The sequence below is a fragment of the Coturnix japonica genome, unplaced genomic scaffold (assembly GCF_054131305.1).
Source record: "Coturnix japonica strain WE unplaced genomic scaffold, WE-NBRP24 Scf045, whole genome shotgun sequence".
NCBI classification, from domain to species: domain Eukaryota; kingdom Metazoa; phylum Chordata; class Aves; order Galliformes; family Phasianidae; genus Coturnix; species Coturnix japonica.
Genome location: NW_028188948.1, coordinates 161,538 through 233,198, shown reverse-complemented (window position 1 = coordinate 233,198; position 71,661 = coordinate 161,538). Strand labels below are relative to the sequence as shown.

Sequence of the window (71,661 nt, the reverse complement as noted above, 5' to 3'; positions counted from 1 at the left end):
CTGAAACCTCAATGCTTAGCATCCCTAATGTATACAAACCTGAGTGCATAGAGGCCTTAATGTTTAGAAACCTCAAAGATTAGAAAACTCAATGCTTGGGTTAGAATCCTCAATGCTTAGCATCCTCAATGCTTAGAATCCTCAATGCTTAGAATCCTCAATGCTTAGAATCCTCAATTCATTGCTTAGAATCCTCAATGCTTAGAATCCTCAATGCTTAGAATCCTCAATGCTTAGAATCCTCAATGTCTAGCTTAGAATCCTCAATGCTTAGAAACCTCAATGCTTAGAAACCTCAATGCTTAGAAACCTCAATGCACAGAGTCCTTAATGCTTAGAAACCTCAATACTTAGCATCCTCAGTGCTTAGCTTAGAATCCTCACTGCTTAAAAACCTCAATGCTTATAATCCTCAATGCTTAGAATCCTCAATGCTTAGAATCCTCAATGTGTGGCTTAGAATCCTCAATGCTTAGAATCCTCATTGCCTAGAATCCTCAATGCCTAGAATCCTCACTGCTTAAAAACCTCAATGCTTATAATCCTCAGTGCTTAGCATCCTCAATGCGTAGAATACCCAATACTTAGAAACCTCAATGCTTAGCATCCTCAATCCTTTGTATGCTCTATGCTTAGCTTAGAATCCTCAATGCTTAGAATCCTCAATGTTTACAAACGTCAATGCTGAGAAATTTTATTGTTTGAAACCTCATTGCTTAGCATCCCAAATGCTTACAAACCTCAATGCATAGAGGCCTTAATGCTTAGAAACCTCAAAGATTAGAAAACTCAATGCTTGGCTTAGAATACTCAATGCTTAGAATCCTCAATGCTTAGAATCCTCCATGCATAGCTTAGAATCCTCAATGCTTAGCATCCTCAATGCTTAGCATCCTCAATGCTTAGCATCCTCATTACATAGCTTAGAATCCTCAATGCTTAGAATCCTCATTGCTTCGCATCCTCAATGCTTAGCATCCTCATTGCTTAGCTTAGAATACTCAAAGCTCAGAATCCTCACTGCTTAGGAACCTCAATGCTTTGCATCCTCCATGCATTGCTTAGAAACCTCAATGCGCAGAATCCTCATTGCTTAGAAATTTTATTGCTCTGAAACCTCAATGCTTAGCATCCCTAATGCTTACAAACCTCAATGCATAGAGGCCTTAATGTTTAGAAACCTCAAATATTAGAAAACTCAATGCTTGGCTTAGAATCCTCAATGCTTAGAATCCTCAATGCTTAGCATCCTCAATGCTTAGCATCCTCAATGCCTAGCTAAGAATCCTCAATGCTTAGAATCCTCAATGCTTAGAATCCTCAATGCTTAGAATCCTCAATGCACAGAGTCCTTAATGCTTAGAAACCTCAATACTTAGCATCCTCAGTGCTTAGCTTCGAATCCTCACTGCTTCGAAACCTGAATGCTTAGAATCCTCAATGCTTAGAATCCTCAATGCATAGCTTAGAGACCTGAATGCTTAGAATCCTCAATGCTTAACATCCTCAATGTTTAGAATCCTCAATGCATAGCTTACAATCCTCAATGCTTAGAATACTCAATGCTTAGCATCTTTAATGCTTAGCGTCCTCAATGCTTAGCATCCTCAATGCTTAGCTTAGAATCCTCAAAGCTCAGGATCCTCAATGCTTAGAAACCTCAATGCACAGAGTCCTTAATGCTTAGAAACCTCAATACTTAGCATCCTCAGTGCTTAGCTTAGAATCCTCACTGCTTAGAAACCTCAATGCTTAGAATCCTCAGTGCTTAGCATCCTCAATGCGTAGAATACCCAATGCTTAGAAACCTCAATGCTTAGCATCCTCAATCCTTAGTATGCTCTATGCTTAGCTTAGAATCCTCAATGCTTAGAATCCTCAATGCTTAGAATCCTCAATGCACAGAGTCCTTAATGCTTAGAAACCTCAATACTTAGCATCCTCAATCCTTAGTATGCTCTATGCTTAGCTTAGAATCCTCAATGCTTAGAATCCTCAGTGCTTAGCATCCTCCATGCATTGCTTAGAAATCTCAATGCGTAGAATCCTCATACCTTAGAATCCTCTACTCTGAGAAATTTTATTGCTTGGAAACCTCAATGCTTAGCATCCCTAATGCTTACAAACCTCAATGCGTACAGTCCTTAATGCTTAGAAACCTCAATGCATAGCATCCTCAATTCATACCTTAGAATCCTCAATGCATAGAATCCTCAATGCTTAGAATCCTTAATCTTCGAATCCTCAATGCTTAGAATCCTCAACGCTTAGCATCCTCAATGCTCAACTTAGAACCTTCAATGCCTAGAATCCTCAATGCTTAGAATCCCCCCAATGATTAGAGCCCTTAAAGCTTAGAAACCTCAATACTTATCATCGTCACTGCATAGCTTAGAATCCTCAATGCTTAGAAACCGTAATGCTTAGCATCCTCAATCCTTAGTATGCTCAATGCTTAGCTTAGAATACTCAATGATTAGAAACCTCATTGCTTAGCATCCTCCATTCTTTGCTTTGAAACCTCATTCCATAGAATCCTCAATGCGTAGAATCCTCAACGCTGAGAAAACTTATTGCTTTGAAACCTCAATGCTTAGCATCCCTAATGCTTAGAAACCTCAGTGCATAGCTTAGAATCCTCAATGCTTAGAATCTTCAATGCACAGCATCCTCAATGCTTAGCTTATAAACCTCAATGCATAGAATTCTCAATGCGTAGAATCCGCATTCCTTAGAATCCTTAACGCTGAGAAACTTTCTTGCTTTGAAACCTCAATCCTTAGCATCCTTAATGCTAAGAAACCTCACTGCATAGCGTCCTTAATGCTTAGAATCCTCAATGCTTAGAAAGCTCAGTACTTAGACTTCTTAAGGCTTAGAAACCTCAAAGCTTAGAATCCTCATTGCTTAGCATCCTCATTGCTCAGCACCCTCAATGCTTTGAACCTCAATGCATTGAGTCGTTAATGCTTAGAATCCTCAATACTTGGAATCCACAATGCTATGCTCAGAATCCTCAATGCCTAAAATCCTCAATGCTTAGAATCCCCAAAGATTAGAGTCCTTAATGCTTAGAAACCTCAATGCTTAGAATCCTCAGTGCTTAGCATTCTCAAACCTTGCAATCCTCAATGCATAGAATCTTTATGTCTTAGAATCCGTAATGCTTAGCATCCTCAATGCTTAGCATCCTTAATGATTAGAAACCTCAATGCACAGAGTCCTTAATGCTTGAAACATTTATGCTTAGAAACCTCAATTCATAGAACCCACAATGCTTAACCTAGTATCCTCAGTGCTTAGAATCGTCAATGCTTAGAACCCTCAATGTTTACCTTAGAATCCTCAATGCTTAGCATCTTGAATGCTTAGTATCCTCAATGCATAGAATCCCCAATGCTTAGAATCCTCAATGAAGAGAGTCCTTAATGCTTAGAAAGCTCAATGCTTAGAAACGTCAATGCATAGAGTCCTCAATGCTTAGAACCCTCAATGCTTAGAACCCTCAATGCTTAGAATCCTCAATGCTTAGAAAACTCAATGCTTAGAAACTTCAATGCATAGAGTCCTCAGTGCTTAGCTTAGAATCCTCAATGTGTACCATCCTCAATGCTTAAAAACCTCAAAGCTTAGAAACCTCAATGCTTAGAAACCTCATTGCTTAGAATCCTCAACGATGAGAAACCTTATTGCATAGAAACCACAAAGCTTTGAAACCACAATGCATAGAGTCCTTAATGCTTAGCAACCTCAATGCATAGAAAACTTAAAGCATAGAAACGTCAATGTTTAGAATCCTCAATGCTTAGAAACCTCACTGCTTAGAAAGCTCAATGCATAGAGTCGTTGATGCATAGAAACCTCAGTGCTTAGAATTCTCAATGCTCAGCTTAGAAACCTCAAGGCTTAGAAACCTCATGGCATAGCATGCTCAACGCATAGCATAGAATCATCAATGCTTAGAACCCTCAATGCTTAGAATCTTCATTGCTTTCCATTCTCAAAGCTCAGCAGCCTCAATACTTAGCATCCTCAATGCTTAGAATCCGCAATGCTTAGCATCCTCAATGCTTAGCATCCACAATGCTTAGATTAGAATCCTCAATGCTTAGAAACCTCAATGCTTAGAATCCTTAATCCTTAGCATCCTCAATGTTTAGCATCCTATATGCTTTGGGTAGAATCCTCAATGCTTAGAAACCTTAAAGCTTTGAATCCTCAATGCTTTGCTTACAATCCTCAATGCTTAAACAACTCAATCCTTAGCATCCTCAATGCTTAGCATCCTCAATGCTTAGCTTAGAATACTCAATGCTTAGAATCCTCGGTGCTTAGCAACCTCAATGCACAGAGTCCTTAAAACTTAGAAACCTCAAAACTTAGCATCCTCAATGCTTAGATTAGAATCATCAATGCTTAGAATCCTCATGGCTTAGATACCTCAATGCTTAGTATCCTTAATGATTGGAAACGTCAATGCTTAGATGTCCTCAATGCTTAGCGTAGAATCCTCAAGGCGTACAATCCTCAGGACATAGAATCCTCAGGGCGTAAAATCCTCAGGGCGTAGAATCCCCAAGGCGTAGAATCCCCAAGGCGTAGAATCCCCAAGGCGTAGAATCCTCAAGGCGTAGAATCCCCAAGGCGTAGAATCCCCAAGGCGTAGAATCCCCAAGGCGTAGAATCCTCAGGGCGTAGAATCCTCAGGGCGTAGAATCCTCAAGGCGTAGAGCCCTTAAAGCATAGAAACCTCAATGCTTATAGTCCTTTATTTTTAGAAACCTCAATGCTTAGAAACCTGAACGCTTAGAATCCTCAATGCATAGAGTCCTTACTGCTTATCATCCTCAATGCTTAGCATCCTCAATGCTTAGATTAGAATCATCAATGCTTAGAATCCTCATGGCTTAGATACCTCAATGCTTAGTATCCTTAATGATTGGAAACGTCAATGCTTAGAGTCCTCAATGCTTAGCGTAGAATCCTCAAGGCGTAGAATCCTCAGGGCGTAGAATCCTCAGGGCGTAGAATCCCCAAGGCGTAGAATCCCCAAGGCGTAGAATCCTCAGGGCGTAGAATCCTCAGGGCGTAGAATCCTCAAGGCGTAGAATCCCCAAGGCGTAGAATCCCCAAGGCGTAGAATCCTCAGGGCGTAGAATCCTCAAGGCGTAGAATCCCCAAGGCGTAGAATCCCCAAGGCGTAGAATCCTCAGGGCGTAGAATCCTCAAGGCGTAGAATCCCCAAGGCGTAGAATCCCCAAGGCGTAGAATCCTCAGGGCGTAGAATCCTCAGGGCGTAGAATCCTCAAGGCGTAGAGCCCTTAAAGCATAGAAACCTCAATGCTTATAGTCCTTTATTTTTAGAAACCTCAATGCTTAGAAACCTGAACGCTTAGAATCCTCAATGCATAGAGTCCTTATTGCTTATCATCCTCAATGCTTAGAATCCTCAATGCTTAGCATCCTCAATGCTTAGAAACATCAATTCTTAGAAACCTTTGATGATTAGAATCCTCAATGCTTAGCGTCCTTAATGTTTAGAAATCTCAATGCATAAAGTCCTTAAAACTTAGAAACCTCAGTGCTTAGAAACCTGAATGCTTAGATTCCTCAATGCTTAGAAACCTCAATGCCTAGAATCGTCATTGCTTAGCTCAGAATCCACAATGCTCAGATTCCTCCATGCTTAGAAATCTCCTTGCTTACTCAGTGCTTAGAATCCTCAATGCTTAGCATACTCAAAGTTTAGAAACCTCAATGCTTAACATCCTCAATGCTTAGCTTAGAATCCTGAATGCTTAGAATCCTTAATGCTTAGAAAGCTCAATGCTTTGCATCCTGTTTTCTTAGCTAAAAAACCTCAATGCTTAGAAACTTCCCTGCTTAGAAACCGCAATGCTTTGCATCCTCAATGCTTAGCATCCTTAATGCTTAGAAACCTCAATGCTTAAAGGCCTTAATGCTTAGCATCCTCAATGCTTAGAATCCTCAATGCTTAACATCCTCAATGCTTAGCTTAGAATCTACAATGCTTAGAATACTCAACGCTTAGAAACCTCCATGCTTAGTATCGTCAATGCTTAGCTTAGAATACTCAACGCTTAGAAACCTCAATGCTTAACATCCTCAATGCTTAGGTTGGGATCCTCAATGCTTAGAATCCTTGATGCTTAGAAAGATCAATGCTTAGCAACCTGTTTGCTTAGCTTAAAAACCTCAATGCTTAGAAACTTCCCTGCTTAGAAACCGCAATGCTTTGCATCCTCAATGATTTGCATCCTCAATGCTTACAAACATTAATGCTTAGCATCCTCCTTGCTTAGAAACCTTAATTCTTAGAAACCTCAATGCTTAGAATCCTCATTGCTTAGAAACCTCAATGCTTAAAATCTTCAATGCTTTGCTTAGAATTCTCAATGCTTAGGAACCTCATTGCTTAGAAACCTATGTGGTTAAAATCCTCAATGGTTAGAAACCTTAATGATTAGAATACAGAATACTTAGAATCCTCAATGCTTAGCTTAGAATCTTCAGTGCTTTGCATCCTCAATGCTTAGCATCCTCAATGCTTAGCTTCAAATCCTCAATGCTTAGAAACCTCAACGCTTAGCATTCTCTATGCTTAGCTTAGAATCCTCAATGTTTAGAATCCTTAATGATTAGAATACTCAGTACTTAGATTCCTCAATGTTTAGCTTAGAATCCTCAACACTTAGAAACCTCAATACTTAGAATCCTCGATGCTTAGCATACTCAATGCTCAGCATACTCAATGCTTAACTTAGAATCCTCAATGCTTAGAAACCACAATGCGTAGAATCCTCAATGCTTAGCTTAGAATCCTCATTGGTTAGAAACCTCAATGCTTAGGAACCTCATTGCTGAGAAACCACAGTGCTTAAAGTCCTCAATGCTTTGAATACTGTTTAAGTTTTTAACTAACATCTCCATCTAAGCAGTTGCATCTGCATTAGTATAGCATGATATTACAACCACTGCATTTTGAACCAGATATGCAACTCAACATTCATTGGCATTCTTTATCTCACTCTGCCAGTCCTCTGAGCTATGCATATACAACTGAGTTTCAAAATTTAAACTGCATACCTATTATATTGCTGCTAATGTTAGCTTCACAGGTACTCATCACAAACTAACCTTGCATTTACTGTAGGGTAAGAACGTTCCCATCCACGATTGTATGCCACACATTCTCAGTCTAGCCTGGCGGCAATATCCAGAGACAGAGTATTGAGACAAATTCCATCGGAATCAAATTAAGACGGAGGACAGCTGGCTAGCAAGGATTACTGCCAAAAACAACTGGGGATTATACTGGATGAGCTGATGATGTAAATAAATTCCCAAAAATGACATTTCTCCTTCTGGGACACACTAACATCAATGTCTCAGCTAACACAAGTAATGCTGTTCTATTGGTCTTTTTTTCCCCACCTTGTTCAACCCAATGAACAAAAACAGCTTGCTTAAGTATGGTGTCTACTGCTGGCCACCAAAGTTTAAAAATTTAAACTGGTGAAAAAGCCATTAAGGAACGATAACATGTTTGGTGTTAACAATGTATTAAGAAAATTAGGGAAAATGGATTTTAAGCTAGAAAAGGAAAGATGAACAGAGAAGAAACAACAGTGTTATTGTCTATCTGCTAAACCTATCTACAGTAACTTGACTGCATTCATGTGTGCCTCCATATTTACACTACCCTCCCGCTAGTCTTTGTCTATAAAAGTTCTGTATGAAGATACTCCACCACAGAGCTCAGAGTAGAATCAGTGCTAAGTCTATTATCACATAGGTCATCCTAGCTACAGGTTTAGAAATTAGGTCCAAGAATGCCCTCTATACCACTGAAACCAACTCTTGGATCCTGAGATTGGCTTGAGATTATTTTTTTTCCTGCAGCACCAGGTAATTTCAGGTATCCAAGTATTTCCTACTAGCATGTATTTTCTACTACTAATCATCAGTCCATATGTTTTTCAGTCTATGTGAGAAAAACATAGATTGCCTTGTAGAAACAGTAGAAGATGCAGTCAGCAGATGCAGAAGACACTGGAGATCCATAAAACAGACTGCAACAATATGCTCATTCAGGATGAGCAAAGCAGTGGAACCATTGCCCTAAACTGTCCCATACGTAAAATGAAGTATAGGCAGGACACGAGAGCAGCAGAGACCTGCAGGATAAGTGCTGCAAAGGCAAAGCAAAGAAATCCACAGAGCTATGAAATCCACTGGCTATTTTCTGAGAGAAGGATTTCATCTGAAATGAAATCAGGCAGGAGAAGCAGACTGAGAAAGTTTCCATTGTCATAAAAATATCTCCCTGGGTAATCCACGCTGATGGGAAAAGGAAACTCTGATAATTTATGTGACAGTTTAATGGGATTTTGGTGACACATGATACTTTAGAAAGAATTTGCCCAAATCGGACAGACAGGACTTTAATAAGGTTTCAGCCTCAAAACAGCAATATTTTCACCCTTTATTTTGCATTTTATCCTACACATACACTGCTCACTCATAGCCCATCTATCTCATTTGCAGGGCATATTTCTATATTGTGAGAACAACAACTCCTCTGCACTTTCTGGTGACATTCTCAGCTAGAGAAACCTCTGCCTATCTGAGATCCCTAAAGGGATCAAGCTGACTTTGCATCTTCAGGGCAGAGCAGCAGAGCTTTGAATTCTGAGCCATAAGCTGCCCATGGGCCACATCCCCAGCTCTGTGGATGTCATTAATAGCTTCTCTGTAGAAATCAAGGGTAGCAGATGGACAGTCTGCAGTAGCGATCACAAACAATAGGATGCACCCAGGGCACACTCCAGGAGTAAACGTCTCTCACGCTGACTTACACCTCAACCCATTTCTTCTCCTTATGAGAGACAGCCTTCACCCCAGTGCAGCATTCCCCTGCCCTTCATTGCCATCACTCAGAGAACAGGCACAGTACCAAAAGTAGTTGCTTAGAACACTCAACTATGGCGAAGCCAGGGTTAACAGGACGAAACTTTGCAGAAGTTGATTATCAGTGAATTATATGGAAGAGTTTCCCCCGTGGAGAAGTAGAAGTTAACATTAAATATACATTGCCCTGAGCACTAGAAGCCATTCTGTACATAACAGCCTCACAGAGGCTGGAGACAGAGATAACCCGACAGGCATTTGTTTTCTTACTCATTCCTATGGATCTACCCCTGAAGCCCTTATTTTTTTCTGGAAAAGCACCTTGTGGGAATCTGGGCAGGTGAGGAACGGTGTGCAAATGATTCAATGTTTTGCCCAGTGTTTCTTTACTCCATGAAGCTAAGATCAGCGTGGGACATGAAATGATACCTGTTGGCCCTACGATGGGCGTGGAAAACAGAGCACCTGTCACTATTTCTTTCACCATTGGGACTACCAGCCAAATTTAACAGGGAAACAAGCTGTGTTGTGTAGTCCCTCGAGCTCTTCTGCTCTACGTGAGACACATTCTGTAGTAAAGAGAAGAATTTAAACCCACCTAATCCCACCAGCAGCATAAAGCAGTGCTCATTCTTAAACATGGGTTGTGTCTTTAAGAGGTACAGATCCATCTCTGCCTCTGACTTGAGGTCTTCCTCAGGGAATGGCTCATAAGAAATGAGATATATTAAAAGGAAGTGAAATCAGAGCCTCCCATTATCAAAGGGATAAAATATCAATTTTTTGTCAAGATAAAAAGCATCGTAGATTGGCTCAGATGGGAAAAATTAAATTCTTGGTCTTCAGTTGATTTGATATTTATCACTCCACCGCTCTAGAAATATTCTGACAGGGAATGTTTCTTAAAATATTATCCTGCATTTCTCCTCAGTTAGCAAGCTGGGAGAGTATGAACTTGTGTGTCTTGTTACACCTAAAAAACTCATAGGAAAAGAGAAAAAGGAAAGAAAACAAAGTCTAGAAAATACACCTTCTAACACTTCATTTCACCAAGAGCTTCTCAATAAAGGACCTCAATTGGGGAATCACTGCTGTCCAAGTCTACCTACCCCATATTGTAGAATATCCCAAAAGCAATTCTCTCTTCCCATATAAAGAGACTAATAAGCAAGAACTGTCTCCCAGTTCATAACAATTAATCTTATCTTGACAGCAAGAGCTCAGATGAACTCAGAGAATTGAGTAAGAAATTGAAAGTAGGGGAATAACGTAGAAGGTCTTTCAGGGAGTCCTGCTGCCCACCCTCCAATGGTGAGGACTGATGTATCCTTCAGCCTGGACAAGCTTACTTCTAGATATACAGTGTTGTCTTGATAAAGAATTAAGTGGAATGAGCCAGTGTTTGTGTCTAAAACATGATTAATGGAACTTGATCACGCACGTAAAAAAAAAAAGTGTTTAGGAGAACTGTCAATTCAATGTTAGTGGCTGCTCCTAATCTGTATTCCCCTGGCTAAAGAGCGACTTGGAAACACTGCAGTGTTTTAACAGCTTGTGTTCAAACCCTCAAATCAAAGGCTCCTCAGTAGCTGTTTAGATCATGGACAGAACATCAGTTTTCCAAGAGAACACGGATGAACCTTGGAGCTCACAGGCAAGCTCAGAACTAAGCAATACTTACATATCATCAAGATGATCAGGCAACTGAGATCCTATGGCATAATCAGAATCTCAGCATACTTGGCAGAAAGATAGATAAAGCAAGATTCGCCATTGCAATTAAGTAGATAGCATGAGGAAATTTCAACCAGTGTGTGTATGCCAAGACACTGTGCAGCCACCATGAGATCAGGAAGATCTTCCATTCAGTGAAGAGATTTCTGATGAATCACACCTTTCTACATCAATCACTATTGGGAGTGGAACATCAAGCCAGGAAGACTACTGGGCAGAGGAAAACTGTCTCCTCTTAGGTCTACTAGTAGGAAGGTTGGACAAATGAAATATATATATATATATATATAATTTTTTGCCCCAGAAGTTGCTACAAAGCATGGAATAAAGGTATACCTGAATAAAGGAGTCAGGTTGTGAAACAGTCTTATCAGCTCCAGAAGGAAAACTAACAGAAGTGAACACAATGTCCAGCACCCAATTGCTTTTCCTTAATAACACGCTATGTATCATTAAAGTGGGAGTTTTCACACAAGAGATCAGTTTGTTCTTTAATTCCTATCTTCATAAGTGATATTCTGTTTTGAATACAATCTCCAGAAGGTTCTTTTTTGTCAAATAATTTAACAGCATGAATGATGGCTGCTGATCAGTTTGAATTTCTGATACCTACTACAAACAATGCAGACTTACACTATATGTTTGTGAAGCTGATACTGCCTGATATGTTTCTCCAATTCTGGTGCCTCCTTGTATATTCAACCCAACATTTTCCTAGCAGAACTCTTCCAATTTATGTTGCCAAGGAATCCTTCCACTGCAGCTCAGCCATTCTTCACAGTCTGAACAAATCCTTACTTGAAATGAAGCACTTGCAATGAAACAGTTCTATTTCAGAGCATTCGCTGCCACTTCATCTTCCGCTCTGTAAACTATCGGAATGCTTTTAAAGGAAACACTTATTTAAATAAAAGAAAATCCCTGTAAATTACAGTCGTGACAAGCTAACAGCAAGCACTGCAAAGATGATTTATCTTCCTGCTACATCTAACAAAGCTTCGCACATCAACACATTGTTTGTAAAGACTTCTAACTCACGATTTCTAACTACAAGAATATACTAGTAACAAAAACCTTCTTATATCAGTAATCTCTCCCTGTCATCTAATATCCCATCAACCTCAAAATCTGAGAGTCTCCTTCAATTATTTCTGTTTACTGTCTTATCCAGCATGCCTTCTTCATGGATGAAGAAACCAACTATTTAGTCTCACTGCCTGCTTGTAATCCAAATTCATTTCAGAGCTTGCATGCATTAGCTGCATGCTTTAATTTGATTTATTTTATTTGACTTCTATTAAATTACATTTGAGACAGGTTAGCAGATGGCCTCATGGGGAGCATCTCGCCAGCATCACCCCCTGTGCAAACAGCAATTATTGTATCTTAGCTGAGCCCAATTTCAAGTTATATCTTGACAAGCTAACAAATAAGGTCACAGTATCTGCATTGCAAGTAATATCCCAACTGGTGGGAAAGACACTTGACAAGCTTGAAGGTGGGCCCAGAGAGCGTTCTGATTGCAAGGGGAAGATGTAAAGGAAATTAAGCAGCAAGTCACCACTTAAGAGCAGGGATGCTGTTTCAAGTCTATCCACATTCTGCATTGCTTGCAGGCCCGCCACCTATGTTAGTACAGAGACTCCACGTCACTACGTGGATTGCTCATTCACAGTCTGTTAGTGCTAAACACGGGAGATGATGGATAGTGAGGGCACCACAGCCACCGAGGCCCCCTCTTTCTTCATATTTCTCACTCTTCTTTTGCCCCTGGCCAGTCGCTCTTTGTGAAAAACAATTCCTGCACGTTGCATTACCCTCCACGGTGACCCTCGAGCTGTTTTTTTTTTTTTTGCCCTTTCAAAACACTTGACAAAGCTGTCACAGAAGGAGTTCGGCATCTGGAAGCTGTGACAGACACGATATGACCTGATTCATAAAACATAACTAAACAGCTTGGGCTGCCAGAGGCCAGGATTTACAGGACTGCGTTTCAAGAACGGCCTTCAACGCCTGCTCTACCAAACACACTCCTACTCTGCCGCAATACAAATTCCCCAGCTCCGATGGGGTGACCTGCAACACTACAAAATGACAGAGCAGCTGAGACACTAATCTTGTTACAGTCTACCCTGTCTCCTGCTGGTCAAGAAGGGGAAGGGATGACCTTGGTGTTGGCTGCACCTTTTACACCAGGCTACAAGGGAAGGGAATGCTATAAAAATAAAAGACATCATTTTTTTTTTTTCAGAAATGACTCCAGCACAGCAAGTACAAAGGAAACAAATCAAGGCACTGATAGTTTCTGTTATATTATCCCTACAGCCTCACTTTTACAATAAAAGCCTCTCTGCATTTTTATTTCCTGAAGGTGCAACCTGACCGACAGTGTATTTAAGGACTTTCTGCCATCCTATCCATCAACCCTTTTTCCTTCATTTTCCCTTCAATCACTAGTTATAGTCTGTTAGGTGATTGCCATGGTACCAAAAGGCAAACATCATTAACAATTACACTTTCTTATACCATCAAAACAGTTTGTCAAACAGTACAGTTCTTCAGTTCACATAAACTCCCTTAATACAGTCTGTATTCTTCAGTTATAAACACTGTGCCACAGAACCAGCACTGATTGAACCACCTCCCTCACACACTTCCTCGCAAGCAGTACATAGTATTACATAAATAGGTTGACATTCATTGGTCAGGTGGAATGTACACCTCTCCTCAGGACAATCTTACTAATCTACAGAGTACAAACTCCTGTCTTCTTACATACAAGCAGAAAGTACATATGAGTGGACAGACAACACAGTCTTTCACTTTGTCCGTGTCTGGCCATTTCCCTCACAGGAGGAAGGAAACATGGATCGGGACTCGGCACTCACCCTGCAGCTGTTCTGTGTCTCACTCACACCACACTCACTCTGACATTTAGATCAAAAACCATGGTTAATTCATACTACACAATGCTGACAACGTTTTCTAGCTGGAATCTTAATAACACTCATACTCTGGTCGACCAGTTGCAAACGTTAATGTTTTTCCCAGAGTCGGCTTGACACACGGTACCAAACACTTAAAGCAGATGATAATATTGAACATACAACCTATAAGCCCCGTGATTACAACTTGGAGAACCCAGGCTACCATTTGACAGGCTATCCACTATATCCCATACCTGTAGGAGAGACCAACCTAGGCCCCTCCTATTGTCAACTACCTGGGAGAGAGTATTTGTTCTTGTTTCCATTCATATGACATACAGTTCCCTTTCATAGGAACTCACCCAAGGAGTCTTCCTACCCCAGCTGGCAACCAAAGCCATGAGCTCACCTCCCTGGGAGCAGCACGTATGGCTGTAAACTGTGTAGGATGTCTCCTCAAGACATATGGGCTCCACTTACCATACACATACCTGGTCCACCTATGGGTGGTCCTTGTCTGTCCCTGCAGTGATCAGGTGAGGAAGGGAGTCCTTCAGAGAAATCTCAGGGTTCGCCAAAAGTGTCTCCCTCTCAGCTGGTCCTGCAGCGAACAGAGCTGGTCCCACCTGGGCCGCCAAATTGACTACAGGAATTGAACTCTATAACCTCTATAACTGATACAGTCTCCCATGACATACTTATACCAAAGTTGAGGAAGTATGGGATAGGTGAGTGGACAGTGAAGTGGGTCGAGAATTGGCTGACTGGCAGAGTGCAGAGGGTTGTCGTTGGCGGTGCAGTGTCTGGCTGCAGGGCTGTAACTAGCAGCGTCCCCCAGGGGTCTGTGCTGGGTCCGGTCTTGTTCAACATCTTCATCAATGACCACCCTCAGCAAGTTTGCTGATGACACGAAGTTGGGAGGATTGGCTGACACACCTGAAGGCTGTGCTGCCATTCAGCGAGACCTGGACAGGCTGGAGAGCCGGGCAGTAAGAAACCGGATGAGGTTTAACAAAAGCAAGTGTAGAGTCTTGCACCTAGGGAGAAATAATTGCATGCACCAGTACAGGCTGGGGGAAGAGCTGCTGGAGAGGAGCTCTGCTGAGAGGGACCTGGGCGTCCTGGTGGACGACAGATTAACCATGAGCCAGCAGTGTGCCCTTGTAGCCAAAAAAGCCAATGGCATCCTGGGGTGCATTAAAAAGAGCGTGTCCAGCAGGTCGAAGGAGGTGATCCTCCCCCTCTACTCTGCCCTGGTGAGGCCTCATCTGGAATATTGTGTCCAGTTCTGGGCTCCCCAGTACAAAAAAGACAGGGATCTCTTGGAAAGAGTCCAGTGGAGGACCACAAAGATGGTGAAGGGCCTGGAGCATCTCCCCTATGAGGAGAGACTAAGTGAACTGGGTCTGTTTAGCCTTGAGAAAAGAAGGCTGAGAGGGGACCTGATCCAGGTCTATAAATATTTGAGGTGTGAGGGGCAAAGTGGTGAGGCCAGACTCTTGTCAGCAGTGTGTGGAGACGGGACAAGGGGAAACAGACAGAAACTGGACCATAGGAAATTCTGCACTAATGTGTGCAATAACTTCTTTATGGTGAGAGTGAAAGAGCACTGGAACAGGCTGCCCAGGGTGGTTGTGGAATCTCCTTCTCTGGAGATATTCAAGACCTGCCTGGATGCTGAGCTGTGCGACGTGGTGTAGGGAACCTGCTTTGGCGGGGGGGCTGGACTCAGTGGTCTCTGGAGGTCCCTTCCAACCCCTACAATTCTGTGATTCTGTGAATATCATGGAGTTGTTTGGATGGGGAAAGACTACCCCTTTGAATGACCTTTTGTCAGGGCATGTCCTGGGATTCCTAGGATCCTCAAAATGCAGCATTGCTTCTGTCACTGAAAAATGGGGCCCTGTGTGGGACGGAGGGAGGGTCCATGAGTCCCTGGCCCACCTGACTGAGTATTTCCATGGTCTTAGCAAAGACATACGTACAACTTGAGAATGACAGTTAGCTGCGTTCATGGTGGCATGGCCACTGCTGATGGCCTTGAACTGTCTGAACATAACTGAAGAGGCTCAGGCTGATGCAAATCAGCTATTGAATGACAGTGTTGAAAAACTGGAAAGACAGGTGGCAGTTTTGATGGGGAAAAAACCTAATTCAATCATTCTCCTATGGAAGATCAGGAACATCTTTCTGGAAGACCATGGGGAACCTGTACAAGGGAATCTGTATAAAATGGACTCTGTAAATGAAGGCACTAAAAGGTCAGATTTTGAGGTTCCATTTGGACTAGATCTATTTGAGATCTGACTGATTGTAACCCTAAAATGAAAAAAAAAAAATGCAGGATAGGCTGGTGGGAGTGCCCTGACCAGTGTCCAACCCCAAACCCTGCTGCCCATAATACAGCAGCTGAACTGATGGATATAGTACAGTGGTTTAGACAGAAACCAAGAGAGCATGCCAGCATAGCTGCTCTGGTTATGGGACATGGAGGCAGAAAGTGCTATGGTGAATGGACTGGAAATTTCAAAACTGACATCCATTACTACTCACCCTGCCCTCAGGCAAAGACTGTATGTTCTGTCCAACATAATGAGGATAGCCATTTGATCAGTGAATGATTTATGGCTGTGTGTCATATAACATGGCCAAATAAGAATGACATACCATTAAATATCAGCCTGTGGTCCTCTATGGAGGACTAACAAAATTATATTAGAGAATTAGGCATGAAAGAGGCAATCTATGAAGATGATTTTGAGAGCCCAGTCAATAAATTTTTCATCAGGAACGAGGGATCTCATCCTACAGCCATCACCTTTACATCAGTATGGGTCTATGTTATCCATACTGAACCCCCCAGTGGCCCTCAGGTGCTGTAATACAACAGGCTGCCCAATTGATGGGGAGACAAGAGTGCCTGCAGCCAGATGCAGTCTCTGAATGGTGGTGGAAAGGTCAGAGAACCATCTGCTGCCATGACTTAGGCGTCCAGCCCCTAAGGTAATCCAGTCTGGACCCATTAGGGTCTTGATACAACCAATGTTTAAAGACCAGATTAGAGCAGGAGTTCAGTTTAAAAAGATCGATGGACAGCATAATCAGGAAAATATATCTGTTAAACAGGCCCAAGCACTGAGTATTTATAGTCCAACCTTTTCAGCCAAACTAGATGTGAATGTAACTCAAGAAGGGTCTGGATGGGGGCTCTGGCAGAGCCAGAGTTCTTTGTGAACCCCTATGAGGTTTTGGTCACAGGTTTGGCATGGAGCAGAATAAAGATACATCACAGTTGAAAAGCATTTATTGGCTACCTATTCTACACTACAGGTGGTAGAACCAGTAGCTCAGATTTCAGAGGTTATCATTAAACAACAAGGCCAGTCCAGGGGTGGGTAAAAGATCTAACACACATCTCTATGATGGGGGTGGCCCAATCACAAGCAGTGGTGCGCTCAGTTGTTCTGCTTGCCTGCTCCTCAAGGAGTTAGGAGAAATCTGTGCCTGTTGCGTGTTCGAGTGCATGCGCAATGCCATGTGGAGGGCTTATCACAATAAAGATTGGCGGATTTGCTGCGTAGACCGGTCAGAACTCAGATCTGCGTTGTGCTTCCTGCGGCACCAAACGCCCAACAGTGGCAGTTCCGTGTATTGGCCAGCAGGTGGCAGCAGAGACCACGGAAAGAACCTCTGCAGGACAGACCCTGGGGATCCGTTCTTTTGATTATAGGGGAAGAACACAAAGATGGAAGAGGAGGGAAGGGGGAAAAAAAAAAAGAAAAAAAGAAAAAAACAAACCACAGCAAACAAATAAAAACTTCTCCAAACGTAGCAAACGTGAATGTCTGTCAATAAATAAATGAGTAATTGAATTGATTTCTGTTTCCACTCTCCCCCGCCCCCCTCAACTTCCGAGATGAAGAAACACCTGGTATCAATTGGACAGATGCACACAGTGAAGCCAGGGATGGTCTGAAACGCAAAGCAGCTGAGCAGCTTTTAGAAGAAAACAGAGTAGTAACAACTTCTGTACCTACATTCACCACTCTGAGATCCTGTCTGGGTCACCCAAGGCTTGTAAATAACCACTGGGTCGGTTCTGATGTCGCGTGATTTGTTGTCAGTTCTCTCATGGTTCTCCGGTCAGTTCTCCGGTGCCAGGATCTGCCACAGGGCATTCTGACCACGGGCATCATGTTTCTACGCTGCCGCCTGCATTTAACAGGCAATGGGACTGCCCAGCATGTGCAAGGCAGCACCTCTTTCACACCACCAGAATGTTTAAGGCTGTTGGGATTGTTGTTAGCGTCCCATTAACACTGAGGCTAGAGATACCCTTAGGATTGACATTACTATTAGCATTACTTTGATGGTGCCCTATCTGGGTCATTTCCAGGGGATGTCAGGAGTAAGGCACAGTGTCAGGAGAAAAAGAACAGACTCTGTTACTTTATAAACGTGATAATAGAGAGAGTTCATTGGAAAAAATACAACTCTTAAATAATACAAAGCATGCTTCTGATTGGATGCAGGCATCATCTGGGCTCTGATTAATATTACTTTTAAGGTAAAGATTATTGTTACCTTAATGATTGTTTTTTGGATTATGATCAGGTTAAAGGTTCCTTTTGCTACAAACTTCTAGCATCATTTTTGTTGTTACATTTGGAGTTAGAGACGATTTTAGAATCAGGGTAAGGGTTAGGATTAGAGTTACATTGCGGGTTATTGCTGTTATCTTTACAGCTCCTGTGAGGGTTGGGGTCTGGGTCAGGTGTTTAAAAAATGAAATGAGAAAAGAATAAAAAAAATATATTGAAAGCTTCAGATTTCCTTAATCTTTGTGGGAATCATATAATGTGCAACTCAGATCTACCTCTTTGTGCAGTGACTGCCTGTAAATTTGCTGGAGCCTAATATAATATGGCCTTGTGCTTTCCACTAACTCACCTTCATTTCATTTTCATTAAATTTGCTTGGTAGTCAGATTTTGGTGTGTGGATATTTTAAAACAATCTAACTGACATTGGCCAAAAATTAAAAATAAATTAAAAAATGCATGACAGCATCAATTGTATCAATTTTTATAGATAAGAAGGACAGTTTTCCTTAGTTTTCTGTGCCTCTTTACTTTCTTACCTTCTCCCCTTGTGTGAGAAACTCTCAAAGTCAAAGATTTCTAGTTAGGCAAAGATGGCAGCGATAGCAGCAGTGCTTATTCATTATTGCAATACTGCGCGCACATCCCCTATTGGCAAGGGAGAAATTGCACACCAGTCAGTGAAATCAATTCTGTTCTATGCCCTAAACCCAATGCAGGTGATGCTCTCATGGCTCTCATTGGTTGAGCATCACAGGCTCACAGATTCCTCGAGACTGTTGCTAGGATTCATTTCCATATAAGGTCAATTACCAACCTCTTGTTTTTAGGTTTGCCTTGTACTTTTCTGCGGAGAGAGAAGGGCAATGTTTCCAAAAGTCAGTACATTCATTCTGTCCTGTGCTGGGCTCTACCCACCCTGCGTATTTATCTTGTGCTTGTCTCAATTCTCCCCATGTCAGAATGCCCCCAGTCTGAACTTAACTCTGTTCAGCAACTTTCTTGGTGCAAAAACTACTTATACAGCTGTTTTACAAGAGGGTTATACATTCAGTTAGGGCCTACACTATGTACTGAAAATACTGGAAACTTCCACTGCAAAAACACAATCTACCTCTCCCATCTGTGCAGCCTTGCAGACCCAGAGCACGCCAGGTTATTTCTGCTTTCATAGCATTTGCATGCTGTAGGGTGAGCAAAAGGTTCTGCTGCTTGATTCTTCTGCAAGAGCTGCCTACCGGCAAATGGTTGCAGGGATGGAGGATGTGACAGAAAGCATTTGTCTCCACAAGAGCAGAGTTACATTCAGTGCAGAGTGTGAGAGTCAGGTTGGTGTGGAAAAGCACTGACACGCTGGGGATGATGCAGTGCTCACATGTCTAACACTCACAGACATTACTGTCAGAAGGATGGTGCTGTGTTGTGCTTCTACCTTTGGCAGCCCCTGGAGAAATGCTGTGGCACACAGAACACCTTTGTATTGCACTGACTGCTGCCATGCAGCATGGATTTAACACACCAAATCCAGAGGAGCATCACTGCATCTAACTGCCCTGAGAAAAACTACTGTAGCTGAAGAGATGAGGAGGCAGCTGCTCATCTGCAGAACAAGCAGCACTGCCAGACACTGGGCCAGGTGAGCACCTCCTGCTGCAGCGTGATGATGACAGGGCTGGAGATGATCTGCAAAGCCAGCTTAAAACTGGGAGACGTGAGTCAACATGGCAGGAGGACAGAGGTGTTAGGGAGCAGCCAAGGCATCAAAGAGTATCAGAAGGCTTTGAAAAGTATCACAAAGTGACAGCCAGGAAGACTGGGATTATCATGAGCAGCAACCTGGATGCTAGAGATTATTTGCTCCCATACAAAATGGTAGAGATCTTGCTGCAGACATCCCAAAGCCAGGCAAAATGGGAACCCAGAGCTCTGCCTGCACGAACCCCACAGCCAGAGTGTTGCAAGCTGAGCTGCCTTGCTGTTTGTTGCATTCATCGCAATCACTGTGAATGAAGACTCAGAATGCAGTCGAGGCGATGACTGAGCATGAGAGTGACTTTATTCAATAAAAGACAGGAGGGCTTGAGAGGTCAGGGGTGAAGATGGGACTCCTCTTGTCAAGATGAGAGTGGCTCAGAGCTTGTGCTGCTGCCTGGTGCCTGGGACTGGCAGCCTGACTCTAAGTCCCCATCTAAGATGCTCAGCTTCACCTCACTGGTGCTGACCTGCTCCTGCATGGTGGTGCTGCTGCTGGGGCACTCGGGCTGTGCTTGGGATGGGCAGCACTGCAAAGGCGCTGGGTCACAATCCAGGCAGGTGACTGCTGTGTCTGGCAGGCTCAGGTCAGCATCTTCAGCAGAGCCAGGAGATATGAGAGCATGAACGTGGATGAGCCCCTTGTGTCCATCACTGTTACCATGTGGAAGGCTGTCATCCGAATTGCAGCGATTTGTGCTTAAGAAGAACTCTCCATTGATGGAAACACACTGCACATCACTACTTGGTTTGGATCTTTGGGGTTGACAAGGGCTCGAATCACCTAGGAAGGCATAGAAACACAAGGGTTAGTGTCAAACGTTTGCAAGTTGAATCATGAAAGAGGTTGTTGATACTTGGTAATAGAGTGGCGGCAGGAAGAAGCAAATAGGCTTCAAGCAACAGAGCCACTGTCTTGAAAGTGATCCTCGTGCAGGTCCAGCTCGTGTGTTGTTTCACTGTAATCCGCTTCTTTGGGTCTACCTAGTGGGCAGCAACACTCGAGCTGTTACTGATATCATTGAAAAGAACTGGAGACAATTGTTCTATTCCTAAGAGCTTCAAGATGCCTAGAAGCACAAATAGAAACCAGCAGTATTTCATCACTTCACCAAAAGGAAGGTCAAACACCTGAGCTGTGAAGAGCAGTTACAGAACCTATGCATAAGATCACACCAGACATACTTTGTTCTAACAACAGTTATGGCACATAGTCCATTTCCTTCAATATTCCCAAAATGAAATGATGTGGAGCATTACAGGGAAAGAAACACTGCACACAGACACTATGACCCTGATTAGACTCAAGCAGCAGACTTAAAACAAGTCAGAGTTTTAGATTCCAGGATATTTCAGGACCTATCATGTGTGAAATTCAGTTACACAACAGTGCCTAGGTGCCTGCGTTTCAAGCAACTTTCAGATCACAGCCATGTAAAATAAAAACAAATTCAGTGCAGAAATAGCAATCCTGTACCTTAATACTCATGAGATTATCCATTTTTTACAGCACTCTAAGTTCTAAAACTTGCTCATCCCAGTTCACTTCAACAAGTTCCACCAGTTCAAGCAACGCAGTTCTGAGATCCTATGTATGTTGTGCAGATAGAATTGAACAGTGCAGAAATAATCTCTGACAGCTTTAAGAGCTCCATTCTGCTTACAAACTCTCAGTCCAAAACTATTCACAGTTTTAAGGCAATGAACACCTGAAGCAGTTGGATCATCTGCCATTTGCTGCATTCTGCTTCTTGGCATCATGATTAGTACAAAGGGTTTTCTGCTGTCCTGCAGAGATGGACGAAGTCCTGCTTACAAATGGACCAAGTTCCAGTGTACAGCAGAGATTTTACCAGACTAACAAACCACGTCATTCAATTCATTTGCTCAGGTTGTTATGCACTCAGAAAGGAAACAGAACTAACTGTTGAATTCTGAAGGTAATCTGTGGGGTCCTGTAGAGAGTGTTTTTTACAGCTAGTTAGCTGAGAAGGGTCGTAAACACGGTGCGGTTAATCAAGCAGCCATAACACCTGCAAGGACAGTGAGAACATCAGGATGCCTTATGATGGTGAGAAACTAGCCATGGTTCTGGGAACTCAGCAAGGGAGTATCTTTCAGTTGATAACAACAAGCTGTTAAGATACTCGGGGATGGTATGTAATTGGGAACCAATGATGAGCTCCACTTTTGCAATATGTATGAGCTAATTATCCGTATTATAAAGGTACACGCAGCCAAGGAATAAACGAGATTCGCTGATCATGTCAATGACAGGTGTGGTCGTCTGCTTTTCTCCCGCCGTTCTGCAACATCGTTGTTGTTTAGTGTCACTGGGTTCGTTAAACTGCTGTTCATTCTCAGATCGTTGGGTTTTTTTCATTTTTTCCCTCCTAGACCCACTCGCAATCTTACTTCCCTTCCCCTCTCAGCCGCGCCGCGCCGCGCTGTTAGAGAGGGGAGGTTCTTTGTTCCTTCTCTCCCTGGGTTTGTTCCCTCTGTCACCGAGTGAGCTCTAGAGAGAACTCCGTGACACAAACTCATTGCAAAGTCTAAGCTAGAAGAAGCGTCACCTCAGTGTATCCCAGAAAAAGAACAGCGTTGAGATTTTAATTGGTTTTGGTTTTTTGTTTTATTGGGGGTGGGTTGTTTTTTGTTGGTTTTTTAGGGTTTTTTTTTTTTTTTTTTTTGTCTTTTTTTTGGGGGGGAGGGGGGTTGGAGGGGGGAGGGGTGTAGGGGTGCGAGGGGAAGGGAGAGGGAGGGGACAGTTGTTTGGTTGTTTTTAATATACAATAAAGTTATGCAGTTCTGCTGTCAGTCGCCTCAGAGAGTTCCCGAAGGAGCTCAACCACGTTCTGCTCAACATCGAGTTGTTCCATTGAGTGGAGCAGTGGTAGTCTTGCAGATGGAGCAATGCAGGAATTCTGACAGGATCTCCAGGTGTATCCAGTTCATCATCTGAAAGCTCCGCAACCAAATTGGAAGGGACCAGTCCTCTTGTGCCATCTGTCAGCTCTCCCTGAAACCAGCCATTCTCACCCACATCTCCAAAGACATTACGCATTGTCCGGCAGTCAGAGGCAGCTCGTTTTCTGGGTCCTCATTAGGACCCTCAACAGGAATGTAGCTGTGTCGAGCTAAGAATCTTCAAACTGCTGGTGATACCTGTCCTGGAGTATGCAGGATGAAGGACAAAAGCTCTGCTCTCACATTCAGGGCCATCCTCTGACAGAAGGCAGCACTCAGGACTGTTCCCAAGGATCTCTTTCATGACTTTGAGTTCAAGCTCCTGGTTTTCCAGATGACCTTGAAGACTTCGGGCCTCTTCAATGGCAGAATGGAACGGACTGGAGCTATTACGGAGATTCTTGTTTGACTGGGTCAGAGTCTGTCTCGTTGCCTTCCCCAGCTCCATCTGCTGCTTCTGCTGCTCTCTTTTCCCTCTTGCGTGCTCTGTGAGAATGAGTTTCAGAAAGCACTACTCAGTGACAGGAAATAAGGGGAAACTTGAAAGACTTTGCAACCTAAGTCCTGGCAGTGTACTGCCAGCGGCTGATTTGGCCGTCCAGGATCCTGGCACCACAAATGCTTCATTGCCAAATGCAGCAATAAGGTGTTCTGGGGAAAGGCCAACTCACAGGTAGTTTTTGAGCACCCATATCACAGTACCAACAGCCAGCACCAGCGCAGGCAGCAGCATCACTGAGACCGTCATCGGAATGCGGCGCTTCCGCACAGATCTGTGAGCAGCATCCTCTGTGCTTTTGCCTGTGTTCATCCCTGGAAGAAATGAGACAATGTCCCACGTTACCTTCAGCTGCGCTACAGATAATCTCTCAGTGTGCTTCATGGACCCAAGAGGTCATTTTGTCAGTGGGTGCCTCCGTCTCTGGTGCCGAAGCACCGGAGGACAAGAAGGATTGCTTCCACCTCTCGTTGGGTATGGAGAGGCTGCACAGGCACTACCCGTGTCCTCCTCTGGGCCGAGAGCTGGGGCTGTACTCTGGGGTCTGGGCTTGGTCCGTGGGGAGAGCTACAGAGCAGAATCCCTCACACTTTTCCCGGCATGTGTGTCCTGAGCTCCCCCTGTGGGACGCCCCCCAGGCTGAAGGTCAGGCTTCAGCCAGCACAGGGCACATCCAGAGCCATCCCAGGGGAGAAACACTCCTGCAGGCTCCTACCACACAAGACCCTGCTCATCACCCTCAGGTGGCTTCGTTCCAAAAGGGCAAACTCTGCGATCTGGGAGCGGTGGGAACTGAGCAGGGTCACAGAGGTCTGCAAGTACCTTCCCTGGCACATTGCTGGAACAACTCTCCACACCCCACGAAGGCCAGCCATTTTCAGAGAGCCACCCCTGGCTTCTTTTACATGTGCTCTATGCTCACATGCTCAGGTCTGGCTGCTGACCTGGTGTGCAAGAGCTGGCAGCAAGAGCCTGCAGGCACGCAGTGACTCTGGTTCGTGACACCGTATGATCATAGGACAGAAATTACCTGGCATGCCGGTTGGTGCTGCCTGCATTCCTCTGTCTGGGACGGGCAGTGTGGGATATCCGCCTTCCTGCAGCACATCCGGGACCGGCAGTGTAGGATATCCGCCTTCCTGGAGTGCATCCCTCTCACTTTGTTGGTCCGTTCCTTTAGAAAGAAAGCAGGGCAGTAGGATTGGGATGTCACGTGCCCTCATCGAAAACTGAGCTTCTCCAATCCCGAGCTCAGGTAAAGTCCAGGCCCCCCCCCAAGTACACTGTGAGCCCCTCTGTTACCCAAGGGCATTTGGGCCCTCCCAGCTATTGGACAATGCTGACTCCCTCACACCTCTTGAGAAATCAGCTCCTGTGCAAGGCCCTCACATACTGTGCTGTCACCAGCCCGTCACAGCCAGGTAGCTGCAGGCTGAAATCCAAGATCTAACACACAGTCCAAGCCTTCAGAATTAGCATCTCCACCTCATTTCCAGCATTAGCAAAGGCAGCCAACCCTGCTTAGGACGCTCCTCCTGCCTTGAACTTGCTCAGCTGCACGGAGGGCTTTGGATGAACAGAAGCACAGCGCTTGCCACTTTGCCACTTGCTGCCATCTGGGTGCCAATGACTGCACAAAGCAGCTCTGACAAGTAATGGTTGTGCTGGGGGAGCAGCTGCCTCTGGGTCTTGGCTGGATGCAGACCATCTGGCAGCAGACCAGCTCTGGTGCTTGACAGCACCTGCAAGGTGATACATGGAACACGGCTGCAGCACGGCTCTGACCCATCCCTTCCTGCTGTGCAGGCTACAGCCTGCCCACACCTCTATATCACACCTCAGCTTCCCAGGTCCCACAGTGAACAGACTGAAGTATACCCACCACGCTCTGCCTTCTCCATTTCCTTCAGCAGTCGCTTCAGGAGACGGGATGAGCCCTGAGAGTATTTTCCTCGATTGGATTCATCCTCTTCTCTTTCCGGACCTTAACAGAATGTATGAAGTTAAATATCATGTGCATGAAGATCTGAAGATCAGCGGCGAGTCAGCCAAGTCAGTGAAGACAGAGTACTCACTGCTGGGATTCCAGCTGGGCTCCAGCACAGGAGGAAACCGATGACCGGGCAAGGCCCACACTGGGGGCACTTCTGCAACCAAAGACCCATGAAAAGTTTTAGTCACACACTACAGCATCAACTGAGTAGCAGAGCATACAGGGGACAGGGCCTGCAGACACAAGTGTGATCAGACACAGGTGAGGAGAGCTTCCGGCACATGTGGGGGCCTCCTTTTCCCTGAGTGACCTGTAGGGTCTGGCGGTGGTTGGGGAATGCCACAGCCCAAATACAAAGGTCTGGGCTCCCTCAGCTGCAGAGGGGCAGCGGTAACCTTCCCACTGAAATGTTGCAGCTCTCCGAGAGAAAAAATACTCATGGCTCATCTGTGCAAACCCTTCCAGGCACAAACAGGCTTGGAAGACCTGGAGAGGATCTCCAGTAAAATTGCACCCAGGTAAACCATGAGAGCATGAACGTTTCAGCCTCCAAGGAAACAGACACTCACAACTTACCCCTGGGTTGTCCCCCAGGCACAGGCATGAAGTCCGGATCCAAAGGAGCATCCGGAAAGGGAGCACGAAGCTCATCATCTAGAATCAAGAACAGATGAGAGAAGTTCCCACTTATATGCACTATATGGTGTGATCTCCTTCTCCCTCAGTAACTGGATGTGGAGAATAACTCAGGTCATGATTTCCAAAGTTGCAGGGTGGACGGGATGACCCGTAGGCTGGCACCTGGCAGCGTATCTCCGGGCCACGTGCCACATCTCTCACAGATTACGTGGAAGAAGATGCCCATCACCCCCTACCCAGCAACACCCCCATGGAAGGCAGGCCCCAGGCAAGTGTACTACAGGGCCGTGGGGACACAGCCTGACTTCTTGCTCCCAGCGCTGCTCAGTTTGGGTCCCATCTCTACCCACTCACCTGCTCCCCGTGCTCGCCACGGAGCAGCACAGCTCTCCTGAAAACTCATGGCCACCAATAGGAGGAAGAGGACAAGGCAGGCAGGGTCCATGGCCGCCCCCACACTTGCACCACGCTTCCAACACCACCGCTGCAGCCACAGTGAGTGTCGCACTGAGCCAAGCCTGCGGCCAGGCCTTGTGAGCTCATGACGGAGCTCAGCACAGTCATAGGATGGGGCATTGTGACCTCACATCTCTGTGATTCCGGGTGGCGGCTCCCCGCAGGCTGCTGCTCTTGTGATGCACTGCACCAGGGCTGTGTGGGGCTGGTGCTTACATCATAGAAATGCAGAATCATAGAATGGCTTGGCTTGCAAGGGACAGTGAAGAACTCAGAACCCCAGCCCCACTGCCTCGGGCAGAGATGCCACCCACAGAGTCTTGCTGCCCAGAGCTCCATCCAGCCTGGCCTTGAACACCTCCAGGGATGGAGCATCCACAACTTTGCTTGGCAAACTTTTGCAGAGCTTCAACAACCCCAAGAAGGCATTATTTCCAGCCTGGTGCACCACCTCAGGCCACAGAGGTAGTGACGCAATATGCACAGGTTATCCACGCGTGTGAAACGTGCTGCAATTAAGCAAGCCAAGCGGATAAATCCTCTCCAGTGTGGAGGATGATGGCTGAAATACAAACACGGAGAAGCTGACCTTCCCACAGACCCGCCAAGTCAAGTGTCACGTGCTTACATTTTTGTTGATAGATCTGCAGTTTCATCTTTTTTTGATGGCTAAGGAAATCCCCTTTCCTGCACCAAGTGTATTTCCCACGTGTAACGTGCTTCCAAGTCTGATTTTAGTAGCAGATATTGAAGGCTTGCTAGTTGGCACCTCCCATCCCCAAAGTCCCAGTGAACTCACCCACTGCTGGCAACTGGATGCTTGGTGGCGAGAGAACCATCACCTATAGGATCCCACCTGGGTTTCCAGAAACTGTTGCACCTTTGGATACATGGCGATAAATACTGTGTCCATACAACACCCTCATTGAATCAGAGCCTGCCACCTTCCCTACAACCAGGCAAAGGGCGCAAAGGAAGCTGAACTGCTGAACCAGGCACCAATGGGGCTTACGTGTTTGCATCAAAAGACAAAATACCAAGCAGAGAGCATGGGAATCAGATGTTGTTTCTGGAGCAGAATTAAGATTAAAAAAATTGATTTCACAGTCTGACATCAACCCTCCTCCACCCCTCCCATTCCCCCCCCAGAGCACCCCTCCCTTCCTTCCCTCTTTGTTTAACAAAGACTTTGAATAAAATCATCATATCAATACTACAATTGCTGGCCTGGGATTATTATCACCTCTTTCGGGTTCCTGGACAGGAGAGGTGCACCCCACTGATTTCAGCGGTCCTGCCTGGGTGGTGAGGTGACTTCACAGAATCACAGAATCACAGAATCACAGAATCACAGAATTGTAGGGGTTGGAAGGGACCTCTAGAGATCATCGAGTCCAACCCCCCTGCCAAAGCAGGCTCCCTACACCACGTTGCACAGCTCGGCATCCAGGCGGGTCTTAAATATCTCCAGAGAAGGAGACTCCACCACCTCCCTGGGCAGCCTGTTCCAGTGCTCCGTCACCCTCACTGTAAAGAAGTTCTTGTACACATTCGTGTGGAACTTCCTATGCTGTACTTTCATCCCATTACCCCTAGTCCTATCCCCACGCACTACTGAAAAGAGACCAGCCTCACCACTATGGCTCCCACACCTCAAATATTTATAGACCTGGATCAAGTCCCCTCTCAGCCTTCTTTTTTCAAGGCTAAACAGACCCAGTTCCCTAAGTCTCTCCTCATAGGGGAGATGCTCCAGGCCCTTCACCATCTTAGTGGCCCTCCGCCGGACTCTTTCCAAGAGATCCCTGTCTTTTTTGTACTGGGGAGCCCAGAACTGGACACAATATTCCAGATGAGGCCTCACCAGGGCAGAGTAGAGGGGGAGGATCACCTCCTTTGACCTGCTGGACACGCTCTTTTTAATGCACCCCAGGATGCCATTGGCTTTTTTGGCTACAAGGGCACACTGCTGGCTCATGGTCAATCTGTCGTCCACCAGGACGCTCAGGTCCCTCTCTGCAGAGCTCCTCTCCAGCAGGTCTTCCCCCAGCCTGTACTGGTGCATGCAATTATTTCTAGCCAGGTGCAAGACTCTACACTTGCTTTTGTTAAACCTCATCCGGTTTCTTACTGCCCAGCTCTCCAGCCTGTCCAGGTCTCGCTGAATGGCATCACAGCCTTCAGGTGTATCAGCCAATCCTCCCAACTTCGTGTCATCAGCAAACTTGCTGAGGGTGGTCACTATCCCCTCATCAAGGTCGTTGATGAAGATGTTGAACAAGACCGGACCCAGCACAGACCCCTGGGGGACGCCGCTAGTTACAGGCCTCCAGCCAGACACCGCACCGCCAACGACAACCCTCTGCACTCTGCCAGTCAGCCAATTCTCGACCCACTTCACCGTCCACTCATCTATCCCATACTTCCTCAGCTTTGTTATAAGGATGTCATGGGGGACAGTATCAAAAGCCTTACTGAAATCAAGGTAGACTACATCTACCGCCCCGCCCCCTGTCCACCCAGCTAGTGACATCTTCATAAAAGGCCACCAGGTTGGTCGAGCATGACCTCCCCTTGGTGAACCCATGCTGAGGACTGCTGATAACCTCCTTATCACCCAGTTGTCTGGAGATGGCATCCAGAACAAGCTGTTCCATCACCTTCCCTGGGACAGAGGTGAGGCTGACCGGCCTATAATTACCCGGGTCTTCCTTCTTGCCCTTTTTGAAGACTGGACTGACACTGGCCGTCCTCCAGTCTTCAGGCACCTCCCCAGTTCTCCAAGACCTCTGATAGATTACAGAGAGCGGCTCAGCAACGACCTCCGCCAGCTCTCTCAGCACCCGCGGATGCACCCCATCAGGTCCCATGGATTTATGGACCTTAATGTTTCCTAGGCACTCACAGACCACCTCTTCCCCGACTAAAGGGAAATCTCCCATTCCCCGGACTCTCTCATCAACCTCCAGGGTCTGGGATTGCTGAGGGAGAGTCCTTTCACTAAAGACAGAAGCAGATGACCCTGCGGGGTAAAAGCCCACAAAAGGCAAACCACAATTAGTACCGAGACCCTGTTGCTTTTGTTGTAGAAAATACAGCGGTTTAAATGTGATAATGATCCAGATTAGAGAAACAATAGGGTTGTGTTACCTCCGCTTTAACATGTTAACTTTACAAAATTTGTTTTTGAACATTTGCTCCCCCTCCTCGTGTGTGTAGGAACATAAGGGAAAGAGATACCTAAGAAAATCTCTTAGGATGTACATTGGCATATCAGAGGGATATTGCTGGGGAACCGGGAGGGACTCTAAGCAAGAACACCCTCATCTAATAATGTAATCATTGGTGGTTAGTATATAAGTTGGAGGACGGGTTAAAATGATCCCAAAACCAGGAAAAAGGATAGAGAAAAGATGTTTAAATATTGTGTTAGATATGGCCTAGAGATCCACTACAGGGAAAATCAATATTTGGCCAAAATATGGATCTGATGAAGGTTGGGTTTGTCAGATCTCGAATTTATATGTAAAGAACAAAACCCCTTTTCAAAGGAGGAATCAGAATATGCTGCCTGTTGGATACAAGAAATCAGCCTGTTATTAGTAAAAAGAAAAAGGCCCGGACCAGGAAGGAGAGGAATTAGAAAAAGGAACTAATCAATGGGACCCTCCTGAGAATCTCCCCCCCATATAACCCCAATGTAGCACAAAGGGAGACAGGCACTGCCCCAGTAAGAGGAAATGGTAAAGCACACAGGGACATTTCACAGAAAAGAGGGGCATGCTGGGCTCAGGAGAGAATTAAAACAATGTAAAAGGGACATAAAAATTTCTCCTTTCCCAGACACTAGCTGTACCAGCACCTCAGTGTACCCCTTATGGGAGGTCCCATTGGGACAAGGACAAATATGCTATGTAAACTCCCCACTCACTAGTGGAGAAATTAGAAATTTTAAGAAGGAAATGAAATCTTTAATTGAAGATTCTATAAGAGTAGCAGAACAATTAGATCAATTTCTGGGGCTTTCAAAACTTTGGTCCCATCAGGACCCCCTGGTAAATATAAAAGTGGGACCTGAGGGGGAAGAAGTTGTGGTTTTAGTTGATACTGGGACAGCTCGTTCATCACTGGCCCGTAAGGTGTCAGGACTCAAATTAACAAATGAGGCCTTAAAGATAACGGGGTAGAGAGAACCGGGATGACAGTACCACTTTTTGAGAATACTGTATTAAAACTAGGGGATAAAGATGAAATTGGGAATCAAGAAAAACATGAAATAAGGCCATAAAGATAAGGGTGGAACAGCCCAAGGAACTGAATGATATGGATTGCTAAGGGAAAGTTATATGGTATTAAGGGTGTTTGTGGAAACTGAAAAATTGTACTGTTTGATCTGTGGGTTTTGAAGGGAATGGGACAAACTGCTTTGATGGTATAAGAAAGTGTAATTGCTATTGGTATACAGAAAGTATAATTGAGGGTGTGTCAAAGTGTAACTGAAGGTACAAATAGTGAAATTGTGTACAAAGGAAAAAGGGTTAAAGAGAAAGTGAGTTTATGTGTGCTGGTATGAGAGCAACCCCTGTATTGTTTCCCCCCCCCCTTGCAAGAACTCTTGGACTGAGAGAGAGCCGGGTACGGAGACTGTTGCTGTAAGCAGCAAAGGGGGGAGGTGGGGAGGAGGGGGCAATGGAAGTGAGAATAGCCTTCATGTGCAGAGATGTAGGAAACCTGAAATCCCAGTGTTAGCACTGGACACCTGGAGAGAAGGAGGTGAAACTGAAATACGATGTTAGTAGTTTTTGTAATGATGAGAGTTTGGAAAGTGAGAAAGTTTGGGACAGACACAGGCTGGAGGAGTAAGGACTGGCAAGGTATAACAGGGATGTCAGGACTGAAAAGAGGTGAACGATATGAAAACAAAACAAAACTGATTGACACACAGATAGTAAGGGAATTGGTGATAATAACAGCTGTTACTGTTGTGGTGCCAGAATAGGGCCGTAGGACCCAGAGATCCCCTCAGGGAGAGGTGGGGGGAGTGGGGGCTTGAAGTGCCCAGGGAGGGCTCCACCCCACTGAAAGGAAAGCAGTGTGCAAACTGCAACGGGAAATTGCATCTAGGGAAGCAGGATAAAGAGATTTATTTTCTGGTGGATATGGGTGCTTCTTACTACTCATAGATGGTTTTGTAACAGTAATAGAAGCTACTGCCCAACAAGAAAAGGTTTACGGTTTTTTTTGGATTAATTAAATATAAACTAAGTAGGAATACAGAAATTCTTGTACCTGCCAGGTTGCTCTGGCAAGAAATTTAATAAAACTGGAGCTAAGGGTCCAACAATATTGACTGTTTAAAAACTGTAAGTCTGGCATTAGCACAAATGGGGAAAAACAATGTTGTACCCCAGGAGTCACAGCAATATCAAACATGATGCACTTAGGGGTGTGGGCATCAGGGCCAAACATGAAGCCCTGAATAGAAGTTAAAAGCAAGAGATTGCCCAGTCAGGGTAAAGTGGTACCCTATAAGGATACATAACTGTAGAAGGATAGAAGACTTTCTGGAGTTTGGACTCCAATTTTGCAAAAATTTTTGATAGCAAGTGCTGTAGTTTGGTACAACACTTGAAGGCAAGTAATAGAATTGTTGAATGCATACACTCAGTGGTGGCAAATCCATGCACTTTATTAACCCAGTTAAGGAATGAATAGGTGGAGTTTACCTTCTGGATTTGAAGGATGTTTCTTCTGCCTGCTTTCTGTATCATGGCTTTACAAGTCGGTGTGCAGGTTTGGAGGAGCTCTCCCCCTTGCACCCGGCGCTGCGCAACGCTGGAATAAACATACCTGCTTTACAACCCATCTCTGGATTATGGAGTTTGATTCCGCAAGTCAGCTAAACATTTGTGGTTGGTTTTTCTTTTCCCTAAACAAAGCAACCTGTTTTCTGCACTTGCTGTGCCTTACGAAAATGCACAGGAATTAGGCAAGCCTGAGACTCACCAAACACCACATGTGACATTTTGTAAAAGGTCAGTTTTGCAGCAGAGAACCACATATAATTATACCAAGTGTGCAACTACTTTTCCCATGCAGCAGCAGGCAGCAATGAGGCTGTTCTCATAATAAAAATACCATTTGAAAAGTAGTGTAATTAAGTGTATATCATGATGTACCCAGTAGCAACGAGAGCTCTATTAACAGCTTCTGGAACAAGTAGATCACTCCCATCCCCTGCAATGACTTTGCCTCCAATATCGCATGGCTGATAAATTGCAGTCTTCTGGATATGAAATATTTGCAAGTAATTTGCAAACTGCAGCTAATCAGAACCGTCTTCCATATTGTCACCAACCACTTCAGGCAGCATTGTTCCATTTTGACATCTGGCTATGAGGCATTCATGCACGGCATTCACATACATAGGTCAATAAATAGGAGGGAGGGTGATTTCAAGTACTTATGCTTCCATCAGTTTCTTCTGTGTACCTGTGCAGTAGCTGCCCATCTCACCTGGTAGGTACGAATGCTGTTTTCTACTCCAGGTCAATAAAAGCCTCCATGTTGACATCCACATGCAGATTTGTCCAGCTAACACCATGGAGAAAAGCTTCTAAAAGTCAGTTCAAGTTTTTAATGAGATTGCTGAGCATAAAACCACATGATTCCCATGATTTTTCACAGATTGTTTTCTGCAAACCTGGATCTCACAAGCCTACAAGCAAGGAGAAAGCTTATCGGCACAGCAACAGATAGTACGATTGTGGGTTTTTTTAAATACAATCGGTATATTGTTCTATCACCAGCTGCTTTTAAGGCAATTCACTCCCATCAAACTCTCAAATATTCACCCAAGTCGGCTTTCATCCATGTTTTTACCTCCTGAGCAATTGAATCTATAGGAACTATTGGACTTGGAGACAACACAAGGACATACTGCCAGCTGAGAACCTTTCAGCTAATTCATCCAACAGCATCTAAAGGTTCAAAGCTCACTGAGGGGGAGAACAGTATTTGGGATATTAGAATTCCCCCCAAATGTATTGGGTTTATTTTTCTAAGTTTATTAATTTAAAGCTGAACTTGCACAAGTGAGGGAAAGCACCTTTCTTCCACACTGAGGAATTGGCACCATCTTCTCTCCAAAGAAAATTCTTTAAAAAGGCCCAAAAATTAAGTATACATAAATATTAATGTGTATTCATGCTCTTCTCTCTGCCAGAGTTCTGCTAAGTACACCAGTCACGTGAAAAAAGCAAGCCAGGCCATCCTGAACAAGTACAGTTATTACTGCACAATGGGTAAATAGCAATCAGTCCTAGAGATACTGTTCCTATACAGGGGAGGCAAGACAAAAATAAATAAACCCTTAACCACAATAAAATCCAAACCCAGTTTAAGAAAGCTTGTATTTATTTCAGCCTCAGTGGAGTCAGTTTGAAACTGTCAGAGAGACACTGTACACCTATATACAAATTTAAGAACACAACGGAGTAACTGTTACTGTTTATTAACAACCAGTTTTAATAATACGATAAAAGTATGTCCTGAGAAAGGGAAACAAACATGCTTCTTCAAGGCTTTTTAGCTGTTCTGGATCTCAGCCGTCGCTTGATGATCAGATGATCACTTTCCTTCTTTTGTTCCTCAGATTCCTGAAGAAAACATTTCAAAAGTTACTCATCTTTTCACACACGCAAACATATTTCTTCCCCTAAATGGATTTCAGAATGGCATTTGCTTATTATATTTTATTCAGAAAACTATGGGATACCGAGATCATTTTAATGCAGCTTAATCACAAGGAACAAATATGGAGAATGTACAAAATCCTGTTTATCTTAAAAAAGCACACACATCTGAGGAAAGCCTGAAGGCAGCTTTCATTTTGAAATACTTGTTTTCAAAAGAGTATTATAATACTTGTTTTGTGAAACATGAAGCGTTCAGAAAACATTTTTAGCCTCAATCCCTGTAGCTATGACTTGCCCAGAATTTCAGTTCTCGGTTCAGTTCCATGTTCTCAGAACTACAGTGAGAAAAGAAATTGTCTCATCTTCTTCATCCTCTAACAAAAAAAATATAACATTTTGGTTTCTGCCCCTATCATTCGTCAAATCATCAAAAAATTCAGAGGGATATTACAGTATGGGCAAATGATCACTTTGCTGAACAGAAAAAGGACTCTAATATAATTAAAAGATGCAGTTCCAACAGAGCAAGAATGTTCTTAGCACAATAGCTGCCGACAGAGTCATGAAACTGGCACATCAGATCCTTTGCAAGTTGGCTTAGACAGGAGATCATAGTTTAAGCATACCTAAAAAGCTGTCTAAGTTGTGCTCTAGAAAAGCGTGTAGTAGAATAATCCCACTCCGACACACTGAAATTATCTATGATTCCAAATTAGAAGACATCTCCATGATTGCTACATCACCTACTAAGTAAACTGTAAGCCAGCCAAACACAGAGATCTTTGAGGACAAAATAAAACAGAACAGCAGGAAGACCAACAAGAATGACTTGGTAGAATAAAGAAATACCTCAGTACTTTCAACCTCCCCCTGCAAATAGATGAAACCTCCAGTCTGTTTGGACTCCTTAGTAGTTTATTTTAAGCCAAGACTACAGTATAATCGCTTACCGAAGAAGCAGGTATATCTAGAGGGCCAGAAACGACAGTGGAATACAGCTTCCTTTTGGATCGTTTTGGCTTGGTCTCTCCTTCTTCGAGACTTTCAGGTTCATTTGATTTAGGAGAACTTACTGCTGACATCAGCTTCTTGGCTAGAAGAAATTTGTTTTGATACGTAAACCAATCAACTTACTGGTTTTGTGAGTCTTTGAATCACTGAATGCAAAAAAAGCTTCGTAACAAACTTGGTTTATAAATGACACGTAAAATTTAAGTGAAAATACTCAGAAATTGTATTTGTTCATCGAGGTTCTTTATTGCTTCTATAGCTGAAACTGTTTATAGGTTCAGGTACGGCAGATTAAAGCACGCATTAAAATGGAGTATGAAAGACAATCATGGCTCAGAAGTCGCTGGAAGTCAGAAACTTCAGCAGGAGTTAAACAACAGGCCTAACTTTCGTGCTGACAGAAGCACAAGACAGAACCAACTTTCTCTGTATACTTGTAGGTTTTCACAAATGTAATAATGAATCTCTGAAGAGACGAATGAATGCATTTACTTCATAAATCAAAGGACAACTTAACATGGCAGACAAGTCTAAGAACACATACATTAATAGCCTACAGCAGAAACAAGCCATTCTACAATGTCTAGAAAACATGGAATAAAACTTATTCTACACCAACCTTTAGAGTGTATAATAGAAGGAGAGCTTTGAATAAAATCTCCAACTTTTTGCAGTGTTTCATCCTTCTTTTTAGTCAGTCTTGAAGCATGTACTCGCTTTCTCAGGAAGTAGTCTTTTCCGGATTTCTGTTCAACAGAGATGTGAACATGTGAAACAAGAGCATTGTTTAAACTTCATTTTAGTTCAACGTTATTTTAAGTTGACATTTTGAGCTTTACTACTGACACCTCTGTTCATTATGCTGATGATACCACAACGGCAAGTAATGTAGACAATTTTATACCCTTTAGGGAGTTGTCAAAATCTCAGCTATTTCAAGGCATACGTTTCTTAAAGTTTCTTAATAAGGCAGTAGTTTCTTTAAAAGTAGCTCCCAAGCTGTGGAGTTGTTTCTTACATAAGCTGTTCTAATTACATAAAACAAACATACAAAACAGAAGACAACAGATGGGAAAAATCTACTACTCATACTCTGACCATGCCAAGGATACTGCTATCACATGTGAACATCTGTTTTTAATAACTGCCATGCATATTAATGATATGAACCTTAGTTTAATACAAGGGCTTCACTTACAAAAGCACACGATAATACACTAAAGCTTCTCTTCTCAACTATTCAATGTGCAATATCCTTCCCTCCAAATCATTACACAGTACAGCCATGACACGCTCTGGGGACAGACTGACTTGCCCTTTGGTTAGCTTATGGAATTTAATAGGAAGAGCTCATAAGCATGTAAGATTCCCATTCAGGTATACACATAAGGATAAGACACTGCTTCTTTCGTGTGACCACACAATTACAGGAAGTCCCAAGCTAGCTTCAAAACTAGAACAAAAACCAACCATTTTCTCGTCACTTGCAGAGGGTGAATTAAAAGCCATGACAGATTTTGTATTTTTCGTGTTCTCACTTTTCACAAAATCCTGGGAAAATAAGACAAGTTTCAGCCATGAATCTTTTGGAAAGAACAATTGATGTCACAAAAGTGAACACTTTAAACACTTTTGCTAATAGTAGGGAAGTATCTGCTAGTGGTAACTATTCCACTGTAAATCAAATAATAAATAAGCATTCAATTATAAAAACAGGACATGAAGATATCAGTATTAGACATCTCATGATGTCTAAAAAGCTGATTTATGTCTACAGGTTTCAAAGAAAATACACAATGGAGTTAAGAGAAATTCCCTTCTCTTAAACCATTATCACTGAGCTTGGCTATTAGTTTTGTTCATTAAAGCAGTTCATTGATTAAATTCTTCAACTACTTTACTGAGGTAGAAATAGCATTTTTTTAATGCTTAAATGAGAATGGTAAAAAGGCATCAGATATTTTGTTTTCTGTTGGGTCTAGGTCATACCTCATCCATGTCATCACTTCTTTTCTTTTTTGCCTTAGGCATTTTCACTCCTAAAGGTATCATGCTGCCGTGCTGCTTTATCTCCATCTTATCAGGTTGCAGAGGTGTCAGTGGGATTTCCAGCTCCGGTTTTGGGAACCGACTAGTTTTGCCATTTTCTGCGGACACTCCAGAAGAGTCGAGGACAGTTTCCAAATGCTCCTGATAGCACAGAAGAATTTTAAGTGCAAGTGTTAAGGTAGCCATGAGATTAAAAAGTTATAAAGCATCAGGAAAAGGATATGTAAGCATTCGATTTTCCTGCTGTAAGAACACTTGTAGGAAGACACAGAAGGAGTCTATTTCAGTTACAGCAGAGTTTTACCCTTCTTTCCTAGAACTTGTTACATTTAAAATTATTTCCAATCTATGATCACAAAAAAAGTTCTCCATGTTAAACTGAGCCTGATACTTTACAAGTCATTTTTTCTCAAGGGCACAGACAACTACACTTTTTTTTTAATAGAGAATGGTGGTAGAACTGACACGATTTTCTTCATCTCAACTCTGCTGTGTCAGAACTGGGCAGGAAAAGGAGCATTTGATTCAAGTGTTCAATTAACTTCCAGCTTAATCTTAGGGAATTTGCCCTTCCTCTTCTACACTAGAGATGTTATTTACATAAGTAAGGTCCAGCTGGCAAGGTGCAAGCCCAGTACAAGTCATTAAAGAACTCCATTGCTATCTTTTCCCTGGAGAGAATACAGGCATTCAAGCAATGACACCGTACTTAAGCTGAAGGCTATCATGTACCTGCTCATGGTCAAATGGCAGCAAATGCACAGCTAAGTGACAGGGAAATGTCAGTATGCATTTCCCCAGCAGCACTTACTGTCCACAATCCACCCAATCCTGTTTTTCTCAACAGGAACAACAAAGTCAGAACTGAGATCACCTGGACTCCTCCTTCTCTATGGCAGAAATTCAGCTAGCATATCAAAAATGAGTTCAGATGCTGGTTGAACACATGGAAGACAGGCTGCTGGGGACATCAGAAAATGGTAGATGGCTGCTTCTACTGCTGCTAGTAACTAGCAAACTCCAGTGTCCCAAACACAGACTAGCAGCTTTTACTACTTACACTGTTCCGACCCCCTGAGGGGAGTCTTCTTCCTCTCAAAAAGTTACCAAAGATTGTAGAAAGACAAAAATTAGTCAGAGCCACTTTATCAGGCTCTGCTAAGAATCTGAATGGAGTATCACCACCCACTGTATTTCCAAGAATTAAGTTGGTTAATAAATACTTTGTTTTTAAAATATATGTAACTGCTATTTTATGAAAGTTAGCAATTAAAAACTTATATAGGAATGATTAACATCATCTGCTAACAAAACAATATCCAGAAATCCTGCAGAGGAAGAAAATAAGTTCAATTTGCTGTGCCCGTTTCAGTGGCTCCATGAATTTTTTCCAAGTAACTTATCTAATCATGAGCCACTTCATAAGCATTAACATGAGGAGAGTTTTCAACAGCACCTGACAAAAATTCATCACACAATTGTTTCAACAGCTTTTATTCCTATCAAAGGCTATAAAAACAGGTGATCTGATCACCTTGAAAGGGATAAATAAATTAAAACTTGGGAATTGTTTAGAGAACATGAGATCTTTTCCTACTCATTCCTTATCAAAAGCAATACAATCACAACATTTTCAGATCTGAAGTTTCATACTAACCTCAGATTCATTTAATGAAGTGAGGCTCCTAGTACATCGACGTGACAAATAATTGTCTTCAGCTTTGCATCTTAATGGAATACTTTCTCCAGTTTTAGTTTTGCTTTGTTGTTTCCTAGGCTGTAAATATTTAAAAGGAGTAAAGATTAGGCTATGCATTAGACCTCCAAAATATCTCGAGTTTTCTGAAGTTACAGTGTAAAACCTCAAGCTCAGACGCCACATGAACATGTAAGCTGAAACACAGCACAAGTGTGGGAAGGTAGTAACATCTATTCATTGTGTGATCTTCAGATACACCCTACTGGGTCTCACTAACAGTCTCAGGCAGTATTCTGCCTCCAAAAGAGAGAAAGCGAGACATTATTTAGGGACAAAATCTGTAACGCTGGTCGTTTTGTCATCCATTCCCCCCATACTCTGCACGCTCACAGCTGCTATGTTAGAACACCAAAGGCTAAACCTCTGCCTAATCTTCAGCATCCACATACGAATACATGGAAAACTGCATGGAAAAGTTCCATAATGTACACAGAGAGATGGTGTTCTAGTAAATAAAATATTTTTGAGAAGATGAGAGCTCATGTTTGAGTGGAAGACAAAAAGAACCAACAAGTACTCATCACTGAATATGTAGTTAAAGGACTATATGCTAAGAAAAATGATTCTAGCTCCAGTATCTCCTAGGAAAACAGAAGAACAAAAAGGGGTTAACAAGATGTTAAGTACTGACTTTCTATAAATATAATCATACCTTTTCATTTACAGAGTCATTCCTTCTACTTTGTCTTTCTTCAAGTAAAGGTATTTCTGGCAAACACTGAGGGCTACTGTGGTTAATGCGTTGTTTTAATTCCTTTATAAACTCATCTTTGTCAGCCAGTTCTTTTCTTAACTCTTCTATCACAGTTGCATTATCCTAATAAACAGTAAAAACTGCTGAGTTGTGGGATTGGCAAAAGGAATTAACACACACAAGCAGTATTGCAATTACTTAGTAGCATCAGTTTTAGAATTGCAGGCTAGAACACTTAACTATTCAAGAACAGTAACATTTCACGGATTTGTACAGTCACTGTTACAAGTGCAGTAGTCACAGAATTGCCTGGGAAGTTGTAATACAATATATTTTGATTCTTCTATTTTACTTATGTGCTTCAGCCTTCATCTCTCTTAAGATATAATAACCCGAGCTTTTATTTGTTCCCAAATCCTCGGTACTGTGAGAAAGTCGGCAGTTGTAGGGGAAGTTTTGCTATGAGAACATCTTTCTTCTCAGAGAAAGTGAATCCAAACATTCTCAAAAGAGCACAACTCATTTAGTCTTCTGTTTAGCTTCTGAAATTCTATGCTACGGCTTAGATTGGCTATCCTGATTAAAAGCTGGATGTTGAAATAAGAAATGCAACTTCCAGAGATCATCCCCCCTCTGCTTTTTGATGCTTCCCTTAATCTCTCTCCACGTCCCCTTCTGTCTTTTCATGCCATTGTAGATACTACCTCAGAGAAAGCAAAGAAAGTAAGAAACCTGAGACAGAACTACTGTCTGAGTATTGAGCCTAGCCTGGGATCCGGAAATGCTGTGAATTATCGGAAAAAGCTACAGATGTCCAGTATGATTGTAGGATCATAAGCATCAAACTGACATCTGCTTATCTGAACTACTGAAAAAATTGAAATTTTAGTAATTAACAGAAATTCTGTTTCTGAAGAACAAAATAAAAGCTGGTGCTTTTTTTGGTTAGTTGCACATGATGTCAATACGACAGTGTTCAAGAACAGAAGCACACCCAGAATACAAAGAGCAGGTACAGGAGTTTTACAGAATTTATGGGTAGCTAATCAGGTAGGAGGAAAGGAGAGCTGACCTTGCTTGAATCCTTTAAGGCAGATTGTCTCAGTTCTGCTATTTCTGTCTCTTTTTGTATGACATTAGAAGCCAAAGTTTTGAGCTGTTCTTCCAAAGCTTCAACAAACTGATCTCTCTCCTCACGCCACTTTTGAAGATTATGGTCCTTTTCCTCCAGCTCCTATATTTCATGATGATAGAAAAGCATACACAGTAGAAACAAGCAGAATTTTTAAGACAGCCTAGAATTAATAAGTTTTTCATATAGCATAAATAAGGACTCAAGCTGATAAAAAGAGTTTATGGTAAGACATTTCAATTAACATATCGTGATGTCACTCAACAAGATCAGGTTACATGCATGTATTACATATGTATTTACTATGCAGATTATTGTATTTAAAGCAATCTGCCAGTGCTCTGTAGTGACTAATTATTTGAATATCTTTCATGGTCTACCACTAATTTCAGTTGGCCACTTTCATTTTGCTCCAATTTTTTTTTTCACCTTTTTCCTGTTGCTTGGAAAACCTGCATCATTCATTTAATAAAAAATAAGAGCAAGAAAAATACCTGTTTAAGTTGTTGGATAGTATAGTCTTTATAATCCAGCTCATCCTTAAACTGGTTATTAATCCTTTCAAGTTCATCCATCCTGTTCCTGAGGGATTCCTCCACAGAACGCATCGTGGACACCTGTAATGTAAGCACAGCTCACGGTTCATTAAAAGACTTCTGTAATCCAACCTGGCCAAATACTTCTTTGTTAAATAAAGAGGAATTCACAAACAAGTGCTGAGTAGGAAAACGACAGCAAGTGCAAGGTTACCAAGGAAGACATGAATTCATTTTTAAGCTTCAATTTTCCACCCCAAGCACACCCAATAAACTTTCAGACTAAGATCCTGCAAAATGGGTTTTAAGATATCTTCTTGTTTAATAATTAAATTTTAACTATTAGCATCACTGAAGCTGAAATTGAAGAAAAAAAATATACATGCTTATATTAAAGAGCCTCTGGAAATTAGTCTATTTCTCTTCAAGTAAATAGCATTCTTCTTCCCAGTTATCAGCGTTTTTTCACAAGACTTAGGTTTTAGGCTTTGGAGTTACCACGGATACCAATGGCAAGTCACCAGTAACTTAGAGATAATAACAAGTCCCCTCCAGAGGCAGATTAGCTATTCTCTTCACAAACCTTATTCCAGACTACCAACCAACTTTACTTTCCTCTGTTCATTATCTATGCGAAATCATGTTTTAACTTGTGGTCCCCTCTAGAGCTTCAATGGCAACTTTACCTAAGATTTGCTGCTAGTCACACTAGTGTGAAATTTCCAGCTTCATAGTTAAAGTTTGAGAAGTTTTAACAGCAGAAAACCAAGCATAATCTTACAGAAAAAAATAGCTCAGTTGACTACAAACCTCGCTTTGTACTTGCTGAATTTGTTTCTCGGCATCAGAATGTTTGTCTTTTAGATCTGCATACTCTTCTTCTTTCCTCTGCAAATCTTTTTTCAAATTCAGTACAAGGGCAGAACTCTCAGAAAGAATATTTTCTAGCCTTATGATAAAAATAAAGAGACAAAGAACATTACTGTTACACATCTCATGGAAACAGCAATTACAGCTTAATCCATGCCCTGCCTGTTGGTTTCTATTTGTAAATAGACTCTTAAATCTATCTAGACCAGTGACAAGATTTAAACAATTACTTTTGAATTTCAGCTTGCTTCTCATAATCAGATTCTGAAGCAATAAATTATTCAGATGCTATTCTGAGGGATGGACAACAAAACCACCAGAAATCCCCATATTATTCTTTATTTCCTTGCACACTCCTGTTTTCCCTTGGAACTCAAGTAGCATACCAAAGCATCCTAAAGTAGTAGTTTGGCCATTGATAAGCATGCAAATGCATTAAGTCGAAGGGATGTTCCCATTAACTATTTTTAACTCTAGTTCATTCTCAAAGGGCTCTAACTCAGTGGTTACTTACGATTCTATACGTTGCACTTTCTCCATTTCACTCTTTTCCTTTTCCCGAAGAGAATGTTTCATCTGCTCCAAGCTGTTTTTCAGCTGCATAACTTCTTGAATCAGATTTGCTTTTTTGCTACTTAACTCTTCCACCTTTTTGTCTGCATTAGCAGACATCTCCTGCAGAGTTGCTGTAACTGTCTCTAGATTAACAATAATAGATTCTTTTTCTTTAAGTAATTCATTGAGTTTTGACACATTGTCTTCCATTGTCTTGGAAACCTCCAGGAGATATTCAAGCTCTCTTATTTTTACCTCACAGTTGGCAACTTCCTCCTGAAATTGTGCAATCACTCTCTGATCTTCTGCAGTCTTTTCTTCAAAGTCCTGAGTTTTCTTTTCTATTTGCTCATGTAACTGATTCACAAGATCATCTTCCTGACTAGTGTGAGTTGTAATCTCACATAGCTTCGTTACAAGTTGACGATTATGATTTTCAGCATTATTCAGTCCCGCCTTTAGGTTTTCATTGTCTTGAAGCAGTGCTTTGATGTGCTGACATTTTTGTGAGGAAACATCAACAATACTTCTGCATACTTCCCAAATCCTTTCAAGACTATAGTTAAAGGAGAGGTCCTGCACAAGATCTGAGATGGAAGAAGTCTGTGACTGAATGCATGCAGAACTAATTTGAGATGTCCCTGGCTCATCTTTTTCACAGTCTGAGGAATCCTTTACACTGACAAAGTCAGTACCGATGGCGTGAAACTCTAAGTGACATTTGTATAATTCATCTAATTTGGTCCACATTTCTTTTACTTGTGACACTTTATCAATTATATATTCTTTGGCAACTTCTATGTTGTTAGTTAGTTGGGCATTTTTGTCTTCTAGTGTCATATTTATAGATTTCTGTTCATCCAGTTCAGAAGCAATTTCCCGATAGTCAGCTTGACCCTGCAGAATTTGTTCACGGAAGGCATCAGCTGTTTCTTCAGAAAAAGAAAGCTGAATACGCAGGCTTGTTACCTGCTTACTGAAATCTTCTTTTTTATATTTTTCTCTTCTGCATTGTTCTTCAAGCACAGTTAAATGATGTTCCAAGATTTCAGTTCAAACAAACAAACAAAAAAGGGAAAAGGAATGTAGCTCAGATTGATTAAAATCATTATTACATAGCAGTTCACAACACCAAGTAGCAACTTCTAAGTGAAAAACTGTCATAATATGCACGCCATGCCCTCACATCACATAGTATTTGATACTAGTGAAGGAATTAAAGTCCTCTGGACACGTAATGAGGTGCCTCAGATTTCTATACAGAATTAAGAGCAAAAGGTTTTCAGTCTGGAAGAACACTTTTACCATGGCACTACTCAAACCTTCCACTCCACACCAGTAGAAAATCTAATTAGATTTAAGAAACATGGGAACGAGATAGATAATTCACAGCTATATTCTTTCTATCTTCCGTGCTTCAGCAATCCCTATAAGGCAGCCAGGAATCACTCCATCTACATCTAAATGGTAGATAAACAGTTCTCTAAGAAATTTCATTCCAACTCACAGTCCTCTTACTTTCAAAAGAAAGATAAAACCCTGGACAAGTTGATCACTTAAGTGTTGGTATCTGTCTCTCTTATTCAGTTGATCTCTAAACAAAATATGAGGATTCCTACTTCTGTCCACACTTACTCTTTTTGGATATAAAGTTCACTCATAAAGTTGTACAAATTTGCAGATTCAAGTTTCCATAAATATTCCATTAGCTTGGGGCTGTTTTTTTCTTTAACTGGTGAGCAATTAGCTAAAATCACATGCATTTTCTTTCTATCAAAAGCGACTTCTGCTGTATTTCATCATTGCTTTAGAATCCAGTTACGTCCATTCCATAATATGCATACTTTAAGTATTAGAAAAATAAATATAAGTCAAGACTTACTAGGGATTGGGTCACCACAACAATATATTCCATGGTGATTCTTGTACAGTCCTTTTATTACTACAACTACAGAAATGCAGAATTTTATAGCGCCCACGTGCAGCCTGCATTACATACAGATTCACATGTACTGCATGGAAACAGCGTCTTAACTCATCTAAGGAGTTTTATATACAGCCCTCAACTGATTTAAAAAACCAGGTTTTGGGTTTTGATTGCTGCTCCCAGCAACACTAGTGAGGGGAATATGATTTATAAGTAAACACTTTATGCTGAAAACAACAAGCAAGCACTAAAGCAAGATAAATAAGACTAGGGAGAAGATGTGTAATGTTCAGTCTAGAAGCTCCTTACACAGGAAGTAGGGAAAAAGCATTATTACAGAGCATAGGAAACAAGACCTAAAAGCTCAGAGAATGGTGTAAATACCCTGAACTTGAAGCTGAGATAACCTAGCATCTCCTAAAACACTTTTGCTCGTGCTACTTATATAACTAATTCTACAAAAGAACCAGCACAACATACCTGTGCTCATTGTTCTACTGTGTATATTTAACATAGCTAAAGAATATATATTAAGCGGTTTTTGAAATTGGACGCTATTAATACTCACAAATAGAAGAAAATTTTAACATGATTGAATACTCAGTACTTCTTAACCGAAAACTTCATGCTGACATTGTGACTATCAGCTACCCATTTTAATTCCTATGTGGAGCATTGCTGTCATTAATTTTTAAATGAGAGCTTTGGTCATATGATTAGAACAAACCCACTACTATTTGGAGTATGGAGGAGTCCACATCCCTCCCTCAGTCTCTGGTAAGATGCTTATATGTGATGCCATTCAGTGGTCACATTAGGATTCAATATTTATGCCAAATAAAGGCAGCAGGGACAAATCATCCAAGAACAGCATCTCATCCAAAGAAGGCCTTGACTTTCTCCCTTGCACATATTTTGCAAGAGGAATACAAGAAAGGAAGGGAATACAGCTAAGTTTTAGATTTTTCCCTTCTACATTGTATATGCCTTCCGTAATTCTAGGAACACTGATGCTCAGCTGTGCCCAGAAGTGAAGTTAAATGCATCAGAGCTTATCCAAACCATTTTGCTCAAATATTGCCCATGAGCGAGCAATTGGCAGGTCGTCAACAATTTTGATAGTTGCTTCAGGTAAAACAAAACAAACAAACAAAAAAAAGCACTTGAGCAGCTGATGCTACTCAGAAGATCAGCAACAGCAGTTGAAACAATCCTAAAGAAACTGCTTTAAAACTATTACCAAATCTGCAAGTGCATCAACAGATGAGGAAAAAGCAGCAAAAAGGAAAAAAATAGTGCAAAAACCTTTTATTCTTAAGCATTCAAAAATGAACAGCATAGGACCTTCTGAAAAAGGGATATTTACAGAACAGTTACTTCTATTTACAGTTTAACACAGTGGCTTTTCTCCTTATACCATAAGGTACGCGCTTCACAGCCTTTTGCTTCCTATCCGGAATAGGAAGCAATTTATTGTTTTGGAAGACACCCTGTTCAACGATGGAAGAAACTGTACCTTTCTTTGGAGGTGGCTCTTCCACAGTAGGCTTATCCTCGTCAGTACTGTGCTTTCTTCCCACTTCCAACTCAGTTTTCTCTTGTTTCAGTGCTTTAACTGAAAGCACTGAAGATTGGCTGCTTTCAGTTCCTTTATTAGTGTTCTCTTCTGCCGGTTCTGCTTTAATGGTAGTTAAATGGTAGGTAGTCTTTTCCTGTATTGATATAAGATCAGTTACATTGAAGCTTAACAAAAGGAGCACTTAAGTCTCAGTAATCTTCTGTAGGCAAATATTTACACAAAACCATACAGCTAAAATATTTACCCGGTGACTCTATAGACATCAGTTACAAATCTCAATAGCAGACAGAACAAGTACACCTTCAGATAATGACAAGTGCAATACTCGGTAGAGTATACAAGGGAAAGCAAGAGCCTAGCAGGTTACAAAGTAAAAGACTTGCACACAATCAAGAGTTTACCAGTTTATCAAAGAATTTCCTGTTTCCAAGAAGTCAACAAAATTACAAACATGGTCAAAGAGCAAATGGTCAGCTCTCATACAAGTTCATCACATCACACTTCTGCTAAGCTGCTAAAATCACTTTCATCGTGACAGATATAATCCAACCTTAAAGCTTAGTCAGCTCTGTCACGCATATTTTAGATTGTGTCCTTGACCACAAGTGAAGCTTCCTTACTTACAAGATGACGATTGTTAAGCCATGCTGGCACTGCCAAGGACTGATTATTCATCTTTAGTAGCTTATGAAAAGAAAAGCCTCAGAAGTGTTCAGGCCACACAATCTCACAGATAGAGTTGGAGCCTTGTTCTTGGAAGAAGTAATAGGTGAGGACATGACTACTCATCACAGTCAGCTTTAATACCATGGAAATACTAAGTTGCAGTGATGCAGACAGTCAAAGATTTAGAAGGGTCAAGTTGCTAAGCTTACAAGGTTAGAGATCTGAGTGACAGAATTAACTATAAATGTTTTCAGAGCTACTTCAGGCTACCAAACATCAAAAAATGAACAAAAACCACCAGAAGTGGTATGCACACATACTTAATCAAGCTAGTCTTCACATATTCAGTAGCTCGCAGTACATTAGTCAGGATAAAGTTTTATGGACTGCATAGAACGTGGAGATATTCTGACCATTCATACTTGTACTTCCAACTCTACTCAACATACTTTTACTGTTGCTCTTCCTCTGATGTAGGAGTGTGAGGCAGGAGTTAGTGGAACACGCTGATATTTTTGTTGTTTGTGTTAACAACAACTACCTTCAGATAAATTTGAATTGTTTACAATTTCAAGCGAGTACCAGCTACATACAGAAAATCAGTTTTCCAAAAATGTGTTGATTACAAGCATAGAATTAGTGTTTTTCTTTTTTTGTATAAGGATACGGAGATGTGTAAAACTCACATAATCTTTTACTTTTTCTTCTAAATGAGATTTTAAGTCTTGTAGCTCTGTAATAATGTCATCTTTCTGCACCTTGATTGAGATTGGAAATAAAAAATAAAAAAAATTCAGTCATCAGTTTCTAATGTAGTGTTAAGTAGCTTAATTACACAATGCATTAAAGGCAAATTCAGTTAAGCTAAGCTCGGTAAGAAATCTATTAATTGAGCCTACTGGAATAGCATTTTAAGCTACCACAAGTTGCTATTAATTAATTAATTAATTAAAACAATTTTACACAACATCTTGATAAAGTTACCTCAGTTGCTTCTTTAAGTTGCTCAACAGACTCATCTAATTTAATCATCTGCATTTCAAAGTCTGTAACACACAGAAAAGGTTGTATTACATAAGTAGCCAATAGATAGTTTATTAAGTAATCAATTTTTCCAGATATTCTAACGTTTAGGTAGCTTTTGAACAGATTAATTAATTTGCATGTGGTCTTCACTTATTGGGAGTGATTCAAAAGTTTTCTATATTTCTTGGAATGAAAACATTGCATCAACAAGACATAAAGAAGAGTAGAGATTACAATATAAAAGTAAAAATCAAGATATAGACATTTAACCCCATACTTACGAAAGCGTAAAGCTGCTAGTTGCAGTTTAAAGGAGAGGGGGAAAAAAGAAAAGAAATAACCAAAAACCGTGGAATTGCTGAACCTGAATATACACAAGGAACAAACTATCATTTATCTACAGGCTATGGTTCCAAAGGTAGAACATCTCCTCTAATTCCTACTCAAACTGGTTATTTCTATTTTAGATTAATGAACTATTTCTGTCTTCTACCTTTCACATCGCATAACTCACCTTTGCTCTTCTGCATCAGCTCTTCTTCAGTTTTAAGTAGTTTGGTGTTTTTCTCTGTTAGCTCTTCTTTGGTCTCCATCAGTTCAAAGTTAGTTTTCTCCAGCTGCTTTTCAAACCAGCCAATATCTTCCTTTGGGTCCCCCAGGGATACAATGGAACTATGTGCTGCCTCAGCTTGCTCTTTAATATCCATGACATCATAATGCACAGAATCAAGAATGCCCTCAGGATCAACACAGGTGTCAGGCACTATGCTATGTTCTCCACCCTGAAACGTAATTTATAATCAGTTAAAACTGGTGAATAGCTGACTACATAATAGCTGTTATTTCTACAGATAGTCTGGATAGCCACTATGAAGACAGCCATACAAGAAGTTTTTAATTTCAGCTTCAAAACCCACCTCACAAATTCACATACAACATGACAGTGATTCATATGGGGGGAAGATAAGTGGCATTCTAGTAACAGCTAATATATTTTATAGTATTTGATGTTTGGTCACTACTTAAACCAGTTTTCAAGAAAGTACAAAAGAGTTATTGCAGACTCCAATCCTGCTTTTAACCTCAAGAGTTTCACTAGGCAAACAATGTACAAGAACTGCCACTTCATGCAGCCATAGATTTCTGCTTTTTTTATGTTTTGACTTTCCAGTTGCATTCAGTGCAACTGATCATCATCTTTTCAGTTCTTTGTCTTGCAGCGCCACATCACCCTCATAGGCTGCTCCCTCTACTTTCACACTTAACCTCTTTCAGATAAGGCCACAATCCAAGGGCACACATCCATCAATTGTGCTTCAAACACAAACTCTCAGCACTTCAAAGTTTTCCATCAAGACTGTAGCACTGATCTGACAGCTTAACTTCTTCAGTGTTATATCATAGCACTCACTCCTACCCATTCCGCTTAACCCCCACTTTCCCACTGAAGCATCTGATGGCCATAACACAGCTTTTCAAACTCTTTACTGCTCCACTTCTTTTGTCAACACTTGAACTGGACAATATTCAAAATTACAACAGCAGCAACATATGGGGTAGCTGGATTTGCTTTCCTACATGGGATCATATTTTGAGAAGAGAGAAAAATTAAGTAAATAGCATAAAATCTCCTCCAGATGTAACAAGTTGCTTCTTGTTAGGTTGAATACTTTTTAGGAATGAGATTTTCAGAAGATGCTTCTGCCCTCACGCCCCAAAGAAACACAAAGACCCCAGTAGAGATTTTTAGAAAACTCTGTAGGAAAATTAAGCTCAACTAAAACACTAAATTAAAAAACCTGACTGCTGTATGGAGACAAACACCCAGATTCACTACAGATACTACACAAATAGATTCATATTCTTAGAAGAACAGAATTTTTTCTTTAAATGCAAATCATAAGTACTGATCAACAAAATAGACTACAACATACTCACTTTTTGTGCAATAGCTGAGAATCTTAGCACATTGAGTGTTTCTTCATAGGTTGAAGCACACTGGCTGATGTTTGCTAACATGTGTATCTTCCCTTTTCCACTGAAGAATCCCTGAAGAAAGTGTGTTAACTTACTTTCACTAAACGGTATGTACTGCTGCACCCTTTGAAGACAAAAACCACAACAAATCCCATTAGCAGAAGTTAACAGCTTCATTTCAATGTGAGAGCTATCCAAGTGGAAGACAACACATTAATAACTGCACTAGTCTTTAAATCATTTTGAGTTGTGGGTTGTTTTGAATTTAATCTTTTTGCTAGTTTGCAGTCAGGTTGTATGATTGTTCCAGCTACTATGCAGCCATTATCTTCTTAGACAACCCACGAGAACATTTAAAACAAAAAGTACATTCAACATCCAGCCTAAGATAGGTCATACAGCCTCACGTTAGCTTAAATTCTCTCTCACCTTTCTCTTTCCCTTACCACATCTGGCAAACTGACCTATCTACTTCTAAGAAAACAGTACCCAACAGAATCAGAGATAACCACTCTCTCAGTATATTGTCTCTAGGAAAGGACGATAGTAAATACTTTGGAAATAAAGAAGCATATACTTATCACAACATCTCTGGTGTTTCCTAAACCAAGGTTAAGCCACTGAATCAAACAGCTGGTGATGTACAGAAAATTAGGAGAGAACTCCTAAAGCGTGACTAAACACACTGTTCTCTAGTGAGGTTACCTGCTGGACTCTTTACAGCTACTGAATTCTGCAAACAGAGCTAAAAGCTTCACATAGCTACGCTCCTGTCACAACACACGTGACCCATAAGTAGCTTTAGTGCAGGAGTGGTAAATGAGTTCTTATTTTAAAGAAAATTACTATCAAAGTCATCACTACATTTCCCCCATATTGTTAAAATTTCAAGTGATCAGGACCAACAAATAAAACAGTTCTGAATAAATCAAAGCACTTTAAGCAGCAGCTAATTTTAAGGAATCCTTCTTCCCTAGAAAGGACAGACAGATCAGAGACTAATCCAGTAGCAAGGCCTATTTTCATCTACTTTTAAGCATAACAGAATTTGAATAGGCTACCAGGCACAGTGTGGCATTTCATGAACACAGAGCTCACCTAATCTTTGGGACAGAAAGACACCTTCAAATGAGAATCAGCAGAGAATTCTGCAATTATATCCAGCTGTGACTGTAAATAAATACTACATTGTTTAAAATACAGAAAGCTCTGTCTGCACTCATTTAGAGCACAACCTCAGACAGAAGTAGCAAGCAGGCTTTCTTCTCTCTGAATTTGGTTAGCTAGATCAGAAAGAATGATGAAGTTGCATCAAGGTTTGGAAAAAAATATATATATATATATGTATATATGTAATTATATATATCTATATGTATATATGTAATTATATATATCTATATATAATTTTTCTTTTCCAAATTATATATATATAATATATATATTCTGACCATGTCTCTTGGCTAGGACAAAGCACAGCAATATCCCTGAGGAAAACTGTTACAGCAGAACTAAATGATAAATGCAACTAACTAACAAAGGAGGAAAAGGTCTAACACTTCACACATTTAAAGTGAAAATAGTGAAAACAAATTTTATAATCTCCCCCAGGACTTGTTTGAGAAGGCAAGGCCAGAAAAAAAAAAAAAAAAAAAAAACCACAACGCTAATTTGCTTAAGTCTATGATAACACATTCAGAAATTTAGAACTAGAATGGTTTTATTTGAAAAAACAAACAAACAAACAAAAAACAACAACAAAAAGAAGGCAAGTTTATAGATCACTTTCTTAGATCATTAAGTCTTCACACATCTGCAGAAGCCTACAGATAGTTTTCACTCATAACATAGTTTCGTACTCTGCATTTTAAACAATAGTTTAAACATTGTACATGATATCTGAAATCTACAACTAGTTTACAGTTTGTACAAGGACTTACTTTGACTGCTGACTGATCTTGAGTGCACTAATACACTTGCTTAGAGTTAGGAGAGATGCATTGATATTTCCACTCTCTTTCAGTCTGTCACCTTCATTGCACGTCTTGGTATTCCTTTCTGAACTAGCAAGATCACACAGTGATAATCTGAAGGCAGATAAGAAAATTAAGTTTTCTTGCCTTTGAATGTACATTGATTATTTATCATTTCCAACACAACCACTCCTCCTAGAGGAACAATTTCTTGAACCCTTTCATGCTTTTTAATGTTGCTTTCCTAGTGAAGTTGCACACTACTTCCTGCCAAACTCTTTTCCAACACAGCTTCCATTTTTCTGCCATATTCTTCCTTCTGAGGATTTAGTTCAGAAGTTGAGTGAGAAGGATAAAGGAACACTGTGTGGAACAGTGGGCACAAGATATAGAACAGCATTACAACTTGATGGTTTAGTACTGCATAATGACAGGAAATGGGGAACCACCACTCATACAGGAGGCTGTATCAGGGAACCTAGTGTCCGTAGCCCAATATCAATACATCAATACTGAAAGTAACTGACAATTTCATCCTAAAAGAAGAAGGGAACTCTGCTCTGAACTTACTCATTGACTCGTGTCACTCGTGGCATTTCAAGGTCTTCAATTCTTAGTACCTTAATTGTAAATATACTGTGGCTAAAAGGAGAAATGAAGCAAGGTCAATAGCCAGAAATACACACATTTTCTAAAATCTGTAACATCTGTTCAAAACACTGCTGGATTTATTCCAGATTCAATTAACAATAATTCTACTAGATGCATTAAACCTTTTAAAGAGACATTCCGTCTTGGTTTATTTTGCTTTTCTTCCCCCTCATGAACCACCATTACTTACATGGAAGAAGGCTTAGTTGTTTTGTTGAGAGTTTTTGATAAAACACTTAGCTTTTGTATGCACTTATCTGCTTGAAGGACTAATCCTTCTAGTTCAAAGCACTAGAATCACAAACTGTCACAAAATATCACATGGAACACTAGATATCAAGCCTTTTTAAAGCCTCTTCCCCGAAAAAAAGCCATAAACAATATTTTCATTCATCCCTCTTCCCCACACTATGTTACACCCAATGTTAGTGAAAGTTTCCCACCTTCAGCTGGAGCAAGTATTTAGCTTTGTGCTTGCAAAACTCTGGTGTTTCTGTCCCAGTTTAAAAAGTCTGAAAGCTTCTTTAGAATCAGAAATCTGAACCCACTGCAAACCTTTCAAAAGAAGGAAAAGTGATTTTTGCAAGCTTTGCTAGCAAAAGAGAAAGTGAACAAGAAATAAGGTATACAAACTAAGAACATTTAGTTAAGACAATAAAATACTTCATTAACTCTGCCTCAAACATACGACAAGCTGATGGCAGATAAGACTAAGATTCTTCCTCCCACAGAAAAGGGCAAGGTATAGTATAGCACAACAGTTTATCCTACCAGTATACTAAAGTATGTTCCATCCAAATTAAGCAAGCAGCCTTAGTACTGAAAGTACAAAAGCTAAGTTCTTAAACTACAGAAGCCGAAAGTTTGTATTCATTGGTGCAGAAGTCAATCTGAGAAGTTTTTTGTTTTAGCTTGTAGTTTTTATTGGGGATGGGTTATCTGGATTCTGTCTGCATTATAACGACTGTATGGCTCTCATTTTCAAGGATGATGAAGGCAGTGGAGTTCACACAGGCTTTATGGGCAAAGTACAGGAATAAGGAGAATACTGTTGAAGATGCAGATACGTACATGTAGCTTGTTGCCTTCACATTCAAGCAGACACTTCTAGAGCTACACTGAACACATTTAAGAGTTTTCTATCTCAGAAGAAACATGTTACACTATTCCATGACAAGCTTGGCAGTTTGCAAAGTATTCTAGTTACCTTTTACGTAAGAATATCCCTTGACGTCTTGAGCAAGGCGAAGTGTCCTTTTTTTTCTGTCATTTGATAAAGGAGCCAGTAAATCATAAAAACATTCATTGTAAATCTCAAAAAATGAAACCCAGAGAACTTCACAAAATCATCTATAGATAATCTGCTAAGTTGGTCTGATCCTTCTGAGAGATTTTCTGCACCTGCAAAGTAGAAAATATTACAAGTCAATGTAGAGACAGTAAAACTAGCTGCATTTAAAAATAAGTAATAGTTAAGCTTACAGCTTAAAACTTTTCCCAGAACATAAACACAAAGAATCCCCACCTCTCATACAAACACCAAGTATCTGGAAGTCAAGACGCGTGCCCTACACATTTGCAAAGACACGCCTGCTATAAAGCTTGCTTTTTCACTTCCAAAACCCAATCTAACATCTATAGTTGGGTTAGAAATATTCAGAACTCTTCAGTCTTTACAATATAGAGAACTGAACTAGTAAGGACACTTCGTTCTGACTTTTTAGGGAAAAAAAAGTATTTAGTGAGTTCTTAAGTGCCCTAAAGGCCTGTCGGAAAACCACTAGGGATCTTATCACAAATCATACTCTTTTTCTTTGTTTTACTTTCACCTCATAAAACCAGGTTATGATAGATGTCCCAGTAGTCTCCTAGCCATTTTATTCCTTCTGTTTTCTGCCCAGATGTCCTGCCCATTATTCCGTTCTGTTACAAATAAAAGCTAAATAATCCTTTTATTATCAGCATTAGCCAAAAAAGCCAGTCGTTGACCTTACAGAAGCTTTTCTAATTGCTACTGTTTAATATAAAACATACCCTTAGAATCAGATGGGGATTTGTCATTAGTGCTGTTGTGATGGTCTACCTACAAAAGAAAACAGAGACTTTAGGATTTATTATTGATGTACAGCACCAATACACCACTGGTTGCTTTTATTTATTTATTTATTTATTTATTTTAAAAGCAGCTGTATTGCTCTACCAGAAAACAATACAGTATAGTTCCAAGGTGCCAACACAAAAATCCTGGCTACACATTTTGACTGGTTTCACCTTACTACTCATTTCTGACAATTCCTTTACTATAAGATCTGATGCATTTCAGCTTCCTGATTCAGAAAGAAAAAGAACAAATAGGGAGAGAATCCCCAACAGGAAAAGGAGTTATTTAATAAGATGATTTTCAATAGCCCATTTATAATCTGCATTTTACCCTTCATGAATCTTGGACTCCTGAAATATTTTTCTTATTGGGATTTTCTTAATTCAGGACTTCCATATCCTATGGCTTATTAGGTCAACTCTCAGAAAAGGAAGTTAAGGTAGAATACTTGATCACTTAATGTAGATAAGCAGCTTATTATTTCTTAACTCAGGCTATCAAAGTGTTACACAAATGAAGTTATGACTAAATTTTGTAAATATAATATTTTTAAGTAGTTTGGTCATAGAAAATACAGAATAGCTCCCAACATGTAGATCTCATGATGTTCATAGATGTATACTCAGTTCCCAGGCTTCAGGTTGTGTTGCTTTTTTATAGAGCACAAAAGTAGAAAGAAATTCTCATCTACTGAAGAGGAGTAATCTCACCTACCAGATACAGTATGCTTAGAAGTAAAACTTTTAACATAGAAGTTTTCATCTACATGACACTCACCCAGATCTGGCTTTGTATAGTCAGCAAAGCTTGTACCTACTTAGCTTATAAGGTCAAGTATTTTACCTAGGAACACGGGTCTTGAAACTAGAGGAGGCACCTATATCGCACGACCACATCTTAACTCTCTAATGGAGTAGGATGAGATCAGCATATAGCTGTTCACTGCATTTTCTTTCCACATACTCACTAAACCTAGAACAGTTTTACACATCTTTGGTTCATGTAGAAGACAGGTGTTGTTTTTCCCCGAAATACTTAAAGATCATTGGAGCCAGACTTCATACTCAGCTGTGCTCTTGAAATAATTCAGAAGGAATTTTACTGCCACCTGCCTTTCACACTGTGAAGTCCACACTTAACCACCTCATCAGTAAGACCAAGTTAACATACTCCACAACTAAAATACCCCAGTGTGGTGTAGCACACCACTAATAAGATGCTTCATTCTTTTTCAGCAAGAACAGAAAGACAAATAGAAAACTGTGTGTAAATACAGAACCCTCTTTCATTACAGAATGGAAAGGATAACACTGAACTATCACAAGATGCATGTACTCATCATTTCTTTATAAAGTAGTTTCCTACCTCTTTTGTCAGATGAAGCAACAAATTTTTAAGAGCAATTTCTTCTCTCACTTTGTCATTAGTCAGTTTTACGTAATCTCTCCACCGAATAGGTTTCAGATCCATTTTTGTGGATAGCCTTCCTCCAACAGTTTTAAACAACATATCCATCGTCCTTGGCAAAATACCAACATCATCTTCTGTCCCTGTAAGCAATACACAAAAGAAGGGCCAGGTTACTATTGTAAGCAACATATAAACATAAATGAAGACAAAGATAACTGATTCTAATCTCAAAGTATACACAAAGAATTTAGAGGCCAGTTACAGTCTGAAGCAATGTTTGCAGTGTTACTAGACTGTTCCCTGAAAAATACTGGCTTTAAGCAACAGCTCACATCCCATTCCTTAGACATTACAGGGCATCACTTTAAAACAGCCAGAATATTCTGCATAAGCTTAGCCTTAAGAAGAAAAAATAACCCACAGCAAACTCCCACATTTAACAGACGTGCAGATTTTCAACTGTTTACCAGGCTCCCTTCCCGCTCTGAAACAACCCTGAAATAACAACCAGAGTGATGTCTCTGCTACAACATCCCGTTCGTCCCACAAACCCTATTTAGAAATATCTACAAGTCTCATAAAAACTGTTAAAGTAACTCAGCTCCTTTCCCATTGCCTTTTCTTGGAGCACACAACTACCTCCACATCTTGCCTACTTCACGCCTTAGTTTTTCCACTGTCACTAAATACCAAGCAAGCTTCAGTGTTTTAAAGTCAGTCATGAACACAAGAGAGGACAATACGCAGAAGAATTTCTATAGTGCTGTATGGAAGGTGCATAGAAAGATAATTTTTGAACATACTACCCTGTTGATTCTTAATATTTAAGTCCTAAAAAGGTATTACTATGGGAAAGTCTTCAGCTCCACGCATATAAAACTATTGGAAATACATAGTAACAGAACACTAAATAACAGAAATAAGGGGAATTTGTTTCCTGTGAACCCAATCGTTTCATTTGTTATGACAATATTAAACATAAAAAACAACTGCTCCCAGCCAGAAAGGAGATTGATGTATTATTTCTGTACTACTAAAGCTCAGGGAACACAATCTTCTATGCTGCTGTTATTACTAAAATCAGAAATTTGAAAAAAGATTGAAATACCTTGATCAAATGTTTCAGAATGTTTAATTTCTGCCTACAATAAATCAAACAAACTCAGACATACTTTGCCTTCAAATAAAGAACAGCATTTAAGATGCACGCATTTATAGTAGGAACAAAAACCAAAGTTATTGTAGTGTATGCTGTCTTACACACTTGTAAATTTAGTAATATTTGTTATGGAAGAAGACGACTTTTCAAGGCTACTAGTATTCAAAAGAAGGCAACGTACAAGGCCTGTTGAGTAACTAGGTAAGAAGTCATAACATCTCTCTCTTCTAGAAGTAGTTCTCACTTTAAGAAATTAATTCAAGGAAAAAGCATTTCTGCTCATACCTTGGAATGTGTAAGTTTTCCCAGCATTTGTAACGCCATACGTAAAAACAAGGCAATTACATCCTTCTAAGAACTCTTTCACTGGTTGCTTCACAGTACCTTCAAAGAATTCTTCTTGAGTTGCTTCAGGTCCAAACACCTGAATGTTACCAAGAAGCTGGTTAATCTCTTTATTTTGTTTAAGCAATATTTAAGTACTTGTAAGGAGTCAGATACACGTTGATAATTCTAAAGACAGTTAAGAAAAACTTGTTTGCTTTATATGAAGTAACAGAAGACAAGCAACTTTTTCCACAAATAACTTAATATCATTTAAAGACAATTAATTTACCCGTGAAAAGGTGAACTTCTGTGTTGTCTGTCCTAAAGTTTTATTGCTCATTCTTCCCAATGAGCTCTTAGGGGACTTCAGTATGATGCTTGTTGAGTCCTCAAGTGAAACACATCCCTATTACAAGGAAGCACAAGTAATGCAGGCATGAAAAAAGTTTTAAAAGGTCATCTTACAGGAAAGAAAACATATATACTTTAAGGGTTGTTTTTTTGTTTATGATTAAATAAATGCCTTACCTGCGATCCATTTGCTCTCTCCCGTGCCGTAAAGGGTTTAATACGCAGGCAAACTTGTATGCGTCCCCTAGGCTCCAAACTAGACCTCTAAAATTAAAGAGCTGGAAGTTAGAAATCTGACTAGATCCTCTGTTTGATGATTAGCACATTAAAGCAGTATTATTTTCATCATCCTATTGTAACAGACTCATTTGTTAACACAGGAAGTAATAATATTTTACTGTTTTCACAAGTGCTTTGGACCCTGCTAAACTTCTTTGTCAGAGCCTAGAATTTCAAAACAAGTACTACTGCAACACACTCCTGTACTGCATTCAGGCCAACTATGAACAAAAGTACTCCATTATTGTGCTTCTGAGACAATGTTAGCTTCATCCACTGATACCGGTGCTCCTCATAAGGTATCAAAGCAACACCACACATCTTGGTCTAGTCTATGTACAGTCTAAAAGCATAGTGAAGATGATTTTCATCTCCTCTGTAAGATTCTAATGCTTCTTATAAAGAAAAGAATTAAGTTTATTTATTTTTGGAGAAACAAGCTGCCTTTGTGGTCCTGAGGGCCCCTTTTTGTCACCTGTTGGGCATAGCAAGAGAGCTTTTCTTGTACAAATCTATGCCCCGTGTACCTTTCTCCATCCCAAAACCTAGAGTTGTGGTGCAGACACTGGATGCTGACCAGAGCAGTAAAAGAACAGAAGAGGGGAAAAGCAGATACAGGTAAGACACCTAAAAGAAAGGAAAAGAGCAGAAGAGAAGGAAGGATACGGTTAAGAACAAAGGACAGAAGATGGAAAGTGCTATAGAGGATTGGACTGGACATGAGCAGATCAGAGCTACACCAAGGTGTGGCTTCTCCCTGTGTCCCTGTCCACCACTGGCAACATCCCCCAATGACAGGGATGATGCTGCCCCAGCAGCTGATGGGGTTGTGGTCTGGGGTTACGTTCTATGCAGAGCCTCCACAACCTGCTACAGACCTCCAGTTCCCTGACACTTCTTTTTTTCAGGTGTCTGCACACAAGGAACAGGTGTTCTCTATGCCCTGCATGCTGGTAATTAGTGTGGGCAATTACTGTGTGGGAATTGGGGGAAGGAAATTCAGGGGTGGGATAGTGAGGAGGAATTGGAGGGGGCTGGGAAATTGTTTGGGTGGGATTGTAGAGATCAGATATGACTGCTAGGATGGGGGATATTTGGTTGGAAATATTGTCATTTCTATTACTCATTGCTTTGTATAAGTTATTAAATGCTTTATGTTCCCTCTGCTACATCTCTGCTTGCAGTCATTTGTGCAGTGACAAAGGTCCTCAGCTCTACATGCCCACCTCCAAGGTAGGATGGAGCACCACAGATGGCAGTGTTCCACAGCTGCCACCAGCAGCCCCAGCTCATCCCTCCACACCTGAGGTGTGAGTGGCTGTGAGAGGAATGTCTCTGTGGAAGTGCAGCTCATTCCTCCCCTCTGATGGGGGCAGAAGGCATCTGCATTTCCCTCATGGCTCTTATTTCCTGTGTTACTGTGGGAAATGAGCTGAGCCACTGTGCCTCCCTACTATGGCAAGCTCTGCAGCTCTGCCACTGTCTTTATACTCAGCTGTTCCTGTGTGTAATGCTCCACACTTGGACCCTGCAGAGCCCAAAGGCCTCCTTGGCTGCTGTTACTCACCTGGACATTGAGGGTGCTGTGTCTCCAGTCTGTACCTGCTTCCAGGTGTCACTTGCAAGACACTGCGATTCCACCTGGTTGGAACTGCAGTCAACAAACACAAATGTGAAAGAAATAAGAAAGGATTCTTTCATTTCACAGGCTTTCATCTCCATTGAAAGATGTTCTGCTGTGCAGCACAGCTGGGAGCATTTCATATGTGCAAAAAAGGGGGATAGGCCCTGGCTGTGCCGGGCCCCCTTCCGGCCCAGGCCCCAAAGCAGCTCCGACTGTGCTGGGTTCCCCTCTCACCTGGGCCCTGCAGTGGCCTCAGCTGTGCCTGGTCCCCCTCTGCTCTGGGCCCTGAGCTGGCCCCAGCTGTGCCTGGTCCTCCTCCATCCTGGGCCCCAAGGCCCTGCCTCTGCCTGCTCCCCCTCTGCTCTGGGCCCTGAGCTGGCCCTAACTGTGCCAGGCCCCCCTCTGGCACAGGCCCTGCCTCAAGCCCCGCCCCCTGTGGGCAGCAGTGCTAGTGCCTGTTGGTTTTGCTCTCTTCCCTCTCCTTTCCCTGTTCTCTTCACAAATGCTTTCAGATCCCCCAGGATGACGTGCACTGACACTGCTGCCTTCTTCCTGCACAAACTTTCTGGGCAGCTCAGCTTTTTCTACAGAGCAGCGTGCCTTTGGAAGTGCTTGGAGGATGTAAACTAACAGCAAGAGAACACTGAGCTCTTCTGGGTCTTTCTAGGAATGGCAAAGAGACAGGAGAATGTGCTCAGGCTCGAGTGGTTGCTTGTATGCAGAAATCACAGTTGTCAACATCTGTGCTGTTTTGCTGTAGGCAGTAGTGTGTGACAAGAAGCCTACAATTATCAATTTAGTGAACGTAATTAATTGTAACAGTTCCCCTTTCTTCTTCCCTTGACACTTGGGTTATGGAGTTCTCCTATGCTATGTGCCGGTGTAATACCTCTGAGCCACAGCACTGTTGCGTTTAGCAAAGCTCATGGCAACAGGCTTTGGCCAACCTCAGAGCTACATAGATGATGATAAGATATCCGATGATAGGAGGGAAAATGAACAAGCTCCAAGGTAAGTGTTGTTTTTTCCTTCTAGTCAGCACGCCATCGCTAAATCTTCCATGCTGTGACTTTTATCGTGACAGTGATGATCCCTTAACCTCACACCTTTAGCGCAGCACTTTCTGTGGAGATTCCCACCAGTGACAAAGTATTAGTGCCGCTTTTCTGCCTGTTTCTTTTTTGTCTGTATTTTCCAGAATGTGGGTATTTCTTTCATTGCCCACAAACACTGCCCAGTGCAGGAGGAGGCAGGGACAAGAGTCAGGAGCAAGGGCAGAATAGTTTCTCTGTTAGTGAATGGAATGCCAGTGTTTTCTGCATATGGACTTGCCATAGTGCTTCTTACAAGGCCTAACAGTGGGATGAAATGTGCCCTGAAGCAGGTGTGCTTGCAGGAAGGCAAAAGAGAATTGCAAATATTGCTAAGGGGGGCCAGTAAGATGATCAGAGGGCTGGAGCACCTTTCCTATGAGGACAGGTTGAGGGAACTGGGCTTGTGCTTGGAGAAGAGAAGGTTCCAGGGAAACCTCACTGTTGGCTTCTAGTATTTGAAAGGAGCATATAAACAGGCAGGGGAATGGCTGTTTACAAGGGTGGACAGTGATAGGACAAGGGGAATGGTTTTAAAGTGATACGGGGAAGTTTAGGTTGGATATTAGGTTGATGTTTTTCACACAGAGGGTGGTGACGCACTGGAACAGGTTGCCCAGGGAGGTTGTGGATGCTCCATCCCTGGAGGCATTTCAGGCCAGGCTGGATGTGGCTCTGGGCAGCCTGGTCTGCTGGTTGGAAACCCTGCACACTGTGGTCCTTTTCAACCCAGGCTATTCTATGAGTCTATGGCTGTTTTTAACACCAAAATGCAACTTGGCTTGTAATTGTTTCTAAAATGATCTGGTTCGTCCTGTTTTGAATGCTTTATTTTGGGGGGTTTGCGATGGCTTCGGTGTGGAAACGGCTGCAGCGTGTGGGGAAACGGGCGGCCAAAGTGCGATTCAAAGCAGAGCTGGAGGAAGTGCTGCTCGGGGGGGTGGGGGGGGGGAGTGGTGAGTGAAGACCCCCACCCCCCCATTAAATAACATCAACATATACACAAAAGAAGGGTGGGGGGTTATGGGGGGTGTATAACCCTATATTGTGCTACAGGTGACCACCCCTGTCAGACACTTGTGACCTCCCTGACTCCAGCCCTGCTGCATGCAGGCACCACCTCCCCAATATCCAACAGGGTTGTGAGCCCCAAAACCTTGGGGGGACACTTGGGGTTCTATGGGGACATGAGACCCCAAATCCTTGTGGACACATTGGGGACACCCGGTGGGGATGTGGACCCCAAAACCTTGGGGTGAAGCTGAGGATGTGGACCCCAAAAACCTCACGGGGTGAAGCTGAGGATGTTGGGGATGTGGGCATAGGATCATCCTCCTACAGGACCAGCAGCAGCAGCTCCATTGTGTGACCTGCAGGGAGCTGGAATGGGATGGGGTTGGGGGGGTCACAGGGGTTATGGGATGGGGTTGGGGGGGAGGGGCTCACAGGGGATGTGAGCAGACCCCCGTCCCATAATCAACAACAACCCCCAACCCAAAGCGGGACTGCCCCCGCCATGAGCCCTAAAGGGGCTTTCATCTGACCTGATCCCCCTTTTCCCTACAGACCGCCGCAGACACAGCAAAGGGGCTGCAGCAACAACATCAACAGATTGGACACGTCTGAACAGATTGAACAGATTGGATACGTCCACCCATCCTGTTGGGCCCAGCTCTTCTTGGCTCTCTGTTCCCTCCTGGCCTTGCAGCTGGCAGCTCATCGGCTGCTTTGGGGCTTCAAGCACAGCCCCGATGGGTGGCAGAAGACTGAAAGGACAGAGCGGGAGGGGTCTGCCTGAGTGGCTGATGGCTTTGGGGCCGCATCCCGCCAGCCTGAGCCAGGAGCCTGGGCTGTAATGCAGCCTTCCCCACAGACAGCTGATGGGCTGTCCCATGGCTCTCTGGAGACGTGGAGAGGGACCAGCCCTGTGAACTGGGGGGCTCCTGGCCTCCCCATCCCTCTCTCGGGCAGCCACAAACAAGCAGCGACCCTTTGGCGTTAGGGAATGGGCTCTCGTTGGGTCACCCCCATGCACATCCCAGCCCACAGCCTCCAGCCTCACCTGTAGGCAATGCTCTCCCTCTGCAGAGAGCTCCGTCTCCTTCGCAACTGCCCGCTGTCAACACTTGCAGTGCTCAGGCTTCTGGTGTAGGTTGGAGTCATGTCAAATCTCACTGCAGTTGGGAAGGAAGAGGAGATTCGCCATCAAGCCTTTGGCTCGCTCACTAGCAGCAATCAGGCCTGTTCCCAGAGCCAGCCCTGAAACCATCTCTGTCCCCACTCCTGAGGGTGGATAGTGATAGGACCAGGCCAGGGAGGATGTGACTCTGAGCAGCCTGGTCTGGTGGTTTATGACCCTGCACGCTGTGGTCCTTTTCAACCCAGGCTATTCTATGAATCTATGACTGTATCAGATGAGTCTATGATTGTATCAGACCTCAGGGAAGTCACATGGAAGAGGCAAGCCTTTGAAATTAAGCTTGATTTGCTTTGCCCCTCATACACCTGATCACTGCATCCCTTACTTGGCAAATGGTCTTTCTGTGGGGTGTAGATGAGGAAAGGGAAAGAGGAAAATAAAGCAGCTGCTTTGTCCTAGAGCTCTTGTTTCACTGGGGTCTGGCCCTATTTTCTGAAACTAAAAGACGATGTGTGAAAGAAGGACGGGAAAGGTGCAAGGAGGTTTTGGTTTTGGTGCTGACTCCAGCCTGGTGCTTGCTGCTGGGAAAGGCACACTTGGCTCCAAGGAAGGATGCATGGGTGGAAAGCCAGTGGCCAGGGGTCAGGGATCCCCAGCAATAGAGGGCAACAGCCCAACCAAGAGCTGGGGTGATTTGCTTTTAAACTGCATCCAGTGAAGTCCTGTCCCATTGGTTCTGACATACGTCTCCCCATTCCCTTCCAGTTTGTGCAGAGGTGGCATGAAACAGAGGGCATTGCTTTCTGCCAGACTGCAGGAGCAGAAGCATTTCAGGTGCCTAAATGGTTTGCTTTCCACATTGTGGTTGAAAGGAGTACATATAGAAGGAGGACTTCCATTCTTGGGGTGGATATGCACATGGGAGGCTGCACAGGGAAGGCTCCATCCTGGCCAGTTCAGCCAGCAGCTGTATCCAACTGGCAGAAGCCCCACTCAGTGAGGCCAGCAATGGTCCAAGGGCCTCAAACCCCAGCCCATGAGGCCGGCACTGGCCCTGGGCCATAAAGCCACAGTAAGGGAAGTCAACATCGGCTCTGGAGCCTAAAGCCACAATCAGAGAGGTGAGCACCAGCCTCGGGGCATACAGATGTGCACCCCTATTCCTTCCCACGATCTCCCCTGGGACTCCATTGAGCACTATGAGGCCACATTAGTCTTGACTGGTTTTTAATGAAAATTACAAAACCATGACAGCTGCGCAAGAGTCACCTTCACTTCCCTGTTGTTTGACTTCAGATCACCCCATGGGCTGACCCTGGCGTTGGTTTCCTTAAATTCGGATCTAGGAGGCGTCCACTTCCATTATGATGAAAGCGCAGAAGTCATGCGAGCATTGCTGAGGTCTCAATGGTTGGCACGGTGGGAGGAGCACGTGTCCCACAGGTGGTGAGCAGAGCTGGTGCTCTGGCGAGCGTGCTGCACGCGGAGACTGAGCTCTGTGCATTTCGTGGAACAGATCACCCTGGCAGAGCCTGTCCGAAGGACTGCTGTGCTGTGTTGGTGAGCTGAGCGCAGCTTAGGCTGAACAGGCCCAACAGGTGAGCTGGGTTTGGTGCTGGCTGGCTGCTGGGAGGTGTCTCTACAGACATGAAATGCTAGGCCGGGGAGAAGTCCCCAGCTCCAGCAGTGCCCCTCCACATGGCTGTTCCCAGGGGAAAGAGGTTCTTGTGGAGATTCCAACCCGTGTTTTGGTGAGGATGATGAAACACCATTCATAAGGAAACAGAGCGCAACTTGTGCCTCACTACCACACGGATGGCTGGGTGCAGAGCTCCTGAGGAGATGGAGAAGAGCACTTGCTGACACAAGCCATGGCAGTCAGACACAAGCTGCAGCTAGCGCTGGGACGTTCTTGCAGCCAGCTGATTCCCAGACCTTTTCCTCCACAAGAGACTCAATTGCATGGCAGAACAAAGCTGGGAATATACTTCTCCCATTGACTTTTCTCTTGTGGATGATTTCTGCAGGGTTCCTGTTTGCAGGGAGATTTGGAGGATCGAGGCAGTCTTAGGAAGAGTGAAGCCAGCTCTTTCCAAGAGCAGGGAAAGTTCCTGTGGAGAGAGCTTGTGAGAGAACTTGTGCTTCCTCTGACACTTGAGCGATCATGTCTCAGCAAGGAGACAAGTGCGGATCCAATGCCTGCTCTGTGAGCGGAAAGGTATGGCTGGGTTCCTTTGGCTTGACTTTTCTTCTTTGTTCCCATTTGTAAAGGGAAGGAGTGGAGCAGGGGGAGCCCTGCTGGTCCTTTGGGACCTCAGTAAGCGGTTGGATCCTGAGCTCACTGCTGACAGCCTGGGCTAATGGCACGGGCAGGGCTCAGGCTGTATTTTCCCTTAGAGATCAATGATGTCTCAGCACTCTGATATCCCATCTCTGGCACGATCTGGAAGCTCTCAGCTGCCCGTTCCAACCTGAGTTTCTTCCTTTCTCTCTTCAGAGGCGGCGCAGCTGCCAGACATCCAGCTGCACCTTTCAGCGCGCAGAGGGACGCAATGGGGATGGACTGTCTTTACTGCCACGCAAAAGTGAGTTTCTCTTCTGTCTGTAAAACAGGGTCTTTCTTTAGTGGGGGGTGGACACGGGCTAACAGGACAATACTGCTACTGTCATCTGTGAAATCAACACACGATCTCTTCTTTTAGGGACAGAGCCCGTGCGTCCATGCAATGGTGCTGGGCAAGGTGGGAAACGGAAAGCCCATGCAGGTAAGAGCTGTGGTGTGGGTACCTGCCACTAAATAGGGCTGCATGAAGGGGTGCATGTGTGATGGAAGAGTGAAGAAAGCCCACTGCAGATCTGTGCTGACTGCAGAAATGGCACCATGCTGTAGCAGCAAAAAGGAAAATGGTAGGAACTACACTTGGAGAGTTGAAGTTGGTGGTTGGCTGTGCTCAAATCTTCCTCCCAAGAGATGCTCTTCAAGTATTTCTTGTTTCTTTCTGCCAGAAGATGACGCAAGCGGCCTTCCAGCAAAGCGCAGCCTTGCGGCAGGTCTGGGTAGGACTGCAGCCTGTGACGTGGCACCCAAGAGAGGTACAGAGGCACAACAGGCATCGGGGTTTGATTCAGTGTCGTTCTAGTCAGGCTTTCTGTCTGTTCTTTCCTGGGAGTGTTGTTGCTGCATGTTGCTTGAGGTCTTTGTCCCTGGGATTTACAAGTACCTTCCCTGTCCAGATTTGAAATGCAAACCCACACTTCACCCAAGATCTGCTGCTGTGAACACTCAAGATGAGATTTCCTAGTATTGTGGCCCATTCTGCAGACTGAAAGTAGCCTTGGGCTCCCTTGAAGTCTAACTGCTTCTCCTTTCTTGATTATAACAGATGTACAATGTGAGCCAAATGGAATGATCTACGTGAAAGCAGTGCAGGAAGTGCTTTCTGGGAGAGATCATCTCCAGGCTGGAGGGCTTCCAGTAACAGCAGGTCCCAGCTCAGGGAGAAGACCTTCCCTGGCTGTGTGCCCCCGCTCTGTCTCCAAGACCCTGGCTGGAGGGAAACGCAAGGGCTTGGACGAAGAGCAACAGGCAGCAGCGCAGTTGCCTGCTAACAAAAGAGCCAGGGGCCAGAGCACCGGCAGTGTGCCGGCCCCAACCCCACCACGGAGCTCCAAGCAAAGAGGTAAGAAGGTGCTGTGGCACCGTCCCGGTGAAGTGCTGTCCTTATCAAACACATTGAGTTTGCTTAGGGCTTGCTTTACCTTTTCCTTCTCTGTGGAGGGGAAAGGAGTTGAAGGCTACAAAGTCCAAAGGCAGCGAGGTGCCAGAATACCTAAACGCATCTCTTTCCATTAACATCATTATGCTCTTCCGTATTTCCCCCTGGAAATGTTACTCACTGAGAGGCTTCCTAGTCCCATTTGCTTTGTCTTTGGACTGCCATTTGTTTTCTCGGCACCCATATTTCTGCAGCTTTGCTGTAGACAAAATGAATTCATTGGTATTCTTGCTTTCCAGCAAGAAGACAACAACAAAAAGAAAGGAAAAGGGAAATGAGAAAGGCTTCTTTGAGAGCTGCACGTGCAGAGGTGAGTCCTTGGTGAACACAGACACGCATTCTCTTGTTGGTCTCAGTGCCTACATCTGTCAGACATAAAAGAGATGGCAAAATCCTGAGAGAAGCGATGGAATAGAAAAATTGTGTGTTTGAGGAAATGACACTGTCAGTGAGAGCTGCCATGGGGAGCTTGGACGCCTTCCTCTGGCTTGAGAACAATGTGGTTGGTAACAGCCAGAAGGTTTTGCTGTGATAAAGAAGCTTGCCATGTTGGGCACTGCAACCTTTGAAACGACCTTCCCATGACAGAGCATGAATCTTACCATAGACAACGTGTCATGGGAAGTAGTGTCAGTGACCTGAATGAAAGGAACATGCTGTTCCACACGGGGCCATTCTGGATGTTTACTGGTCAGGCTTTCTTCATGAGATCTCCCTAGATTGTTTCTGTCCTACTTCTACGCTTGCTTTGTTTCTTTCCAGTTCTTCGCAGAGATGAACAGCCTTGCAGAGATGATGCAGAAGGTGCACATGAAGGACTGAGAGGAAAAGCGTCACAAGGCAGCGGCTGCAGTGCACAGCATTTCAGTTGCAGCCCAACTCAGCATTCCATGTTTTACTACATTCTGGGATTTCTTTTATTTATTTATTTATTTATTTATTTATATTTATTTATTTTTTTTTCCTTTTTTTTTTTTTCTTTAATGCATTCAATCAATAAACTATCATAATTACATATTCACAAAGACTGCACAGCCTGATTTGTCCAGTGGCATTCCATGAGCAGCTGCCCGACATTTGGTCCAGAGTAGCATCTACGCATCTTCGGTCCACTATGCATCTTCGGCGCCCACCACAGCCCATCCCAGCACCGTTCTTCCAGGCAGTGCTCCAAGTGCTCCTGCTGTTGCTAGCACTCATAGAGGTTTCCCATGGAGCTCCATGGCACACAGGACCTGGCCCCCGCACACAGCTGTACAACCCCACTCCATTGCACAGCCCTGCACACAAACATGGGCAGCTCCTCTCTTGCACACAGCCACATGCCTGCTCATACTTGTATGACCCCAGCCATTTGAATAACACTGTGCACACACATTGATGTGCAACCCTGTCCTTCTGTCTACCCATGTGCATGGGCATCTATGTGTGCCACCATGCCTCCTTTGCACACCCAGGTGCCCACACAACATTCCATGCCCTTGTACTGATACTTGCTGCTACTCCTTCCCAGGCTGAAGATTCTGCACTTGCTTTTGTTAAACCTCTTCACGTTTATTGGTGCCCAGCTCTCCAGTCTGTCCAGGTCTTGCTGAATGGCAGCACAGACTTCAGGTGTGCCAGCCATTCTTCCCAGCTTTGTATCATAGGCGTACTTACAGAGCATGGACACTATCCCCTCCTCAAGGTCATCAGTGAAGATACTGAACAAGATCAGACACAGCACCAAGCCCTGGGGAACACTGCAGGCCACAGGTCTCCAAATGGACTCTGTGCTGTGATGCCATTATAGAAGGCTGCAGGGTTGGTTGAGCATGACTTTTCCTCGGTGAATCCAAGCTGCATACTGCTGATAAACTTCTTCCTTTCCAATTGCTCGCAGAAGGCATCCAGACCAAACTGTTCCAGCACCTTTCCAGGGACAGAGGTGAAACTGACTGCCGTGCAGTTTACCAGATCCTCCTCCTGCTCCTTTCTGAAGACTGCAGAGTCACAGGCTCTCCTCCAGCTTTCAGGCACTTCTCTTCTCCAAGACCTGTCAAAGATGACAGAGTTTGGCAATTACCTCTGCCAGCTCCCTCCGCACATGTGGATGCATCCCATCAGAGTCTATGGATTTGTGCACACTGATCCCACCCAGATGCTCCCAGATCACCCCGTCCTCACCCAGAGGAAAGCTCTCCATTTCCCAGGCTTTCTCTCTTCCCTCCAGGGTCCAGGAGTCCCAAGGGGCAGTCTTTGAAGTGAAAACCAAAGTAAAGAAGGCGTTCAGCATCTCCACCATCTCAGCATCACCCATTTCCAGGACACCCCCCTTCCCTATTTCCTACCTTTAGGGATGAACCAATCCTGAGCTCCAAAGAAGCGCTATTTAAATACTGCCCAGCTCTCATGGCTAGGAATGGATTTCAAGTAAGACTCATAGTCATAACGTGGTGTTGAGTGACCTGCAGTAAGCATTGTTACTGCTAGAAATGACCTGCAGTCTCAAGGAAAGGTAAACAAACCCATGCTAGGTATTACACTGAATCGCATCAGTGCAAAGGGCTTTATGACAGATTGCTTTTGTGTCAGCATCTATCAGATATCAGATGGGTCCCTTGGCTCATTTCCCACTTTGTTAGGAATTTGGAAGCACCGTGGAGGAGCTACATGCAAATCACAGTCAGTTTGACTAAATGGGGTGACAGAAGAGATGGTGTCACTGTGCAGGGAGCACCAGAAAGCCAGGATGACCTGAAAAAACTCTGAACGCAATTGTGAAGTGTAACAGATCCAAGGACTGATATCAGTCACAACCCACAGCTGCAACAAACCATATAGATGTTCTGCTTCTGCCTTTGTAGCTCTACGGACAGACAGACCGTACAAATGTGTGGTGCTCACGGGTACGTCTCAGAAAACCAGTGGTGGAGGAGCACATTTGGCTGCAACATCCATCCTGCTTCCCTCGAGATGTCGGTCTCCAGCAGGCGGCGCTGTGATTCAACTTTTGCCACCTTTTTCCTGGGTGCTTTACTTTAATGTGCTCCAAGTGATCAGTGCTATTCCAAGAGACTGAGAGAGATTTCTCATCAGGAAATTAAGGACTGGTTAGATTGGTTCCCTTGATCCACAGTCTTTGCACCATTCAGTGCACTGCAGAACTAATGAATGGCTGCATGAAGTAGATGCAGTGAAAGCTAAATTACAGCTTTAGATGGAAAAGAATGGGAGTAGCTGCTGTCCCCAAAGTTGTGGCCCTTATTCAAGTGCATGAGCCCTTTTCTCCTTTAATAACAGAGGCTTCCCAGATGTTGAAGCCTATGTGATCTGAAACGACCTGGTAGTCGAGCAGTAGTCATTTTGAGATGCTAGATGCCTTGGTTTGAAAGGATTGATACATTGTGAAAGGTTCACATTTTGTCCTGTTGCATTTCATAGAGGATCCTCCTTGGGGAAGGAGCAGTGATGCTTAACTGAACTGACATAGGGCTGGGATCTGATTTCTCTGCAGGTGGAGGTAAGGCTTCCTGCAGTGCTTTTCTCTTTGTTAGAATCAATTGCCCATACAGAAGTCACTGTCTGCTTCTGTTCTGTAGCACTAACTGACCAAAGTATCAGACAGTTCAGACAAAACATACCTCTAAGTGCTAGACATAAAGTGGACTGCAAACCTACAGCATGCTTTCTGTCACTCTGTCTCCTTAGTTGCAGACTGTGGTCTCTGGGGAATTATTGATGGGCAGGCAGGTGTTCATTCTCTGTGCATCCCACCACTGATGTATGGCCATCTGCCTCCTGCTGTGGTGCTGGCAGCAATGTGCAGCAACAGGGCAAAATCTCCAGAGAGCCCTCTCCATCCTACTTGCCAGTCCCTGTGACCAAGTCACAAGCCTGGAAATCAAAATACATACTGTCTGCCACTCAACTTCAAATGTGTTGGGCTTGAATCGCCCAGCAGAGACCTCACCTCACAAAATCCCCCCTGAGTGCCACCAGCCAAGCAGGACAGTAAAGAGGCACATGCACAGAGCTCTGAGTCCATCTACTGCTGACTTTGGCCAAAAATGAGGCAGGCACTCTGGACACTGGCAAGGTAGGCCTGCTGGTTCCTCCCAGCAAATGAAATGACAGATCCCTCCTGGCTGAGTCCCACAGCTTCTTTTCAGCATCCAGGTCACGGGGACAGGAGCCCAAGTGGCTCTCTGCTCGAGTGAGGATGCCAGTCAGGAAGTCAGCCATTCCATCTGAAGCAAGATGAAACAAACAGTCGGGTTGTGTGGCACAAAACTCTCTAAAATAATTGCAGATGGACCTCAGTGTTCACATTAAGCTGATACTGCACCGAGTTCTGTCAAATGAAAGAGAAATGTGATGGTTTCTCCCAAAGAATTGCTTGCTTCCCCAGGCAGGCGCACTGGAAGACCCAGAACACTGAACTTTATTTTAAGTACCCAAGCACGAAGCTTACTTCTCTCCTCTGCCAAGGGAACAACCACTTCAAAGCACCTCTGGAGAGATCACTCAGGTCAACCAGTACTGGCAGCAAGGTTATCACTTGTGATTTCAGCACGTGTTTGTTTCTTTGTTTAATAGGTACAAAGTGTAAAAGGAAGATTTCTGCCTTTACCTGGAAATGGTTGGGAATATTGTCATTTCTTTACTGTTTAGACTGTTAATGTGTTAAATGTTTGGTGCTCACTTGGGTACATCTCTGCCTGCAGTCATTCCTGCAGCACCAAAGGCCACCCAGACCTCCATGCCCACCTCTGGGGATGCTGGAGTGGTTGCAGTGAACCAAGAGCTGCAGCTCCTCCAGACTGA

At 42.9% G+C, this 71,661-nt stretch overlaps 2 protein-coding genes and 1 pseudogene across 7 annotated transcripts; 1 reads left to right on the top strand and 2 right to left on the bottom strand.

Moving 5' to 3' along the window:
* Positions 1–33,896: 33,896 nt before the first annotated feature.
* On the bottom strand, positions 33,897–63,208 carry LOC146752408 (kinesin-like protein KIF20B; annotated as a pseudogene). The gene is made up of 19 exons (XR_014940630.1): positions 63,115–63,208; positions 59,792–59,826; positions 58,123–58,209; positions 57,884–58,000; positions 57,553–57,691; positions 56,064–56,248; positions 54,632–54,680; positions 53,805–53,998; positions 53,041–53,152; positions 52,517–52,588; positions 51,914–52,060; positions 49,938–50,100; positions 48,514–48,781; positions 47,958–48,019; positions 46,146–46,440; positions 42,761–43,817; positions 35,826–35,952; positions 35,146–35,288; positions 33,897–34,156 (listed from the first exon to the last, which is right to left on the bottom strand). The product of XR_014940630.1 is annotated as a kinesin-like protein KIF20B (transcript).
* LOC146752409 (uncharacterized) lies at positions 38,889–41,453 on the bottom strand. Its single transcript, XM_085531917.1, has 4 exons — positions 41,335–41,453; positions 40,781–40,942; positions 39,667–39,831; positions 38,889–39,032 (listed from the first exon to the last, which is right to left on the bottom strand). The coding sequence occupies exons 1-4, from the start codon at positions 41,446–41,448 to the stop codon at positions 38,889–38,891; spliced, it is 585 nt and encodes a 194-aa protein (XP_085388043.1). The 5' UTR covers positions 41,449–41,453.
* On the top strand, positions 62,404–67,877 carry LOC146752407 (zinc finger CCCH domain-containing protein 11A-like). Of its 5 annotated transcripts, none has more exons than XM_085531914.1 (8): positions 62,404–63,913; positions 64,376–65,297; positions 65,577–65,664; positions 65,782–65,844; positions 66,086–66,172; positions 66,463–66,759; positions 67,095–67,165; positions 67,618–67,877. In XM_085531914.1, the coding sequence occupies exons 2-8, from the start codon at positions 65,244–65,246 to the stop codon at positions 67,675–67,677; spliced, it is 720 nt and encodes a 239-aa protein (XP_085388040.1). In that variant the 5' UTR covers positions 62,404–63,913; positions 64,376–65,243; the 3' UTR covers positions 67,678–67,877. The 5 variants fall into 5 exon arrangements, with proteins under 5 accessions (XP_085388040.1, XP_085388038.1, XP_085388042.1 ...); XM_085531912.1 differs by having other exon boundaries at positions 62,404–64,200; XM_085531916.1 differs by having other exon boundaries at positions 62,404–64,677; positions 65,107–65,297.
* The last annotated feature ends 3,784 nt before the right edge of the window (positions 67,878–71,661 follow it).

What these genes read in the sequence shown, in the direction of transcription:
- LOC146752409 (XM_085531917.1), bottom strand. Translation starts at nt 41,448, where the DNA reads ATGCGTTCTGTGGAGGAATCCCTCAGGAACAGGATGGATGAACTTGAA. An exon ending in CCTTAAAGGATTCAAGCAAG is followed by an intron (nt 39,832 to 40,780) that starts GTCAGCTCTCCT and finishes ACTGTTTATTAG; the next exon opens with GATAATGCAACTGTGATAGA. An exon ending in ATGACTCTGTAAATGAAAAG is followed by an intron (nt 39,033 to 39,666) that starts GTATGATTATAT and finishes AAATATTTACAG; the next exon opens with CCTAGGAAACAACAAAGCAA.
- LOC146752407 (XM_085531914.1), top strand. Translation starts at nt 65,244, where the DNA reads ATGTCTCAGCAAGGAGACAAGTGCGGATCCAATGCCTGCTCTGTGAGC. An exon ending in TGACGTGGCACCCAAGAGAG is followed by an intron (nt 66,173 to 66,462) that starts GTACAGAGGCAC and finishes TGATTATAACAG; the next exon opens with ATGTACAATGTGAGCCAAAT. An exon ending in TGAGAGCTGCACGTGCAGAG is followed by an intron (nt 67,166 to 67,617) that starts GTGAGTCCTTGG and finishes GTTTCTTTCCAG; the next exon opens with TTCTTCGCAGAGATGAACAG.